This window comes from Apium graveolens, chromosome 3, assembly GCF_009905375.1.
Source record: "Apium graveolens cultivar Ventura chromosome 3, ASM990537v1, whole genome shotgun sequence".
NCBI lineage: Eukaryota > Viridiplantae > Streptophyta > Magnoliopsida > Apiales > Apiaceae > Apium > Apium graveolens.
In genome coordinates, this window is record NC_133649.1 from 42,848,922 (window position 1) to 42,921,010 (window position 72,089).

Genomic DNA, 72,089 nt, shown 5'->3' on the forward strand with positions numbered 1-72,089 from the left:
GGCCCAGAGCTAGTTCAGCAAACGAAGGAAAAGGTTGAAACGATTCAAAAGAGATTAATTGCAGCTTAAGATCGACAGGCAAAGTACGCAAATCAAGAACGGAAAGATGTGCAGTTCGAAACTGGAGACAAAGTCTTATTAAAGATATCTCCTTGGAAAGGTTTAACTCGCTTCGGAAAGAAAGGAAAGCTGAGTCCAAGGTACATTGGACCATTTGAAGTATTGCGACAAGTTGGGAAAGTGGCATATGAATTGGCGCTACCGCCGCAAATGCAACATCTGCACAATGTGTTTCATGTATCTCTTCTAAAGAAGTATAATGCTGATGCGAGCCATGTGATCGAGTTGGAACCAGTGGAAATCCAACCAGATTTGTCCTATGTGGAACAACTAGTGCGAATTTTGGATCGAAAAGAAAGGACGCTTAGAAATAAAGTTGTACCTCTAGTTAGAGTGTTGTGGAGAAATCCATTAGTCGAAGAATCGACTTGGGAATTAGAAAGCGAAATGAAAGAAAAGTATCCCCATCTATTTTCTTAGATTAGATTCTGGGGACAGAATCCTTTTAAGGAGGGTAGATTGTGACGACTGAGAATTTTGCGACGTAATTAAGTCAATAAAGTATGTGATTATAATTATGTGATTAAGTGCTGATTAATTGTCTTTTATGTACACTAGAGTTTAGGAGCGTGGATATAAACGTTCCAATTTAAAGAGTCAGCTTAGAAGTATAGCTGTGGTGTCAGGCCGTCAGGTAGAACGGAACCCATCCTAGTAAGGAATTAAAGAATATAAAATGTGAATTATGTGTGATTGAATGAAATGAATGAGTAATAAAGTATTTTGTCCTAAGTGACGTGTTGATTAATAATGAGAATAAGAAGCATAATCGAAACGCTGAGCGTCGGGCCGTTAGGCTGAACGTGACCCGGTACGCGTAAAAGAAGATAAGGATTAAAGAGGGATAAATTCTATGATCAGAATTGAGTTGTTATGTGATTATATATGTGAGAATGTTGTCTGTGTGCATGGTTATGTGATCTGTGACAATTTTGTGAATTTTAAAGGAATTACGTGATTTAAATAAAGGTTTAATTAACCTTCGCGCATTTTCATAAAATCATTCGAGTAAGATAAAAACATGAGATTTGTTCTGTGATCTTCGTAGTGGTCCTAGAGACTTTTTAAAAATGATAAGTGAATTTGATTGTTGATCTTTGCATTTTTAAATTGATTTTATGTGGAAAATGATATTATTAAGGCATGATTGCGAAATTCATATAAAATCAACCGTTCGCTCAAAATCTTATTATGAGTAATGGTTAAAAAGCTAATTTCGAGGCCTACGTATTAAAAATATCATTTTAAATAATTCTCGACTTCCCAAGAGAGATATATTTTATATTTAATCCTTGTTTTATTTTAGTAAAAATATGGGACAAGTAAGAGTGAAAAAGGAATTAGAAGATTACCAAATTGCCCTTATTTTTGAGTGATATATAAACTCACTCCCTTTCTTTTTTTTTCTTCTTCTTGCTCCGTGCTTTCACTTTCTCTCTTCTCTCTTTTCTCCCCTTCTCACTCGAACACTCTCTCTCTCTCGGCTTTCTTCAATCTCTCTCGGTATACCTCTCTTTTCTTTGATCAAACTCACCAATCATCCCTAAATCTTCTTGATAAACACTTATGTTTAGGTAGAAGTGTGTGCATGTGTGTATACCCACTTGCATGTGGATGTGTGTGTGATGTGTGTGCTTGGTGTGTGTGTTCACCCGAGAACCACTTGGTTCTTGTTATTGTTGTTGATGACATCTTGTTTAAGCTTGATTCTTTGTAAACAAATGATAGAGAAGATGTGCATGTTAGTTAATTGATGGAAATCGGGGGTTTCGTGGTTGGACACCCTTGAATGAGGGCACCACCGAGATGCCACCGCCACCGGTGATGAACTCCGGTGAACCGGTGGTGAGCTATGATGTTAAAAACTGAGCTCTACTATACCAAACACTTATTTCGATTATTGCATGTGTCATTCTTGAAAAACCCAAATGGTTTTGATCTCTGAAGATATTGATTTGAGTTAACTTGTTTAAAGTGATTATGGATTGTTATTAGATTAAAAAAGGAATGAAATTATTGTTGCATGCTAAGTTTAGGTTCGGATTTTGTGCTAATAAGAAGAGGAATTTGATTTTGTGAGTTAATCTTGGTAAACACTAAGTTTATATGGCCTAAAAGTGATTGCATGTTAGTTTTAAAAAAGATCAAGATATGCATGTCATTGATTTGTCCTTGAGTTGTAAATTTGAGTTTTTACTGAATGGAAATTGAGTTAAAAAGGGATTAATTTGATGAATAAGTGGATGCATGTTGTGATTTAGGTGAAATTCGAATTCTTGGATTGTGTTAAGAAATTTAGTTGGTGTTAGTTTAAAAGTTGGATTATGCTACGAATAAGGATGCATGGTGTAATTTTGAGAAATTTGATTGTATATATATGATTAAGGTTCGAATTTTTATGATTAAAAGAAAGGAGAATGATTCTTTAATGGTTTTTGAATGAGCTATGTGCTTATGTGAACTAAAGTAAGTATTTGGTTGATTTTGTGTGTTAAGGTCGAATAGACCATAGGGATTAAAAGTCAAAAACTTGGTTTTGATGATCAAAAAGATGATTGAAGGTGTATAAGTGAATATCTATGAATTTGTTTGCTTGATTGTAGTATGTGGTTCGAATTAAGGAACAAAAGAAAAAGGGAACTAAGTTGATTGATTTTAAAAGATATAAGTGATAGTTATGTACGTAAATGTTTGGTTGTGAATAAATCCTGTACTCGTAAGGGTTATAATAGTGTGATTTGAGAAATAGCTAAGAATAAGCAAGTGTGCTTCGATTGTTAAGTATATAAGGATATAAAAGTTATGAAAAAGAGATATGCTATGTGCTATGTGCTTATATGTATAAGCAATATTCGTATGCTCGAGTCAAGGATATAATCGAGTTATCGTATAGAGTGATCGTTCCGGGAACAAGAGTTGAGAATCTAATTAAGGTTTTGGTTTTATTGTAGATTCAGAGCGTGAGGTCAAATAACTCTGATTACTTGTGTAAATGGTTATAAAGAGAATGTTGTTCATACCATGTAGAGTATTGAACTGTTTAAGTATGAAACCCTTATTTTATGAAACCATGATATTGATTTAAAGTACCCTTATTCTTGATGACCTGTTATTGAAAAGCTTATTGATTTCACCCTTTGATATTCTGTTCTTTCTGCTCAAGTTATCTCTTAAGCCATGAATCATATTGAACCTTTTGATTATCCTTGTTAACCTTGTTTAATGATACCCTGTTTCTCTTGATCAACCTATTGATCCCTAAACCAATGTTGATCCTTCTAATTTAGTGCTTGTTATCCCTGATACAGAATTTTTATGAATTGTTCCTTGCGTATCTTTGAATCACTCCCTGAACTTTGTTTCCTTAAAATCTGAATTAAGAATGAGTTTCGACTTGAAAAAGTCCGAATGATTTCAAATGCTTGGTAATGATAAAATGGATTTTTGAAAACCTACTTGTTTTTCCAACTCAAGGTTTTCTAAATGAATTCCTGATGGATTGGATTGGGACGTAAGAGGCTAGTGGGACTAGTCCAGTCATGGTAAGAGGCTAGCGGGGCTAGTCTAACTTAAGGCTGAAATTATGCTGATTGGTACCTTAACGACCGGATGGAGGTCGGTACGGGCTGATCACCCGTACATAATGAAATGGAAAGAAAAGTAATCCAATCAAGGGTTCTAATTGATTATTTAAAAAGGGAACTGAAACTTTTGTTCAGTAAATTGATTTTTGAAAATGAAAATGGTTTATATTGCTTTGGAAAGAGTTGATTATGTATTGTGGAGCTTAAAGCTCGAGAACCCTGATTCTTGAAATTGTTGATCATATGATTGATTCTATATCTTGAAATACTATTGCTTTCCTCTATTGAAAGATCTATTCTGATCCTTTAATGATTTGTGATGAATGTCGGATTTCGTCCTGCTTTGAGCCTTGTTCCTTGAAAGCCCCACACTTTTCTTCAGAAACCTTTCCTTAACCCAAAAGATGGAAATCTGCCACCTAGATCAAATAAAGTAGAATGCCCTGAGTTTGGTAAAGCATATTGTGATTTAATATTGTAGAACTGCTATATAGTTACTTGCTGAGTTTTATACTCATTTATTTTGTTTTAATCTAACCATGGCAGTTAAGAAAGAAGATGGTCAGGCTTAGGCGCACTGCTCGTAAGAGCGTACCTGGTGGTCCCTACCGTGTTGAGGGCTTCCCGTTGCCAGAGCAGGTAGTGGTAATTATGAGTGAGCTCGCGCCTAGAAAGAAGTGTATAAAGATACAATGGGTTATCTGTCGGTTCCCAGCCAGAATCGATATTGGTTATTTAAAAATATTTTGGGTTTGTAAGTTATATTTTATGATTGGTAGTTATAATCTTGTCTCATACTTTATCCTGTTGATCCTGTTAGTAGTTAATCGGGGTTTATGCATATTTAATTATTAGCATAGAGGTGTGTGAGTCCTCATTTCCTAACCCCGAGATTGAGGGCGTCACAAGTTGGTATCAGAGCTACAGGATCTAGTCCCTGAGACAAGTTAGGATTAAAAAAGGGTATTTTGGGAATATATCTATATCGCGAGAGAGTTCGACTCGTATAGAGTTGAGTTAGACTATAAGGTATAGTCTAAGGAAGGTGTTTATTAGTAAAGCGGAAACTAGAGTTAGGGTGTGAGTTAGCTGGAAGCTTTATTTAACCCTAAAAATTGTTTATTGGTTGTTGTTTTATGTTTTCTCTCAGGATCCTAGTAGTGGTAGTGACTCAGACTCAGAGATTAGTTTGACTGGTACCCCTGTGGACCCCATTCCACCCTCTCCAGAGGAGCCTGTGTATGTTAGTTCAGACCTAGAGGAGGACCCTTCTGAGAGTAGTGAGATCCCCATGCAGATTTCACCCTTGAGGCCAGATTCAGAGACCCGTGCCCCTGAACCAGAGTCCGAGATGCCTAAGACTGTTCCTGTCAGTGTTGGTGGCAAGTTAGCCCAGGATCGAGACTTTGTGTACTCCCGCATTCCTGAGTTGGGAGCTTTGGTGGATAGACTAGCCAGAGAGTCTAGGCAGAGTGCTTCTGTTATGGATGATGAGTGGCGAGTTCGGGTGAAAATGGTGGAGCAGGTTGCCAGGAGGAGATTGGATGAGGGACCATCAACTAGTGATGCTGATTGCTGAGGCCCGGAGGCTGCATAAGATCATTCGCTGGATGTTGGTCATGTTGAGAGAGATTCTAGATGATTAGACGGGACTGTTGGTTGAGCCCGTAGATTGTTATTTTCAGCGCCGGTAGGCCTTGGGATACTTGGTCAGATGCCGGGATCCCTTTTTCATTGTTGTATTTAGATCAGTGTTGTAGTAGTAGTTGGAAGTTAGGGGTAGATAGGGGGATGTTTTCCAGTTTTTCCTCTGTTTAACCCTGCTATTTATTGTACCTTATCTCAGAACTTATGATAACCAGAATTATCTCTATGTACCCTTTGCCTAAATAAATTCACTGTCTTGCTTTCCATTGTGCACCTTGATTATCTTATAAATTGTTCTCAATACCATGTTTTTGTATAACCATGTTTAAAGATCATAAAACCCTGTTTTGTGCCATGATTAAACAACACTGATATGAGAATTATGTAGTAATAAGGATTGCATGTGCAAAATTGGGTAAAAACTTAAAACCCACAAAAGAGATTTCATAGAAACTGTTGTTATATATATGCCATGCCATCGTATTGCTAAATAATTGCTCAATCAGGTTTGTAAGAAATGGCCAACTCACCAGATCACCAAGAAGAAGAAATCCCCACCCAAGACCCAGAAATAAACCCAGAAACCACTATGATGAGCAGACTTGCTCAGCTTTTGCAACAACCTGTGTCCCCTAAAGTTGGAAACTTTAAGCACTTTCAATCTGTTCATCCCCCAGAGTTCTTAGGTTTGCCAGACCCAATTAAAGCGTAGTCGTGGTTGAGAGAAATGAAAAAAGCCTTTGAGTTAGCAAAAGTTAAGGATGACAAGAAAGCTCAGTACGCAAGTTATTATCTGAAAGATGAAGCAAGTTTCTGGTGGGAGTCTTCTAAGGCGTTGTTGGAAGGCAAAGACTTATCTTGGGAGAAGTTCACCGAGATGTTTCTGGAAAAGTATTTGCCAAGCTATATGCAAGATCAGTTGGAGATGAAATTTCTTGATCTTAGACAGGAGGAAATGTCAGTAGCGGAATATGAGGTGAAGTTTTCGGAATTGTCAAGGTTCGTACCTGAGTACGTGAATACGGAAGCGAAGAAGGCTAAGAGGTTCCAACAGGGACTTAAGCCGTGGATTAGGAGTCAAATATTTTATGATTGGTAGTTATAATCTTGTCTCATACTTTATCCTGTTGATCCAATTAGTAATTAATCGGGGTTTATGCATATTTAATTATTAGATTAGAGGTGTGTGAGTCCTCATTTCCTAACCCCGAGATTGAGGGCGTCACATGTAGACCTGTTAAAATCAATTCGGATTTTGCTTGCGATTGCTGCTCACTACGACTATGAGATCTGGCAAATGGACATGAAAACGGCATTCCTTAATGGGGAACTTGAGGATGAAGTGTATATGACACAGCCAGAGGGTTTTCTTTCCAAGGGAAATGAACACCTAGTGTGTAAGCTGCTGCGAACCATATATAGTTTAAGGCAAGCTTCTCGTAGATGGAACATCCGTATTGATGAGTCAATCAAAAAGTTTGGTTTTATCAAAAACATAGATGAACCATGTATCTACAAGAAGGTTAGTGGGAGTGCGGTAATATTTCTTGTATTGTATGTAGATGACATACTTCTTATAGGAAATGATATACCGATGTTGCAATCAGTCAAAGTATGGCTATCAAAGAACTTCACCATAAAGGACTTGGGAGAAGCATCCTACATTCTCGGTATGAAGATCTATAGAGATAGATCTAGAAGAATGATAGGTCTTACCTAGGGTACATACATCCAGAAAGTGCTTAAAAGGTTTAGCATGGAAAACTCCAAAAGAGGTCTCATACCGATTAGCCATGGAGTGTCCCTTTCCGAGAAAATGTCTCCTAAGACACCTGAGGAAAGAGAGCGTATGAGTATGATTCCTTATGCTTCAGCAATAGGATCTATCATGTACGCGATGTTGTGTACTAGGCCTGATGTTGCTTATTCAATTAGTGTGACGAGCAGATATCAGTCCAATCCAGGTAAAGACCACTGGAAAGCAGTGAAACACATCCTTAAGTACTTACGAAGGACTCAGGACATTTTTCTTGTTTTTGGTGGTGAATATGAGTTGAAAATAGAGGGTTATACTATCTCTAGTTTTCAATTAGAAAGTGATAGCAAATCCATGTCAGGGTACGTGTTAACTCTGAATGGTGGTGCGATTAGTTGGAAGAGTTCCAAACAGTCGACAACGGCTGACTCCACAGCGAAAGCAGAATATATAGCTGCAAGTGAGGCTGCAAAATAAGCCGTTTGGATGAGGAAATTTGTTTCTGAGTTGGGAGTTGTTCCTAGCGTTGACTAGCCTATTGTGTTGTATTGTGATAACAATTCAGCAATAGCACAAGCCAAGGAACCTAGGTCTCATAAAAATTCCAAACATGTCATGCGGCGCTTTCATCTGATTAGGGAGATTATTGAAAGAAGAGATGTCAACGTCGAGAGAGTTGACACACATAACAACATAGCAGACCCTTTAACAAAGCCACTTTCTCAAAGTCACTTTGATCGTCATAAAGACAAGATGGGTATTAGATACCAGAGTGATTGACTTTAGTACAAGTGGGAGATTGAAAGAGATATGTCCTAAGTCCAATCATGTATGAGGATTTAGGAATAACTTTTATATAATCTGTTTTGATTTCATTGATATTAATAAAAGACTTGTTTTGTTTTTATTGCGGGCTCTATCTATTTTAAGTGTTTAAATAAGATATACCACAGTTTAGAGTAAAGCTTTTTATGGATTGTGATGAGATCAGAGACCTAAAAGATGATAACTGTAAACTTAAATAGTTCCTGGTCGTAGGATTACTAACTAGTAATTAATAATCCGCAAAGATCGGTACATACTATGCTTGCTTCATTATGAAGGATGTCTGTTCTCATAGAAAATTGTGTGGTGACACTATAGCTAGTATGTAGGTGCTTATTATAGAATAAACATGACTCACACAGCTGAACAACTGATGGAGTTCACTCACGTGTCAGCAGTTATTCATATAGTGATAGTATACAAGTATCCTTAGACTTGAGCTCATCATAGTCATCTTGTGTACACTGAACTATGCTTTGGTTTAGTTCTTAGTCTCCAGGGACAATTATAAGGGCTCTACTGGGTATAGGAATTTATACACGAAGATAGTGTATGATCAATAAAGGATCTACCCCTTCCAGTGAAGGAATAAAATGTTCAATGCTGATCCACTTATGCTAGTTCAGGAATCTCTGGTCAGAGTGAATGAAATTAGAAAGGAGTTTCTAATTTACATTAAATAGAACTAAACATAGTGAATGGGAAAGCAAGTGATTAAATAAGATAGGCTTGACACAAGTTCCATGCCTTATATTTAATCGTGACATTGCAGGGTAGAAGTAATTGATTGTAAGGTAACTATTCACTAAATAGGTTCTTGGTATTCTAAGCAGTGAATTCATATTATCCGAATAGTCGCGATATTCTGAGAAGTATCCCTCACGATGTAGAATAAATATGATTAATTAATTAATCATATTTAATGAATTAGAGAATTTATATAAATAATGATAAAATAGTTTTACTATTATTTATTTCTACTACCGGCTTAATATTGAACCTACAGGGTCACACCATAAAAGAGAATGATTTAATGATGGAGGAATTAATTAATAATGGTTGATAATTATTTATTTATGAAATAAATAATTAATTGGCAAATTTAATAATTGATTAAATGAGATTTAATTGATTATAAATTAAATTAAGAAAAAGTTCTTAATATTATTAATTAAGAATTTAATTTTTGGAAATTAAATCAAGTGAGGGAATTATTTCTAAAATGTTTAGAAAAAAAAGGATTAATAATTAAAAGGTGTTTTAATTATTAGTGAGAATAATAAAGGGTTAATAATAATAATATTTTATGGGAAAATTTTCAGCTGAAAATTTTGCCTATAAATGTACTATTATAAACCCTATTTTTGCCTCAGACCTAAAAATTTATAAAAAACCCTAATTCTCTCCACCTCCTCCTCCTTCATTACATCGATTTCTTGGTGGATACCGGTGGAGTGCTTCACACTTGAGGAGCAGCTGCTAAGGATCTCCGCTCCTGGTTCTTGGATCGCTTTTAAAGGTTAGAAACGATCCCTCGTTTTAATTCATGATCTGTATGCGTATTATATGGATTTTATATCGTAAAAATTGTTTTACCATGCTTCCGTGATAGATAAAATCCTGCAGGCTGCACCCTTCTTGGGGAGATCTCCTCTTCATATGAACAATTACTATACTCGACATGGGGATCATAGAAATAGTAAACTATTCCTTGAATAAGGTTTAGCCCTTACAAATATTGAGGTTCGTACTTCTCATTCACTCGGCGTTGCGATCCTTCTTAAAATTTTGCATCCCATAAGGTGGGTGATCATTCACCCTTGATGGAAGCACAATTATTAACATCTGAAATTCAGGTGTTCATTAGTGAGAGCACCATCAATACTTTGGGACTCCTTAATTAATCATGCATCCCTTGAGGTTTGAGATCGTTCTTTGATTCAACAGTTGGGTAATGGGGATCTTTATCCCTGAGAGATTAGTCCCTCGGATATTGAGGTTTGACTGTGGTGGAATCTCAATATTGGATGTGATATTGCGCATCTCAGCAGGTTGTTTATCGGTACTTCTTCGTGCTTTCATGGTTGTCGTCTTGTTCCCATAGACGTCGCCAAATGTTATGGATAAAAAATATGTATTTATTTATTGTGTGTATTTAATGTTAGGGTTTGATAAGCTTCGAGCTTTAATGGCTGCGCTTGTGTTACGTGGCTTGAATCTACCCTCACAAGATGCCTACGTATCTTGGCGTAAGCCAAGGATCAAGCCAAAACGTAGTTCTTGGTGATGCTTGCCCTCGGGGCTATGGCAGCGAGCTCACCAAGGACGTAGTGACTTTCATGTCCTTTGAGGACTGAGTCTAAATCGTCATTCTAGGTAATGGCCTCGTGGCTTGTAGGACGCCTTCGCGGTTTTATGATGCTTAAAGTTGTCTTCTAAAACGTGGTTTCATGGTGGTGACGTCTGGAGCTCTTGTCCCCAAAACGTTCTGCTGAAATTGAAGGGGGTAAGACCCTTTATATAGACGTTGAGTGTCTAGAAATTAGGGTAGAATTGGGTGACTTGGTGGGCAAGTCTCCTTCTTTGATTGGACTTTGGATTCCTAGAAAGTAGGATTTAATTTCCTTCTGAATTTTGGTTGCTTGGAGGCTACTTCTTGTAGAATTAGTTACTTATTTGAACACATTTATTGGGATGTTTAATTAACCCCCTTATTAATTACGAAATTAATAAATAATTAGGGTTTTGGGCCTCATTAATTGGGCTTTTTCCTTTGACCAAATCATGTCTAATTAATGCGACATTAATTCTGTAATTAGGGTTAATTTCATACCCTATCAATGACATAAGCATCCATTTGCTCATGTTGTTTCTGAAGCTCAGAACTCATAGTCTCTAGCATCAAACAGGTGACATCCGTGTCATCATTTATATGCTTCTGATAAGCAGCCTGTTGAACACGTGTTGCACCTTCAGGAAGAGGTTCAGAGCGAGGAACATCAATGACATGGAGCTTTCACTTCTGCCTGAGGACTATCCTCAAGTTCCTTTGCAAATCAAGGAAGTTTGTACCTGTCAATATGTCCTTCTCAAGGACTGATCTCACATAGAAGTTGCTTGAGTTGTTTTCCATTTGATATCTACAATATTAAAATGTATAAAATGAATTAATCTACAGATGATCATTAAATTATGTTCAAGTGATTATTCATATATATATATATATTCATAATATATATCTCCCACTATTTTTATCAAATCAATAACCCTAACTATTAATTGGAAAAGAATATTATCTATATCCTTTCTCGTGAGCCAATATTTAAATTTCACTATATTTTAGTTCAGTTTTGGCTTTACTCCTAAAACATGATTTAATAAGGTAGACAACATTTATCAAGTATATCAACTACACAACTCTTGGATAGTTCGGTTGAACAACATTTATTCATATTTATCTAATAAATATCGCCAAACTCCATGCCTCTAAGTTCACAATCTATTGTGATAACTTAGTTAAGTCAAACCCAATAGTCAGAAAATATCAATATACTTCAACGCATCTCCCACGATAGATGGGAGTACTTCGCTCTGGCGAACCCAGTCCTTATCGATATAGGGGTTAACGCGTTGGACATATTGAAAGATATCTAAACAACTTAATAGAAAATTTAGGGTTTTGTTGATATTAAAACGATCATGATCCCATCATAAAGAGATTCCAATTTTTTTCTTGAATGAAATACTTCAAATCAATATTCGTCAATGGTTTGATTTTTAGATAGCGAGGAAGTCACAACAGCCTCGCTTAAAACCCACAACCTTACAAGTTCAATGACCCGCATTTGACAAAATTGCTCCATATCAGAAATAAAGAAAATTCATAATTTATTTCGTGTTTCTGAAACACGAGAATCTCATGATCGTTTGTTAAAAAAATTTAAATCTTGAATCGTTACAAATTTTATCTTGTTTAGCAGGCATGACATGAGTGATGTATCTAATACATACAATACATACATACATATATTTCTAATCCCATTAAGCATGCATCATTCTAACTACTCTACACATTCATTCATCACATGATATATGTAAAGTGCAATAAAATAAACGTGGTAGGTTATGACCCCCATCTTATGTGATCTTCATCAAGTCCATGATAAAGATCATGGTCAATCTAAGGTTGTTAAGTATATAAATACAACTATCTATTACATCATATGTCTTCTTGTTAGGTCACACATACTGTAGAAGGGCGGTTGAATACAGTGTATATCACAATCAAATCGAATTCAAAGAACACAAGTAACAGAAAATAAACTTTATTAAACTCTGTTACAATGTGAAACTGTCCTCTCTCAGTGATGAACAATTATCACGAGAGCTGCTAGGGTTACAATGAATATTATTCTCGATAATGATAACACTTATAGTGTAAACCCTTTGTCTGTGTTTATATACTACACAGTTACAAGATAATCACTAATTGATATGGAATATAATTCTGCTTCCTAAAATATATCAATCAGTTATCTTTTCTTTCAAGTATTCCATTCTTCATATAATTCCTTCTTCATGCATATCTCTTCTTGCGTTCGTCTTGATCTTCTTTCCTTTCAATCAGCCGCCTTCCTTATCTGAAAGTTTCCTTAAGTCCTGATATTATCTCCTGATAAATATCTCCTGAACCTTAAGTTCTGATAACTTAAGTTCTGACTTCAGTATAAGTACTGATATCCAGTTAAGTACTGATTTGTCCTGTTTAAGTAAGATCTGAAAACTAAACACAAATCATATTAGACATGACATTATCAAATATATCTAACAATCTCCCCCAACTTGTAAATTAGCATAATATACAAGTTTAACAGATATTTGATGATGTCAAAAACATTAAGTACAAATGCATAGGAATTTGACTAGATCACTACAACTTACAGTCCTTAAAGCTTTACCAACTTTAACTTCTGATAACAACTTCAGTCTGTATACATATCAGAATTTGAGCAGTTGTAGATCTTGACTTGACTTCACTTTCTGATCTCTTTAATATCAGGAGTTGTTTTGAGATAGTTCTTTAACAAACATCTCTCAGCATATCTGAGTTCATCAATCATCCTCCTTTTAGCATCTTTAAGCTCTGCAGTATCTTCACCAGTTTGGAAGATAGCATATCTGAGATCATTAATTTTTGCTTTTCTCAACTCCTGATCTAGTCTTATGACATAGGCTTTGTCAGACTCTAGATTGAATTCAAGTCCCTTAATACCAAGATATGTTCTGATCTTTGCAGTATTAGGCTTCATATCAATAATATCACCCTTGTGATCTCTGTACTTGGGACAGTATATGCTATCAGACTTTACAGAATAAAGCTTCTTCTGTCTCTGAATTTGAGTCTTCAAATAATTTGCAGCACTATCTGTTAATCTGTCATTCACTTGAAGTAAGAATAAAACATGTTCCAGTTCCCCAAAATACTTCAGTGGTATAGCATTTTCCCTTATATGGTAAACCCTTCCATCTGTCATGAAATATAACAAGATGTGTTCTTTCAAGAAGGTATGGTAAACCATCTGTACAGATTCAAGCTGATTCAATCTTTCAGGAGTTGCTCCAACACCTGGTTCACTTAAGGAAGTTGGATCATTGGTTGTGTTTTGCACTCTTCTTTCATCAGCACTACCCAATCCAGATTTATCTCTTGCTTCCTTTCCAGTAACCACTCTTGCTTCAAAACCACTTGTTGCAGTCTTTAAAGGTTGAGTCTGTTTGGCTTTAGTGAATCCTGGTAAGAGTAACTTTGAGGATTAAACATGAGCAATGTCAGAGGTTTCCTTTGACTTATCTTCTGATATCAAGCCAACTTGAGCTATGTCAGAGGTTGCTTGCTTCATAGTTATATCAGAACTAACTATATCTTGACTCTGAACAACTTGAGCCATGTCAGAGGTTGTCTTAGAAATCTTCCTTGAAGTCAGAGTAAGATTAGCATCTTCATCAGACATTTCTTTATCCATAGGAGGCACATAAACCTTAAAAGGTTCACCAACTTTTTCTTTGCCCTTGGACCTTGGATTTATCGACAATTGTGATTTGGCCTTGGTTGCCACATGATTTGTCCTTTCTTTTATCACAATGCCTTTAGCCGTAGGAAGTTTCTTTTTAACAACAGAAGCTTCAAATTTGGAGTTGAGTTTTTCTAACTTAAGTCTAGCTTCTTCTTCCATTAGACTCTCAAAGTCCATTCCTGGATTTTCTTTCAGAAATAACTGTCTTGAAATTTCTTCATCAAGTTCCAAAAGTTCATCAAAACTTATCCTTTTACCAGTATCAGAAGTTATTCTTCTCCCAGTATCAGAATTCTTTGACTTGTAGTTCCAGTTCTACTTGATGAGAGACCTCCACCTTGACCATGACCTCCACCCATTCCAGAGTTTCCCGGGTCATTACCATCCTTTCCCTACAGTGTCTTAACAAGTTTGCATTTGGACTTAATTACCTTCTCCCCCTTTTTGGCATCAGTAGGTAAAAGAAGAGAGACAACCAATTCCACTAAGGATTGGATCTCATTGAGTTGATCTTGCTGAGAAGCTTGATTTTTCAAAATTTCATCAATCTGAGATTGTTGCTTCTCTTGGGTTTTCTCAATGTTGGTAATTTTGTCAAAGGAAGGTTGGAAAAACCTTTTCTTGTCCAACTTGACAACTGTATCTTGCTGATTTAAAGTTTCTTGAATCTTGTCCACCTTGGCCTGAGTTACAGATTGTTAACCTTGAAGGTGCCTTGTACTAAGTGCAGTAACTCTTAGCTGTGTTTTGAAATCATCATTAACTAGCATCTCATCAGCTGTTGCCAAGTGATCAACAAGAATCTTTTCAGAAGGAACAAAGGTAACGGTGTTCCACTTCTTAGTCCACTCCTTTCCTCTAGGAGTTTCACTCCAAGGTACTGGTGCTTCCCCTGTAACAAACTTTTTGACTATCTCAGCTTTTGAAGGAGCTTGTAGAGGTGCATGTCCAGAAGGACCAGCTGCATCAACATCAATATTTGTAGCAGCATTACCAGTATCATCAACATTTGCAGCATCAGAACTTACAGAGTCAACATCTTCAGCATCCTCTGATAAAAGAACAGTATGAGAGGCTATAGAGGCTTCAACATCATCCTCTAAGTGCTGATCGCCAACTATGTTCTGATCAACAGCCATATTCTGATGCTCGCCTAAAATCTGATCTTCAGTATCGAGATGCAGAGAAAGTGTTGTAGGCATTTCTAGATTATAATCAACATCAGGAATTGGTGTTGTTGGTGGAGTGACTTGAGTTGGCGGAGCTTCTAAGTACAAAACCCGAGGCACTTCCAAGTTATGGATGTCAATTTCATCACTTGGCCCCTGGTTATCAGCATGTACTGGAGATACTGGAGGTGTAGGAATGTGAGTAATTTCTGGCTCATGTAGTGGAGAGTGATGAGTTGCATGAAGGTCTGGATCAACAAGTAGATGAAAGAGAATAAAAGTAAAAGAGAGAGATAAAATATGAAAGTAAATAAAAGATTTTACAATCTTTTCTCTCTTTTACTTATACACGGTAGAAAAAGTAACCGTTGAGACACCTGTCAGACATGCCGCAGTAAAAGATAATTAATGGGCACGGGTATTCAGTAATCATTACTCATCACATGCATTTTTCAAGGAGAAAAACCGTTGCACTTACCAAGTAATCCCATTAAACAAGGACGTTCAGTTTTATTTTAAATTTGAAAACTGTTCCCACTTAATAAATTATTATTACTGCTTTACCAATATTCTGTAAAAATATGACCAATGAGAGAATGACCATAAATAAACCAAGTAAATAAATACTGCCACGTCAGAATCAGAACTTGATTTGTATCAGAGCTAAAAAGGTCATCAGAATATGGTTAGTATCAGGATTTAAAATGTTATCAGAATATCAAACGACTCAGAGACAAAATCTTGCAAAAATATAAAATTTCATTAATATATTGAGCAAATACATTTCATGAAATTTAAATTACATGTTTAAATTACAAGATTGTCCTAAGCTACAAATCCTAACATCAACAGCTTTAGTCCTAGTCTAAGACGACGGACAAAGCTGACGGTGAAGAGAAACGGATAGCTGCAATTATTTCTTCTTCCTACTCTCAACAAAAAGAACAGCAAGATGAATGATTCGCTCCTGCTGTCGGAGAGCTTCTCTCCTTTCCTCTTCCAGACGCTCAAGATGGCGATGATAATCCATATAGAAGAATAAGAGGTCTGTGAGAACCTCTTGGGGAACTGAGTCCCAGATTTCATCAGGAATGGCAGTAACATGCCACTCCTGCTGCCATTCAGTACATCTCAACTCGATAGTGAAAGTGTCATAGTTCAGAATTAAGTTGAAACGAACCATGTTTTTGATGAGAAAAAAATGAGTTTGAGAGAAAATGAGAGATGTGTTGGCTGGAATGAGGTGTTGGTTTATATAACCAATAGAATATCAAGAGACGCAAGGAAAATTGAATGGTTATAGGTAGAAATAATTCTACCTCGTCTCCCTAGACTGATGAGTAATTATGACAACCATTGGAATTTTAAACAGGAGTTAATGAGCACACTGAACCAGTAAATAAATTACCATCCATTTACGAGTACCACTAACCCAAATTATGTGGACTGTTAATATCTCACCCAAACATATTCTGATTTAAAATAAGACTGTTTCAGATTTTAACCACAAATAAGTCAAGTAAAGAATCAGAATTTAATATCAGAACTTAGACTTATATCAGAACTTAACAGTCATCAGAACATGATTCCTTAACTCGAAAAGTGAATGCCTATTTCTGTAATTCTTCACACAAATTCTGATTTCGTTTCTTCAGAACTTAATCATCAGAACTTCCATCATTACTTGTCCTCAGAATTTATACCAGTGACACTTAACCTGTTCATCTAAAATCACATTTATCACCACAGTAATTTTCATCATTCATATGAAGTGTATGTGTGTGTAGTAAGCTAAATATCAGATAAAGATTAAAGTCTGATTCACTTCAGTACATCTTAGAAATAAGGCATAACTAAGAACTTTGCTCAAAATTTGTCATGATTCTGAAGTCTACTTTAGAATGAGTTCATGCATGAGTCCACCTCAACTGTTTTGTGCTCATTTTATGCATCTTTTGAAATTCCAATTTACAGTGGCTTCTCAGTGTAAATGAGTCACGACTGCTTATCAGAATTTATGTTATTATCAGAGTATTTCTCCAGTAACCATAGAGTGTGAAAAGTCACCAAGAAAATATTTATTTGCTTTTCTGATGCATATAACTTAATACCAGCAATGCACTTGGGTCTTCCCTTCCACATTTTTACTCTAGATCTCAAAGGAGTACCTGATTTTTAATTTCTTTTTCTTTTTCTTTTGATAAGTGAGGCTTATCAGCACTTAGTACATTCACTAGATTTACTGACATCAGAACTTAACAGATAAGAAGCATTATTCCAGTTTTTGACTTGGTAATACGATACACAAAGTAAACTTCAACTAAACTTAATATCAGAATTTTCTTGTGTTAAAAGATTTCCACATAAACAATTACTTCAAATATGGGATCTTTAGTATATTAAAGACTACTAGGTCAGCATCTAGATTAGTTATCCTCATTGGATTGAATAATCACAAAAACATTCATATCACTATTAGAGTTTAGAAATTCATATCAGACAACAATCAGTACTTAAACAATTTTCAATTAAGCACATAATACACAAAGATAGTAATATCTGTAAATACTGATCATAAAGTCTGATGAAACAGAATCATAAACTAAGAAGACTTAGAGAAAGAACCTGAAACCATTCCAAGTTCATTTACTAATCTTGTAAAAGTAGCTTCACACAGTGGTTTAGTAAAGATATCTGTCAGTTGTTGATCTGTTGGAACAAAATACAATTCCACTGTACCTTCATCCACATGTTCCCTTATGAAGTGGTACCTAATGCTGATGTGCTTTATTATTGAGTGTTGAACTAGATTACCTATCATAGAAATAGCACTTTGATTATCACAGTAAATAGGGATTTTAAAATATGTTAACCCATAATCCAGTAACTGATTCTTCATCCAAAGAATCTGTGCACAACAACTTCCTGCAGCAATGTACTCTACTTCTGCAGTTGATGTGGAAATTGACTTTTGTTTCTTGCTAAACCAAGAAACCAATCTGCCTCCAAGAAATTGGCAGCTTCCACTTGTGTTGAACCTTAAGTTCTGATAACTTAAGTTCTGACTTCAGTATAAGTACTGATATCCAGTTAAGTACTGATTTGTCCTGTTTAAGTAAGATCTGAAAACTAAACACAAATCATATTAGACATGACATTATCAAATATATCTAACACTTCTTACTTTATTTGCTTCCTTGTATAGCTTCCTTGGGCAACATAATAAACATACTAAATATTTAATCAATTACAAATCTTAATAAGTAATTTGTACATTAGTTACAGATTTGAAAGGGAGGATTTGGTGGGAATAAAAATATTTTAGATTTAATTTAGGGATTATGAGTTGATGTTCAGATTATAAATAAGGAAGTCAACTGTATGTTGGAGGTATCAAGGAATAAGGTTGAAGGGTATTAATGTGGAGAGTGGGTGATCTCTCGAATATCACCTAGCTGTGTGTGTCTTTATCAATAAAATAATCCGCTTATCTATACTATATTATAATAACCGGAATGAGATATAATTTGGTTCAACGGTTATTCCCTAATTTTGGTTATTTAAGAAAATAAATAAATAGTGTTATATATCCGCTAAACTACTAAATTGTTAAACTACTAGATATATAGTCTACTTATCCTACTAAACTACGAACACAACGTATTCTATTATTAAAAAATAAATAAATAGTGTTATACATTCGGTAAACTACTAAATTGTTAAATCACTAGACAGAGTCTTCTTATTCTACTAAAGTTATCATATTATTTTTATTATAAATTTATAATTATTATATATTTATATAAATATTTTCAAAATTAGAATACGACGGGATAAATAAAATTTTTAAATATTAACAGAAACCCGTGCGATTTAAGCTAGTATTTATAATCTCCTTAGAGCCTATCTATACTCTTTATTAATAAGCGAAACCATGTATAATTTGGTGCTAAAAGTACCAAAATACCGAAGTACCAAAATTTCGGTACTTACGTGACATAAGTTAACTTCTATTCTCTATAAACTTTGTTACCTGATAATTCTATTCTCTATAAACTTTGTTTTTAACACAAATTGACTTCTATTCTTTGTAAATTTTATTTTCTTTTTAGTAAGTGTTAATAGACAATTAAGTAATATTAAATAAATTATATTGAAAAGGCTAATTATAAGATAATTATCAAATTATATTAATTAATATTAAATTATCTAAAGAACAGATATTTGGTTCAAAAGATAGAGATACAATTCGTTTCACAAAAATAAAACTTATATGTTAGATTTCTATATCAAGTAAAATAATGCAAAACTAAAATTATAATGGAAAATTTCATAAATGATTCGATTATTTTAACCACATAACTATTATTTGCAAGTAACAATTTAATATTTGATATTAATATATTAATTTTAATTCGTGTTTCGCACGGATTATGAATAATTCTCTACAATTATTAATTGTATATTTTTAGTCTCGGCCCCGTGTTTCGCACGGGTTATCAACTATTTATATTAATTAGCGAAACTATGTTTAGGTCCCAAATCTTGATACTCCCTAGAAAATTATACAACTATTTTTAACTACATATTTTAATAGCATTTTATATATTATATTTAGATCTGTATTTTGCACGAATTATGAGTTTTAGTTTTATGCAAATAATAATATGATACTATTATTTTTAATTTTGGACCCGTACTTCACACGGGTACAGACTGGTATATATAATAAGTAAATAAAGAGCAGGTTAGGTTGGATGGAAAGGTATTAACAAAAATAAAATTGAAAATGAGGGAATCTACTTTGCTGAAAGCGTGTCGATTAATAAAATTAAGAGTTATTTGTAAAATGCATCCCCGTGGTTTGACCAAAATGTATTTTTTTATCTATATTTTAGATAACTGCACTTTGGATCCCCTTACTATTTCGGCGCGACAAATTGCACCCTTTTCGTTAATTTTGTTAAAATTTTCAGGGGTATTTTAGGAAATGTAAATATTAAATTATTTTCAGATCTTTATTTAAGGTTTATAACCCTCTAAACGATACATTCTGAAAAAATTTAAAGAATGGAAGTTGTAGAGAATAAAAAGATCTTCTCGAAATAAAAAGGTTCAAAATTGAAATATTTTTTTTATAATTGTTTTTAATAAATTCAATAAGTATATATTTTATTTAATTTTGGCTTCGTAATTTTTTTGATAATTTTGAATGTTATTATTTTGAAAAGATTTTTTCGTTCTCTATAATTTTCGTTCTTTAATTTTTTTCGAAAAGTATCATTTAGAGGGTTAAAAAAACTTAAATAATGATCTAATTATAATTAAATATTTTAATTTCCTAAAATGCCCCTGAGAATTTTAACAAATTTAACGAAAAGGGTGCAATTTGTCGCGCCGAAATAGTAAGGGGATGCAAAGTGCAGTTATCTAAAGTATAGGTAAAAAAATGTATTTTGGCCAAAACAACGGGGATATATTTTGCAAATAAGTCTAAAATGCTAACTTCATGGAATTGCGAGTAAGAAACAGGACTAGAACTTTTAGAACAACTCTGGTATCAAACTGAACCCTTTCTTGTAGACTTTAAAGAAAGGAAGCACCGCATCAAAGTACGAGTGTTTTTACTGAGTGTTGTTTCAAAGATCTAATCATTCATTTTCCCACCATTACATTTCCTCCAACAGGTTTTCTAAAGCTAAAGCATTATGTTATGGGTTTCAAGTTATGTAACAGTTGTACTCAAATTGATTCTACTACAATTATCCGCCTTAGATTCGCCAACCCTCTTTTCTTCTGCATTTTACGACAACGGTCTCTCTCAACCTATGCTGCAATTCCCCTGCAACTTCATTCTGTACTTAAGATGGAGAAACCACTCTATTGCTTTACCAACTTCCCTCATGAATAATTCACGACATATTGAACAATGCGCTAATTTTTCATGTCCGTCAATTGATATCCTTGGTTAAATTTAGCTCCACTGATCATGAGAATACCACTGAAGACTAGGATCTTGATCCTCTGAAAAGAAGTTGCAAGACTCATCTCCACCAAAAAAGTTGTGCTCTTCAATCTTCACAACCTGAGGTTGGTAACAAGCTTTGGTCGCATCCCCAACACTTTTAGTATCTGATAATGATACTGAGCCAAAGGGGAAGCAATTTATTGCCGATGGCATGAACCAGTGGCTCTGGATAAAAACCTCATCACAAGCATGATACGAAGAAATGGCTGCTGCTTTAGGGCTGTTTTTATCTTCGTTTAGGACTGCACTTGAGGCGCTATCATCAGATGACCCGTCCTTGAAGTTCGTGAAGAATGTAGTCATATTAGCCGCTGTTGTTACCCCATTCTTGTTTAGTTGATTAAAGCTTTCAAAATTAACCTCTTCACATTCAACTGATGGTTTTTTCGGTTCTACTTGAGTAGCTTTCTCACTGTTTTCAGTTATCATCACCTCTTCTTTTACTGAATGGTCACAGTGTTCATCGATGTTGTCCTCTTTCAGCTTTGATTTTAGGGAACTTATCTACAATAAAACAATCAACTAATTCATTTCTGCGATCAAATCTTATATACTTATGCTAAGTAGGCTCAACAACCATATGGAGCTTCTTCCTTTTTCTTTTTGTGTGTTGCATGTTACAGGATTCTTATAAGGTCAATTGTCAGTTATCAACCGATTCTCAGATTGAACCTTAATAATACATTCACATATCTATGCACACACAAACTTCTAAAATTGTACATTTTAAACCTTAAACCAAGTAAATAAATTGAGACCCTAATGGCTTCACCTTCTATGAGTACATAGCAATAATTAGGGTTCAAAACTGTCTATTAATAATAAGTTTATGCTTCAATTGTACTTGTTCGCAAGCTTAACCAAGTCTATATTGTTATTAAGATTGCCAAAATTTAAAGACTTCACTCTGGCAAAAAAATAATTGAATACTTGTATACAGAAAGTAAATACCTGTTTGAGGAGAGATTGATTTTCTTGCTGAAGATTATTGTAATTAAGCTCGAGGGAATCATAACTGGCTTTAAGAACACCATAATCTTTTTCCAGTTGTTTTGTTTTCCAGCGGGCTCGCCGGTTTTGGAACCAAACTGCAACTTGTCTAGGCTGCAAACCAAGCTCTTGAGCCAATTTCACTTTTCTCTCTGGTTCAAGTTTGTTTTCAACTTCAAAGTTCTTCTCCAATGCCTTCACTTGATTAGCGCTTAGTCTCCGTTTCTTTCCTGACATCTGTCCCATTTCTTCTAAACAACCTTCTTCATCTAACCCATCCAACATGGACTGAAATTCCTTGCTATAAACCTGGTTGTTTCCTTGGCTCTCTTCTTCTGTAACTGTAACAATTCATCAAAATTTGAACAAGATAATCAAAGAAAGCTTAACCAACTATAAGTAGGAAAAACAATTAAACCGAAACATCAGCACTTAGGAAACACAATCACATGCACTAATATATTAAGAAGTTTTGATCAAAGTTGCAGTTAAATAAAAATGAAAAAATAATTAAGCACCTGCTGTTGGACAGGATATGAAATCACCCAAAGAATCTGTAGTGCTAAGTCTCTTCATGAGTAATCACAAAGAAAGTAGTAGTAGTTATAGAAGAGTAGTACCACTGTAAGTCTGTAAGTCAAAATTTATTATCAAGATCAACAACCACTTTTAATTTTTCTGTTGGTGATGATGTTTGAAAATTTGCTTTCTTGCTATATTTAGATGATGAGCTCAGAATCAGTTGTGTTGTAAATGCAGTTGATGGAAGCAAAATTCTGATAAGGCCAGGTTGTTGCACAGTGTTTGGTACAATTTATGTGACTCTGAAAATCTCTTGGATTTCTCCCACTGAAGTCATCAAACAACAAATCAAGCCAAACAAAACCCCAGAAGAAGAAAAATACTGAAACAGCTATCACCACATCATCATTATTCAATCATCTTCAAGAAGTGTGTGTGTGTGTAATTGTTACACTACTCATCTGCAAAAGTAAGAATGAAATGAGGATATTACTTAAAGTGTTACATTACACTCGACACAATTTAGCTGCCCTTCTCAGTTATCTCTGCACGACTCTTTAAATAAATCAAAGTAGGGTACCCCTGCATCTACAATCACACTTATTTTTTTTTTTAAAATGAACATATAATATAATGTCAAATGCAATTTTATATGAAACCGGCTGGTGCAGTTTTTGTTGTAGAAAAATAGAGGATAATTTGGATTATTCTGAAGTCTTGATAAACAATTTCAGATTGAAATAATTTGGTGTTTATCCAAACTTTTCAACCGGATAAAATCAGAATATAAGAATAGACAATGATGTATTTTGTGTGAATTCAACAACCAACCTTTTGTTTTTTCTTTCTATCTTAATGACCAAATCTGTTGCAAGTATTATATAGGTGTCCAAAAGACATGTCCTAAGACACGTCCATACATGTCCAAAAGACATGTCCTAAGACACATCCATGTCCTAAGACACATCCATGTCCTAAGACACATCCAAAAATGTCCAAAAGACATGTCCTAAGACACGTCCATACATGTCCAAAAGACATGTCCTAAGACACATCCTTTGAGATATGTGGTTATGTCTAAAAGACATGTCTTTTCACATTAACACCAACCCCCGCCAATACCAAAAATCATAATAAAATCAAACAAGCATGCACTCCGCACTCTCCCGACTTGTTTGATGAAATATTACAATTACATTGGTCAACTAGTTAATCCAATTACACTAAAATATCTAACAATCCTCCCCCATTTTAGCGTAATCCATGATTAACTAAACAAAATCACTACAAACAACAAATTTATGCATAAATGAAATATCATGACGATTGAATTTCATATTAGTATATTACACATTCCAGATATTCGAATATCAAGGTATCACACCTGATTGAACCTCTGTTATTCATAATGAATAAACGAAGATAATATACACATAAATTTACATTCTCAAATGTTCTCACTTGACACTATCTTTTACTAGCCTTGTGTCATAATCCTTCATAAGCATAATAAAGTCAAGTCCTAACTTCTTGAAGCGGCTAAACTTCATACTCACATAGGTAGCTCTTTTATTCTTGCACCTACATATGCAATTTTTCAAAAGAACTATTAAGAAGATAAACTTCAACCTCCTCAACTTGCAGGTCTGAACACATACCTTGGGATGATACTATTAATGTGTTCCAATCTCTAGATGTTAAGCTTTCTGCATTGAATTCAACATCTAATGTCATATTAGATGGGAATTGGGTATCTCAACATGAGAAATTTTAGATGGACTTTAATCCCACCCCTACAGCCGATTTGTACACAAGATCTTTTCTCAACCCTTTGGTCAAATGATCGGCTAAATTATGTTGAGTTCTTATAAACTCCACTGATATAACACCATGCATGATAAGCTCTCGAATCATGTTGTGTCTAACACCTAAGTGTCTAGACTTGCCTTTGTACACTTCTCTATAAGCATTAGCCAAGGCAGACTCACTATCACATCTGATAGATATGGGAGATATCGGTTTAGGCCACAATGGAATTTCATAAATCAGATTTCTTAGCCATTCAGCTTCTTTACCAGCAGCTGATAATGCTACAAACTCAGATTCCATTGTTGAGTTAGTAATGCAACTCTGTTTTTTTTGATACCCAAGAAATATCACCTCCCCCAAGAAGGAATACCCAACCACTCGTGGAAGAATGATCTTCTTTATCACAAATCCAACTTGCATCTGAATGACCTTCAAGAACTGAAGGAAATCTGGTATAAATCAAACCATAATCCATGGTTCCTTTTAAGTACTTGAACACTCTGTTTAAAGCTTGCCAATGATGTGAACTTGGTTTGCTAGTAAGCCTACTAAGCTTACCAACAACATAGGCTATATCTGGCCTAGTGCTTATCATGGCATACATGAGGCTACCAATCGCTCTTGAGAATTCAAGTTGAGATACTACAATTCCTTTACTAGATACTAGCTTAAGACTAGGATCAATAGGAGTGCTAACTGGAGAACAATTATTAAAGTTAAATCTTTTCAGAATCTTCTCAATATAATGAGATTGAGAAATTGAAATACTATTTTTCGTACGCTTGATCTTTATACCAAGAATCACCTCAGCCTCTCCCAAGTCTTTCATGTCAAAATTAGATGACAAAAATTTCTTGGTTTTATCCACTTGATTTGGTCAGTACCAAAAATCAACATATCATCTACGTATAAGCAAATTATAACTCCTTTACCAGAAGCATCAAACTTGCTATATACACATTTGTCTGCTTGGTTAAGAAGAAAACCATTAGACAAAACCACACTATCAAATTTTTGATGCCAATCTTTTGGTGCTTGTTTAAGACCATACAAAGATTTCTTCAATTTACACACCTTGTGCTCACTACCACGCATAACAAACCCTTCCGGTTGTTTCATATAAATCTCTTCATCTAATTCACCATTCAAGAATGCAGTTTTTACATCCATCTGATGAATTACAAGGTTGTGTATAGATGCAAGTGCTATCAACAACCTGATAGTAGAAATCCTAGCAACAGGAGCATAAGTATCAACGTAATCAATCCCTTCTTTTTGTCTAAAGCCTTGTATAACCAACCTGGCTTTAAATTTGTCTATGGTACCGTCCACTTTCATTTTTCTTTTGAAGATCCATCTGTTTCCTAATGCTTTACAGCCAGGAGGTAGATCACTCAATTCCCATGTGTTATTATTCATGATAGAATCCATCTCATCCTAAATAGCTTCTTTCCAGAATGCAACATCCCTTGATGTCATTGCTTCATTAAATATTTTTGGATCCTCCTCAATAATAAAAAAATATTGGTACTGACTCAATCTCAACCTCATCTCTTGAACCTTCAACCAAATAAAGTTGAAAATCAGGTCCAAATGATTTGTTTTTTCTAGCTCTAAAGCTTCTCCTTGGTTCAGAAGGTCCATGAACATCTTCAATTTGAACCGAGTTCGTACTGAAAGAATTCTGAATCATGTCTCTTGGTCTAGGTATAGATGTAAATCTATTTTCATCAAAGTTAGCATCTCTTGACTCGATAATCGTATTCACAGATACATAATTATTAGATTCTAATACATAGAACCTATATGCAATGGAATGCTCAGCATACCCTATAAAAATACAATATAAGCCTCTTTCACCCAAATTTCTCCTTTTAGGTTCAGTGAGCTTTACAACTGCTCTACATCCCCAAACTCTCAGAAAACTCAATTTTGGTGGCTCTTTATACCAAAGTTCATAAGGGGTAAATTTATTCCTCTTAGTAGGAATCCTATTTAACAAATAACAGGTTGTTAACATAGCCTCACCCCAAAAACCTTCATTCAAACCCGAATAGGATAACATGGAATTAACCATCTCTTTCAAAGTCCTATTCTTCCTTTCTGCCACACCATTTTGTTGAGGTGTATAAGGAGCAGTGGTTTGATGTATTATACCAATAGATTGAAAGTATACTGGATCATAATACTCACCTCCTCTATCAGAACGCAGATATTTAATCATAGTACTTTTATGTAGCTCTACTTCTTCTTTATAGATTTTAAATTTATCAAGAGCTTCATCCTTAGTATTCAACAAATAAACATAGCAATATCTAGATGCATCGTCAATAAATGTAATGACATATTTTTTATTTCCCAACGAAGGTGTAGCATGAAAATCACATAAATCGCTATGTAACAGTTCCAACACTTCAGATATTCTGTCTACGTCCTTGAAAGGCTTTCTGGTTATCTTAGTTAACATACATGTTTTACATTTCTCATTGTTTATATCAATAGCCGGTATGAGACTCATTTTAGACATATCATTTCTTCTTTTATAATGTACATGTCCCAGTCTAGCATGCCACAATTTAGATTTATTCGAATTATTGGTAGCACTATTAGAAGCCATACAAGCAGATTCATCATCAAATGAGACATTAACATTCAACATAAACATGCCATTACATAAATAACCAAAGCCAACAAAAGTACCATGCTTTGACAAGATATACTTGTCACTTTCATACACTTGTTTGTAACCACAATTATTCAATACAACACCAGACAAGAGATTCTTTTGAATTCCAGGAACATACAACACATTATTTAATAATACATATTTTCCAGAAGTAAAAACAAGCTTTACATTTCCTAGTCCTCTTATTGGTTCAGTTGCAATATTTCCCATCTTTAATATAGATCCATCTTCAATTGGTTGAAAATCTTCAAACCAATGAAGATCTTTACACACATGACTTGTTGCTCCAGAATCAATCCACCATGCAACATTATCATCCTGCACATAAAATACCTCAGAGATTAGTGATACATAATTCTGCCCAGAATTATAATTTTGTACTAAAATCTGACCTTGTTGCTTTTCTGGATCCTTAGATCCACTTGGACCAGCGTTATGCTTGCCTTTACCAACCTGACAATCCTTCTTGAAATGACCAGGTTTGCCACACTTCCAACATGCCAATTTTGGTTTCTTGTTGGAACAGGTATTGTTATTTCCTTTAAACTTCCTCTTCTTATATCTTAAAAGATCCACCATCTTCAACCATATTTATAAAAGAGTTACCGACTTGATTCTTTCCCTTAGGATTATTCTCAATTTCTTGAGCCCTTAAAGCCTCTTCAATTCTGAAGTGACTTCCAAGTTCAACCAAAGTCATCTCTTCCTTATTATGTTTCAGGGTGTGTTTGAAATCTTTTCACGAGGGTGGCAGTTTGTCTATAACACTAGAAACCGAAATGGATTCATCCATTTTCATGTCGTGTTGAACAAACTGTCCCAAAATTCTTAACAGTTCATTATACTGTTCCATGACCTGTCTAGTATCAACCATTTTATAGTTAATAAAATTACTAACCAGAAACTTTTTGCTAGAAGCATCTTCAGCCATGTACTTGGATTCAAGGGAATCCCACAATTCTTTTGTAGACTCAACATTTTGGTATATATCAAAAAGAGAATCAGACATACCGTTCAAGATGTGACCCCGACAGATGTTGTCATCATTCTCCCATTTGCAGCGTCTTCTAGTCTGTTCTACAGTTTCCTCCTCAATCATTTCTGGCATTGGAGTACTCAAAACGTACACAACTTTTAATGTGGTTAACAAGAAATGCATCTTCTTTTGCCATCTTTTAAAGTCATGTCCCTCAAACTTGTCTAGTTTTGCAAACTTGTCAGTCATGTCTTTTACAGATTCGTTGTTCGCCATCTTCAGAAAATAAATTTGTTTCAATCTTTGTTGTAGAAAAATAGAGGATAACTTGGATTATTCTGAAGTCTTGACAAACAATTTCAGATTGAAACAATTTGGTGGTTATCCAAACTTTTCAACCGGATAAAATCAGAATATAAGAACAGAGAATGATGTATTTTGAGTGAATTTAACAACCAACCTTTTGTTTTTTCTTTCTATCTTAATGACCAAATCTGTTGCAAGTATTACATATGTGTCCAAAAGACATGTCCTAAGACACGTCCATACATATCCAAAAAACATGTCCTAAGACACATCCAAACATGTCCAAAAGACATGTCCTAAGACACATCCATGTCCAAAAGACATGTTCTAAGACACATCCATACATGTCCAAAAGACATGTCCTAAGACACATCATTTGAGATATGCGGTTGTGTCTAAAAGATATGTCAAAATCATAATAAATTCAAACAAGCATGCACTCCGCACTCTCCCGACTTGTTTGATGAAATATTACGATCACATTGGCCAACTAGTTAATCCAATTACATTAAAATATCTAATAGTTTTTACTTTTTAGTAAAAATGTACAACTTAATTGTTTATTAGGCTAAAAAAATAGTTTTAGTACGAGAATACCTCGGAACGAGTTTTCTGCACTTCAAAAATGGGTGCTATTAGTGTATATACAATAAGTGCTAAATGGGCAGACCAATATTTGCCGCGCTAAAATCATTTGTCGCGCTAAATGGGTAGAACCATATGTGAAAGGCTGGATGCAGTTCGGCTTGGCCAAGTGCAGGTCGAAGATTTGGTTGGTATCAGCATATCGGACTAGTCCTTGGGGCACGGTTGGTGAGTATTAAGAGAAATTTTTTAATTATAATATTTTTGTTCTTTCATGTCATTTTCTTTCACACACACTCTTGACTCTTCCCCATTTCACATAGTGTATGTGAATCTCCCCCAAAGTCTTGCACCTTTGAAATTATCAACCAACCAATCTTGTCTGATATGCAACTGAGCAATATACAACAATCAACTTAACCCCCATTGCCAGGGAGTGAAAATGTAAATACAGGACCAGCAATTCGATGTCCACACATGTACTCAAAAAACTCCTTTTCTTTTGTTTTTTACAATTAGACAGGGGTCCATGCATGCTACAAATTTTCTTATAGATTCTTTAATAATTCAAACTAGCATCAATATGTTAGTAACTTATAATTGATTTCTCTTTCAATGAAAGCTACCTTATGATGATCAACTTGCATTGCAACACTATTCCTAGCAATTTATGGATAATTACAAGTGACAGGAACTATTCAAGCTAGTGAGCTGTCTGAAGCAAGCACAGCTTGGTTTCTTCTTCTCTGGCTGTAACAAGAGTCTAGCTCTACCACATGGATGATAACTGCTTGCAGTTATACATAAATATAACAATATAATATTGGGGGGTCTTCGGTACCCGGCGTAGGATAGTTGTAGGCTTGGTAGGATATTTTATCGCATTTATTAACATTGGGCCGTTATCCTTACACTTGGGTTATGATTTTAATGTTTTTTCTTCACTACATTTAGTGTGATACGTATTTTGCAACAGTTACGGGGAGGATTCCTTTAATATGTATCTCTTTGCTAATATAAATGAATAAAAGGTAGGGCCTTTAGAACTTTTATAGTGTGGACAACAATAAGATATGTGAGTTGGGGAGCAAAGTTTTCAACAAAACCCCAGAGAAAAAGAGAGGAACTGTACAAGTGTGAGGATGTGGTAGTACTTTACACTCAATCACAATAAGTTACAAAAACTGTGTCCCCTTTCTTGTTTATGCATCCACCAGGACCAGGTGACCATACCAAACTGTTGCATGGATGCATTGTTTTACCTAAATCAACCTCATAAGTTCACATAACAAAATCATTACTGAATCAGAATTTGAGGCTATATTATGAATCTTTAACTATAAAATGTTTTCCCTACTTGCTTGTTTTTTCACACAATTTTCAGAGAAATAATGTTGCAAGACAAGTTGATTAACAAGAAATTTTGTAGATTTAGTTTCAAGAGAACTTGATTGCTGAGCTGTGGAAAGTTGTGAAGTCAATAGTGAGATGGGGTATGAAGAAGAGATCTTCTGGCTGCATGGTGGGTTTGAGTTGGGACATACTAATTGGTGCTCCTGACTTTCATAAAGTTTCTTCATTTTCATTTGGATATCATCTAGTTTTCTATAATTATACTCCATGATGATGATGATTCACAAACCATTAAAAGCATTTTCTTTAGCCTATTCACTTTAGCGGTGATTCTCTACTTAATAATCCACAAAACTGAATCCAGAAAACAGTCATTAGATATATAGATTTTCCCTCACCTCAAGAAGGAACATGCCACCAACACACACACAGTCACTGATATATTTCTGTTGTAAAATTGCTTCTACAACTTGAAGAACGGTAAAAACGATTGCTTATACAACTAGAAGAACAGTCAAAACCAAGGAACACATTAGACGTATGTTGCAACATTATATCCTATATATTATATCCTATATATAATTGGAATAAAGGAGATAAAATGGTATGGTTGGGTCGTCAGGGCTAATATTGTAATTAGAGATTGGTAATTATTTTGAAAAAATACAAAGCTGAAAAACAGGGGTGGTGTGCGTAGGATACATGTGTTGATAAACCTAACCCTAATATGAAAATAAATAATTGGAGAGTAAAGGAGATAAAATGGTATGGTTGGGTCGTCAGGGTTAGAGATTGGTAATTATTTTGAAAAAATACAAAGCTGAAAACAGGGGTGGTGTGCGTAGAATACATGTGTTGATAAACCTAATCCTAATATGAAAATAATAATAATAATAATTTTAAGTCTTTTTAAATATATGATTAGTTATTATTCTTTTTATTTGTATCAGATATAGTTCAAAAATATTCTTAATTTGAGAATAACTTTGCAAAATCATTAATCTATATATAGTTTGTCTTTGAAAACATTTAGAGCACATGAATATTATAAAACTTAAAAACAAGGAAAAAATATAATAATAAAAAATATTTTAATTCAAAATTTAAATATAAATCTAATAAAATACATTATAGATAATATTTAATTTATTTATTTTATTATTGTATTACATAATAAATAATTAATTAAAAAATTGAATTATAATTATATATACTTAAATGCTATAACTAATATAAAAAGTGTTATATATATAATACAAGTAACAATTATCTAATAAAATAAATATATGTAACAATCAACAAATCATTTGTTAATCGGGTTAATGTAGTATCATTTTCTTAAAAAAATTAAAATAGGTAAGTTTGATTAAAAATATTTCTGAATAGATAATTTTACACATTTATATTGTATTTAAGGATAAATATTATATGTATTTTGCTTAATTTGATAAAATGGAAAGTTCCGGACTTTTAAAAAATTTAGCCTCATGAATCCTATAAAACATCAAAACTTGGAATAAATATAATAATAATAATGATAATAATAATAATAATAATAAACTATTAAAATTCAAAATTGAAATACAAATCTTATAAAATATATTTAAAATACTATGAAAAGTAGGCGTAAACTATTTTTTTCAAAATTATTACTAGAAACGAAAAATTATAAAATATTATTATCACAAAGCGTTAAAATACAAATCCCAAACAACTTTCTAATTAATGATTAAACTTCATAAGATTAAGAAAAAATATATATAAATAAAAGAAAAATGATTATATAAACATATTATGTGATATGATTAAAATATTCTCTTTACAAATTTATAATATAAAAAAAATCAAACAATGAAAGAAATAAAGTAAACTATAATAAATATGTTATATTTTACGTTATTAATGTCAAATATAAAAATATAATAATATGATCATCATGTAAATAAAGTTATTTGAATAATAAAAATAATAGTAATTTTGATAAAAGATATTGATATTAAAAAGTAAATAAACCAACTCATTTTGTCAAAAAAAATCTTATATATATTATTGTAATTAGGATTTAGTGATCAGGACTAATATAATAATTAGTAATTAATCATTAAAATATAATATCATTATCGAAGGGTCACACATCACCCCTGTGTAATCATCATGTAAATAAAGTTATTAGAATAAAATAATAATAATAATTTAATAAAAGATATTAATATCAAAAAGTACATAAGCCAACTCATTTTCAAAAAACAACTCTCATGTAAAAAATTATTTATAAATTTTCATGTGCATGGTACAGTTGTAAAATTAATTTTTTATATTATTAAATAATAAAAAAATTACTATATGTTTGGTTATAAATGTTACAAATTCTATAAATAATAAATTTTGAAAAGAAATATAATAATTATAAAAAATAAATATAACTTAAAATAAAATACAATTTCAATAAAATGAAAAAAATACCTTGACAATAGATTGCAAAGTATATTTTTTAAATATTATTATTACGAAAACTGAAAATTTATAAAATATTATTAAAAACACATATGAATAAAGTAGTAAGGTACAAATTACAACCAACATTCAATTAGTGATCAAACTCCTTTAATTATATGTGGCAATCAAATATAAAAATGTAATAACAATTAAATGAATGAGTTTGAAAAATATTTTTTTTTGAAAAATAAATCATTAAAACATAAATATGTACAAATATATTACATGTTATTGGAATGCTAAAATATTTAAGAATGAAATAAAAGAATAATTATGCATAATAGTGAAATAAGGTTATACATTTTAGTAACACTTTAAAAACGGTAATATTTTTTAAAATTATTAATATATTATACAAAGGTTGTTTTGATGAAATATAAAAATATAATAATAACTAAATATATAAATACAAAATACTTAAAAAATATAAAAAATTGAGGAATAAAATTTTTATATTAAAATTTAATAAAATAAAGAATAATTATTAATTTCAAAATTTTTATAAAAAATTGTTAGAATCATCCGGCACGGTATAAAGCTAATATTAATATAATAAGTGGACCCCCTTTATTCGTTCATTGATGTAGCAAAACAATTGTTATACTTTTTCCACGGACCGAGAAATCATCAGCTAAGCAGAGTTATACAGCAGATTACAGGAACCAAAATTAAGACACCAAATGAAACTTTGATGCAGTGTCAGGCAGTGATTATAATACCAAAAAAAAAATGCATAACACCTAAATGGGGAACATGTGACCTAATTAACACGATCCATTAATTTCAAGATTAGTTTAACATGACTTTCAAAAAAAAGATTAGTTTAACATATCTGATCATATCAGTTGGTATATATCATCTGCTGTCCCTATTCTTGTATCTCTCAAAAATTAGCATTAGTAATTTTCTAAGATCTATCTGAACTGGCAGGCATCCCTCAAATAGACTCTGAAGATCTATAACCACAGAACAGAAAACTTGTTAGTTATAGCTTAAGACAGCTAGATTAATTAAAATCACAATCTCTAATAGTTGTTATGGCACAATATGTTCTGCAACCATGTGCTTTGTTATTTTCATAATTAAGAGGGTTGCAGTCCCTTATAATGCAGAAGGATCGATTTTAATCCCCAAAGAACCATAATGCATTCACACGATTTTTTACAACATGATAGTAAGACATTAGACAGATTGTTACAGCTTTCAGAATGTACCTGATCTTAGTCCTTAGATATCGTTATAGGGTAGAAATAACTTGTTTGCGGATGTGTGTATCTTCTTATCGTTACTTAAAACATAATTTGTAAGACATTAATGTTACTTAATTTTCTCTTCATTCTGTTAACATCCAACCAGTGTTAGTTTTTGGGGGGAAAATCATGTTAAAGCCAACTCTTTCCATTTGTATAGAAGTAGGAAATCATTGAGGTGTTGATGCTATTGGTATTGGTAGCATATACCATTCTTAAGACTTCCCATGTATATGTGTATGATTTAAGTGTGCATGGGTACCCAACAATGGTGCAAAGCAAAGAAAGTATTAGTATACCAAATCAAAAAGCAACAAATGGGAGGAACATTTGGTTATGTGAGTGACTGAGTGAGCTTTTGGTAGGAGCTTAGAGTCCCTAATGGTAGGAAGCTTTACCCTTTAAGTTACTTTGTTCTATGTTGTGAGTGCTGTCCAAAGGCAAATTTTAAAAAAAGTATTAAAATAGAATCTTGCCACTTCTCATATTTCACTCACATCTCATTATTATGACAAGAAAGATGTCTTTTATATTCTTTTTATAAAAAATAAAATAGTATGATTAGAATATAGAGAAGAAACCTTAGGCTGTGAAGTTTGAAATAATTGGTTTATAGACTGCTCTTGATTTTCTATTTCAGATTATACCAAGACAGTAAGATCCCATAGATAGATATTCTATATATATAGACTTCCCTAGATCTAAATTGTCTAAAGATGAAACCAACTTAAAGAATTATGCTATTACAAGTGCAGCTGTTACATTTCACAGCTGGAACTTTTAAATTAAAGGTTCAATGCACTATTTATGATTGTCTATGATTCACTACTAGAGAGTCTGAGGGCATAATGGCAAACTGCAAATGAACTGAAAAAAATTACACAGAACATATAATGAATTCAACTTTTTTATATGTGATATCATTATATATGTGATATAATGATATCACATATAGTCACAAAATGCAAACTTTTTTTTAATATCAACTGAAGAATCTGCTATATTCTAATACTCTTGTAGCATTACTGCATTCTGATACTTTTAAAGAAGAACAAGGCACCCAAGTAACCCAGTATAGCCAAAATTTTCTACATTTCTTTCTATATTTTCGTGTAAAATTGACAGTTACAACATCCCTGGTGACAAATGGATGATCATACATCTGTAAAGGATAACATAAACTTACATATGTAACCTCAGTAAAAGCCCAAAATCTTCCACCAGAGAGAACCAACTAATCCCCATATTGTAATGTTGATAATAGCCATCAAAATGCCTAATTTCAGTATATCTAGAAGTTTTACATAGCCCGCTGCCAAAAAAAAAGAGAAGGAAAACAATTGTAGTATTAACTCAAGTGCACAAGATTGTGACTAAATAAATGATACCCCTGAGAACGTGATAAAAGTTAACATAGATATAGAAGTAAAATCAAATATTTTTTAAAAATTATATAGAAAATTAAGATGATACTAATCATTAAATTTATGATTTCTGACAGTTGCGATTGTATGGAAGGGAAAGAACAGTGTGGTGGCAGTTTGCATTTTAATAGTCTTCTCGGAAACTCCAGACCTCCTTTTTCTTTTAAAATTTCATGATTTTTTAGACATCTACATTTAAATTAATTGAAAATTAAATTTTCATAGATAAATGAATGCCAAAAGAAAGAAGGAGGCTTACTTGATAATTAGTCCTGATTTGTCTATTACCCTTGACGAACTCTAAGATCAGATGATTGTGTTTCTAATTCAAAAAATCTGAGCCTTCTCTAGATACAAGCCAATGATCAAAACAATTCATGGATACTAGAACTCCTATTACTTCTGCACAATGTTTGTGGTACTTCTAGTTTTAAAAGACTGACTATTACGCCAAGCTTGCCAATTAAATTCTAAAAAGCATACATTCTTGGTTCTAACTGACTGGATGGGATCATTTGACTTCAGACATATTATGACATATAGAGAGAGTTCTATCGTGAATGTCTAAATTATTCCATATACGGTGTTTTGCTGATATAGAGCTTCGAATGTGTACCCATTTTTTAAAATTAAAAGGTAATTGATATGAGTGTTTGTGTTCGGTGACCATGCACAAATACTAAAACTTAAATGAGAAAAGAATAGAGCAACAACGGCCTCCATCTTTCAAGTCTCACTTAATACCTTTTGTTAATCATGTTCCCTCGACTCTTCCTCTTACAGTAAATTATGACTTCCTTTTGCAGGCACAACTTATTTTTCTTAAAAAATTGGACAGTGTAGAGTATGATAATCAAAGAAGCAGTTTTGATCATGATCAATATTATCCAGCTATAAAAAAGGTGTAAAAACAACTTAATTACATTTGCATCTTTAGTTTGTCTTTCTCCATGATTATTCTTATAAATCTTAATGTATTCTAGTTTTGTTCTCTATTTCTAGTTATGCTAATATTTCAATCACCCCAAACTTTTATTCAAATACCTAAAGTAAACAATTCTACGAGGCGCGGTACTCAGACATGAGTGACTGAGACATGAATATACATACTATTCTAAAGGCAGATAAAACATATAGAATATTTTTTCAGAATACTGTCTAGAAGTTAAAAATATTGATCTTAAACCCTAAAAAATCTTTCATTTGTAATAAAAATAAATTTCAGTCCTATCTAACGGGAATTATCAAAAGAAATTAGGGCATTACAAACTTAGAAACTATAAAGTAATAGTTCTGGGAAGATTGGATCCGAAAAGATCAGACGAAGTTTTTAAAAGAGGAGAAAGAGATAGATAATTTAAAACATGGCTTAAACAAAAACAAATCTGATTCCATTTATATGAATAGTGGATAGGAACATTAGAGTACCTCCATAGTATACAGCAGCCTGACCACTGCTATAATGTGTTAGCGCACCAAAAAGATTTGTATTGAATGCCAAAGCAAGGGCTGCCAGCAGACCAGGAACTTTAGATGCCAAGTGCATCGCAAGAAAAGCAGAGTAAAGTGCTCCTACGTGTGCAGTCTGACTGGCAAACAGATAGTGGATAAAAAAATATGTTGGCTGAAGGATGAAAAATGCAGCAGGCCAACTCAATGACATAGATCGAAGAGAGCTGCCAACAGAATCAGCAATCCACGGTATAATACCATGCTTGGTCAGTTGGTTTGCCATACCCACTAAAACTCCGAACCAGATCAAGGTATCCCATGCCGACTTTTCACTCAAACAATCATCCCAGTCAAGTACTCGCAATAGCAGAAGAATTGACAGCCCCAACATCGCAGAAACAACATTCGCCACACCCAGTGCATCTCTGCATAACACAAGGAGCAAGAAATATTATGTCAAAGATCTACAAATTAAAAATGGAGAAAGAGTTTCTGCAAGTCAACTTTTCCCTATTGTTTATGCATTTTGTTATACTCTTGTCAGAAGATAAGATTTGTTATGGAAAAATGATGGTAACTTATAGTGTCTAATTTTGTAATGTGCATCTAAAATTTTACAAAAACAAATTATTCACGTCCACTTCTGTGTGATGTAATATGCAGATAATGTTGAGTAGGATGAGACAAACAGAGAATCGAGTCACTTTCTACAAGGCATCTTCTTATATCCTGGAAGCAAAATTAAATATTTCCATTGCAATTTATTTTAGGACCATAGGCAGATTAGCCAAAGTCACCCAGGTCGTGATCCAGAATTGTAAGCACAAGTTATTAACCAAAAGCTTATGAAATGATATTTACTGATCAATAAACTATTTGGAAGCATTTTGTGAAGAGGAGTCTTAATTAGAGTTTTGTTCACCGACCTCCCAAAAGCAACAAACAATTCTTGGTAATTCACAGAAACAAAAAGAACTAACCGCACTCCTACTATAAAGCTCAAACAGAGAAAGTAGAGAACCATGAACTATGTTAGTGCTGTGATGAACTACAACTAGCTTCACGAAAGACATGTGAATAAGTAAGAGATCGACTTTGAGCTTACCCGGCTATCCACAACGCTACCAAGAGAAGCATGGTTCCGAGCATTATCCACTCTTTTTTAGTGACAGGACCCATCTGTTCCAGCTTATTAGTGGCCATGACAGGAGCATCTGGTGTGTGCTTGGTTTCTGGAGGAAAAATCTTATAAACCATAAATGGAGCAACTAGCAGGGATGCTATTGCAGGTAAACTGGCAGCTTTGAACCAAGTAATCCATTTAACCGGAACATTAACTCCAAGACTCTCAGCAAATTTAATACACAACAAATTTTGGGCTGCAGCAGTCAGGAAAAGAGCACTTGAGCTACTTGATGACTGTCACACATTGACAAGGAAAACATACAATATGGTGAATATATAGTCACCTCAATATCTATGTAATGATTTGTAACATTTTTATCCTCCTTTTAAAAAAAACTCTTAACAAATTTTAGCATGTTCGTTGACCTTTTGAAAACCTCTGCCGGAGTTACATAAAGAATCACTCTCCTCCTAAAATTGACCCCTGGAAGAATGGTCTGCTTAAAATTTACCTAACTCCATATTCTTGTCATTCTTGACTGTAATCTATAGAGTTTTCTGCTTAACAACTGCAAATGTAAAATTTGCATTTGTGCTAGACAGAGAACTTTAAAACTATAATGTACGTCAATCAAGTATCAACCTTAAAACACACCATACCTCCTCCATCCCCATTCTATGTGTGTCAACATATATAATATTATTATTAGATATTTCCGCTATTATAATAATTTCCGGTCAGAATAATTTTCTTTGTTATTGGATTCTAATATATGTCGGCTATATGAGTATCCCTAAATCAAGAACAAGTTTATTATATTAAATCCTTCTTTTATCTCTTGCCCCTCCAGTTTATCAATGTGAACTGCTAATTTGACTTTAAGGCTGTGCACAAGAGATACTTATGCATATTATATTCATTCAATTTTATTTTTATACAAAAACACCAGAAAGTAGAAGCTTTTATCCATTTTTGCCTCTTACCCTACCTCAGATCAGAAATTAATTGAAGGTTGTACCCCAAAATATTAGTGGACAAGAAAAGGCCAAGTTTGTCAAGAATCAACACTAACAAAAAAAAAACAAAGAATAACTGCTAAATCTAACTATGTAATCACATGATAATCCTGCTGTATCAATTCTAAAAAGTAATTAATCTTTCTATTGATACTCTTTTTGGTATTGTTAGAATAAAGATTGTACCTGAAACTGTGAGTGGATAAGAAAGGCCCCAAGCTTCTTAGACGAATGATCTTTAGGCAAACTATCAGCAGACCTGGAAAGCGAGTTAATAATCGGCACAAATATCCCACCAGCTCTCGCTGTCGTACTCGGCATCGCAGGAGCAATAATCGCTTCACTCAACGCCAATCCATACGCTAAACCCAACGTACTCTTCCCTAACCACTTTACAAAATACATTGCAATCCTGTCTCCAAGCCCTGTTTTCACAAACCCTCTCGAGAAAAAAAAGGATGCCACTATTAACCATATCACCTCGTTCGTGAAGGCGATAAACGCCTCCGCGAACGAGAGTGTATCAGTTATTATGACAAGTGTCAAGCATGCGAACGCCCATGCACCAACGGGCAACGGACTAAAAATGAGGCCCGAGATTGTTGTTAAAAAAATTGCTAGTAGTTGCCATGCTTGTGTTGTGACACGCGAAGGCTTAGGGATTGCGAAACGGACTAGGAGGCCTATGGATACCGAAACTATTAGCGGCAGCAGTTTTTTTAATAATTTATGGCGATGAAGTAAGCGTGTTGTTGGGGTGAGGAAGGTGTTGTGGCGGCGCGTGGGAGAGTGTGGAGGTGAGGGGGAGATTGTGATGATGGAGGTGTCGGCGGCGACGGTGAGTGGAGAGGTGGAGACGGTGGTGGGGGAGGAAGTATGCATTAGTTAATTTAATTTGTAACTGTATTAGTGAAACAGTTGGCGTTCGCATGTAGCATAAGATAGGCCTGAGATGATGTGTAATAATATTCCTTTGTCGATCCTTTGTCAGCCTCTTTTTGTTTTTTCTCAGTTCACAGGATGTCCGGCTGATTTATATTGTGCAATATTCTTAAAAATTTTGATTTATTTTTTACAAGAAATCTGATGAATTTAGCACCTGTTTGGTTTTTTTAAAAATATATAATTTATGATTTAAAATTGAAAAATATTATGAAATCATAAAATATAAGTTATTTAACTGTTTGGATAATTTAATTTCTAATTTGTGAATTATTATTTATAAATGATTTAAATGTTTAGATAATTTTACTTATAAATTGGTGATCTTTAGATAAATGATAATTTTAAGATATTTTTTTTAAAAAAATTCAAAATTCTAATATCATAATTTAGTATATAAATATAAAATTCAAAAACAAAATTTTTAACAGGATTAAGGAACATATACACAGTGCCATTTTACAAATAGTTAATAGTGGTTGAACCTGCAAATTATAATTTTTGATTTTGGAATTGGGAAGCAAAAATATAACGTGAATGTATGGCTGGACCAACATTCCCATTTTCAACATATACGGCAAAAAATAGCCATCTGCTGAAACTTTGCCAAATAATTTGTACAAATTAAATATGGGCTTTAGGTGATGTAGGACCCACGGAACCCTTGTCAAACAAGTACTTAATTTTTAAAATTCTGTTAATTATTATTGGTTTTTTTCCTAGGATATATAGTAACTTATTAAGATTAAGATATCACATTCATTTAAATATGAATAATTAAAAAAATTATGACAGAAGAGATCTATAATTGTTAATAAATAAGTATAATCATATTTAAATATATCTGATTTCATTGCAGTTGTTTTCTAATTCTAACTGATAATATCCCATTTATGATTTTTATAATAACAACAATATGTAGTGTAAATTGAGTTGGCAAAGAATGATGCAATGATATGATTGAACCCCGGAGTAAAGTTCTTATAACTCGGTGATAAATCAGAAACAAATACAAAATCCTAATTTAAAAGAGATGTGAAACGAGCGTTATACCGATACGTGGAGTGTGTGGGGGTTGAGAAAGGGAAGAGTGCATAGAGTCAGTCAGAGACCACTTAATTGATAGTATTGGATATGGGGGAATCTCAACCAAACTAGGTGCGCCTCTCTATAGGCTACTCCTACTGTCCCCGGATTAGTAGCTCTGTAAGTTTGACTTTAGTTGTCGAGGTCATGAATGGATTCAGAAATTTTAATTTTACGGAATATCAGATTATTTTAAGAATATTTTTTTTCTGAAATTTAAAAATAAAATTTTATAAAAAATACGTATTCCCGAGTGTCATCTTACTACATCCTTCAGGGCTGAAGTGTCTTTTTCTCGGACAAATAAATCAAACAGGATTTTTATGGTTTGATTGTGTACATAGATGGAGCTTAATCTCCGTTTTGGGTAGTGCACCCCATAATAATGGAGCTGATAAAGGGCTCCAATGCAGGCTCCGTCCCATAAATGGGCACGTTTAAGCATATAATGTATTTTTATGATATTGTTATTTATTTTTGGACAAAAATGATAAAGAATTGGTATTCTGGGGGCTTTTTTACTCTTTTTTTTTGTTTTGTTTTTTCTTCTCTTCCCCCAGGCTGTGAACCGATTTTGTGAGGCTAACAATTAATGTGAAGGGTATATTATTGAACTCTCATATTAAATTAAAAAAATTATTTTCATAATTTTTTTAATTGGATAGTGATATAAATCTATTTTTAGTATGTATTTTTTTAATAAAAAAGTTATATATATATATGACTTTCAATAATTCAAAAAGAGTGTCATGCGGGTCGAGTGTGCACTTTTTTGATGAAAACACATTTTCAGGATTTTTAAATGTAGTTTAAAAAAAAATTGTAATTTTTTTCATGTAGTAGTTCTTTTGTAGTACTTTTGCAGTACTTTGCTTACTATTTATTTTAAAAAATAAATAAAATAAAGATTTATGAGTTTTAACTACCCCAAAGTGATAGTACCCCAAAGTGATAGTAGAATGGGGGTTTTTGATTGTGGGGTTATGGATTGAATTTGATGCTTGGGTTAGCTTTATAAGCTTGTTTACAGTTGATTTGTGTTGTTCAATTTATCAAATGATTGTTGCAATTAGTTGTTTTTGTTGTAGGGTTTATACTATTTTTATTTTAGTTCGTTTTTGATTTTATACGAATATGAGGTTGTTTTGGTTATAGGGATTAGATTATAGAAGTTGTGAGCTTTATTTTGATATATTATTTGCAATTTTTCATGTACGAAATTGTTAGTTTGATTTTTGGCCTGAAATTATTATGTTTTGGTCGGAGAAATCGTTGTACAGATTGTTAGGTTATGATGTTGTTGGGAATATGTTGTGAACTTGATGATTACATTAACAAAACACCTTAGTAGATTCAACTTAGTGAAAAATGTAGCACTCGACAGATAATCAGATATAGTCCCGACAGATAACTCAATATAGTCCCGACGGATGATGATTTGACATCCATCGAGTGAGTAACTTATGTAACCATAAGTCATGTAGCACCTTTTTGTAAACACTTTTGTATAGATTCTGTAGTAGCATATAAGTCATGTTGACTTTAATTAGATATGCAGAATAGGTTGATTAATTATAAATATAAGATGTCTTGTAATTCTGCATAAGTGAAATGAAGTCAAGTGTCAAATAACTACCCGACGGATGATCAACAAAGCTCCCGAAGGATGATCAACAAGGCAACCCGACGGATGATAATTATGTACCCAACGGATGATCAATTCAAACATCTGTTAACAGTGACAACACAGTCACATGCGTCTAGTGTTTGCAAAAGGAATGTGGCAGCCTATTCAGCTGGATTTTTGAGAACAAAGAAGCATTACCATTTCCATGCTATTATGAAGATATTCAAAGATGCTGGAATAGAGTAGTGAAGCAGCATGGTATTAGACTTGATAGGTTTTGTTTTATTATCTTGTCTTATTACTATGTAATCTTGGTAATATATAAACCAAGAGTAGCAAATAGAACAACAACAAGACAAGGCAAATACATTCTCGGAGAAACAATTGTAAGCTGTATCATGTAGCATTTCTCTGTAAGTTTAGTTGTTCGTATTTGTAAGCAGCTGTGAGCTATTCAAGCTTCACAGAGTTCTCTTGATATATATATATATATATATATATATATATATATATATATATATATATATATATATATATATATCTGGTGGATACATTCAAATCCACCAGAAAGTTTTTAAAGACTTGTTTTTAATTACTTGTGTTTTTAGTTACTTGTGTTTTGATTCATCTAACTCTTCATTCCGCATTTTGCAAATCAAACACTTATATATTATTAAGTTAGAACCATTTTTCTTTAATCTGAAAAAGTAGCCAGAATTACATTCAACCCCCCCCCCTTCTGTAATTCTTGTTATATTGTTAGGGACTAACAATTGGTATCAGAGCAAGCTCTTGAAGCACAAAGAGTTTAAAGATCACAACAAACAGCAAGATGAACAAGAAGGATGTTGGAGTCAAGATTCCTTTTCTGGACAAAGATAATTACCATCACTGGAAGGTAAAGATGCATCTTCATTTACTTTCTCAAAATGAGGTATATGTGGATTTCATAGAGAGAGGTCCTCATGTACCAATGAGAGCTGCAACTGGAAATGAGCCATCTGTTCCCAAGCCAAGGCATGAATGGTCAGATCCTGATATTGAACAAGTCAGGAAAGACAAGAAGATCATGAATATTTTATTCAATGGAGTTGATGGTGACATGTTTGACAACATCATCAATTGCAAGACAGCCAAGGAGGTTTGGGACACCATTCAAATAATTTGTGATGGCATTGAACAAGTTAGAGAAAACAAGATGCAGTTACTAATTCAGCAATATGAGCATTTCCACTGTGAAGAAGGTGAAACTCTCACTGATATTTTTAGTAGATTTCAAAAGCTACTAAATATTCTGAAGCTGCATGGAAGAGTCTATCAAACCAAAAACTCTAACCTCAAATTCCTGAGATCCCTTCCAAAAGAATGGAAACCAATGACAGTCACCTTGAGAAATTCATAAGAATACAAGAAATTTACACTAGAGAGACTGTATGGCATTCTAAAGACTTATGAGCTTGAAATAGAGCAAGATGAAAGAATGGATAAAGGGAGAAAGAAAGGAGGGTCCATTGCACTGGTTGCTGAGTTAGAGAAAGAAAAGGAGATGAAGATAGAAGCAGTTGAGTCTACTTCAAAGGTCTGTGAAAACAAGGGCAAGGGGCTGGTAGCAGAAAATGAAGATTCTTTGAGCCAAGATGATATGGATGATATTGATGAACATCTTGCATTTCTTTCCAGAAGATTTGTCAAGCTCAAGTTTAAGAAGAACTTTGGAGCAGCTAAGCCAAATAGAAACATGGTGGATAAATCAAAATTCAAATGTTTCAAATGTAGCTTGGCAGGGCACTTTGCCAGTGAGTGTAGAAAGTCAAATTCCAGCAAGAAAAATTTTGAGCCTGTGAATTATAAACAAAAGTATTTTGAGTTGCTCAAACAAAAGGAAAGGGCTTTTATTACACAATTATATCAATCTAGCCCTAATGGGGTAGCAGATGGTCTGGATGAGGATGAAGATGTCAGCTATGTCAATCTAGCCCTAATGGCCAAGTCTGATGAAACAGAGACAAGTTCTTCAAGTAATCAGGTAATCACCACTAACCTTACACATTTATCTAAAGCTGAGTGTAATGATGCTATAAATGATATGTCTACATAATTATATCACTTGTGTGTTACACTTAAGTCCCTCACTAAGGAAAATGCTAAAATCAAAGAAAATAATTTGTTTTAAGTGAGAGGAATAATGTGCTAGAGTCTCAGTTTATTGAATTTAAAAAATTGAGAATAGAATGTAAGATTGTTAAGGATGAATTAACTGAGTCCTTGAAGAAAGAAGAAATTTTGAAGAAGCAGCTTGATCGTGAACAAGAGGTGATTAAGGCATGGAAATCATCTAGAGATGTCCATGCTCAAATCACCAAAGTTCAAGGTATTGAGTCCTTCTGTGATGCAGCCTAGAAAAAGAGTAAAGAGAAGCTAGAATCCAATTTGGTTGAAAGATTGCTAACAGATGTAGACTCGACGGATGATGAGGGTCATCCGTCGGATAATCAAAAAAGTTATTCGTCGAGTGACATAAATCCTCATCCGTCGGCTGTGAGCAAACCTGTGAGTAAAGCCAAACTTGCCAAGTTAAATGAAAAATATGGATCAGTTTTTAAAAACTTTATTTCAGGAGAATCTAGTCAAGTGAAGAAGGAGAAGAAAGTGAATGTTGGTCATCTGTCTATCAAGCAATTGAATGACAGACTAGAAAAGATTGAGGTTAAAACAAAGGCTAAAAAGAAAAACAATAAAAATGGGAAAGTAGAGATTAACAAACATAACAACTACACACCTGATAAGTATGCTCCTAGAAAATTCTGTGTTAAGTGTGGTAGTGTTAATTATCTATCTGTTAATTGCAAACTTGCCATGCCTACTTGTGACGCCCTCAATCTCGGGGTTAGGAAATGAGGACTCACACACCTCTAATCTAATAACTAAATATGCATAAACCCCGATTAACTACTAACATGATCAACAGGATAAAGTATGAGACAAGATCACAACTACCAATCATAAAATATAACTTACAAACCCAAAATATCATTAAATAAACAATATCGATTCCGGCTGGGAACCGACAGATAACCCATTGTATCTTTAAACATTTCCATCTAGGCGCGAGCTCACTCTTATTTACCACTACCTGCTCTGGCAACCGGAAGCCCTCAACACGGTAGGGACCACCAGGTACGCTCTTACGAGCAGTGCGCCTAAGCCTGACCATCTTCTTGCTTAACTGTCACGGTTAGATTAAAATAAAACAAATGAGTATAAAACTCAGCAAGTAACTATATAGCAATTCTACAATATCAATTCACAATATGCTTTACCAAACTCAGGGCATTCTACTTTATTTGATCTAGGTGGCAGATTTCCATCTTTTGGGTTAAGGAAAGGTTTTGAAGGATAATGTGGGGCTTTCAAGGAACAAGGCTCAAAGCAGGACGAAAGCCGACATTCATCACAAATCATTAAAGGATCAGAATAGATCTTTCAAAAGAGGAAAGCAACAATATTTCAATATTTGGAATCAATCATATGATTAACAAATTCAAGTATCAGGGTTCTCGAGCTTTAAGCTTCACATTAACATAATCAACTCTTTTTCAAAGCAATATAAACCATTTCCATTTTCAAGAATCAATTTACTGAACAGAAAGTTTCAGTTCCCTTTGAAAGGCATATGTCATAGCCTATTTGTTTATTCGAGGATTTAACTCAACTCAAATAAGGATGTAACAAGTAAATAGTGGTTCTATCGTCAGAGAGATCTCTCATAGTAACATATGTCAAAGGATTAAGTAACATTGTTCGTCTACAGACTTGATGACTTAATTCACTGGAAGAAGCTCAAGAAATTGATCAAGCCTCAGTGATATAAATCAAGATTGTGGATTTAATCAAGTGACAGAGATCTCGTCAGGGTATCAATTAATTACAAGGATTTAGTCTGAAGAAAATCAAGAGTATCAAGGTCAAGGCATGAAGAAACGTCACGGAAGTTAGTCACTCATGAACCAGACAGTACATCGAGTGTCAACATTGAAGTGGTGGAATTGATTCATAATTGACAGTGATTTTCAGAAGAATGGTTGCTGCTCAAGAGTAGTATTAATTCTCTATTAATTAATTAAGTCGTATAATTTAATTAAGAAAATAAATTATATCTGCAAAGATTAATTTATTGATTAATTGAATTAATTGATTAATTAATTCTGAATTAATATTATGTATTTTCAGAATTGATTTTGAATTAATATTCTATATTAATTCAGCAAGACTTTCTTTTGTATTAGCAAGACAATCGGTATGACAATCAATAGTTATACCGAAAGTCATGTCAGTTCATTTGATTGTCTTGCCGAAAGTCTTTCTAGTTCAAATGAATTGTCTTGCCGAAAGTCTTTCTGGATCAAGTGGATGGTTTGTTTACAAAACCAACAGAAGCAGATAATCTAAAAAAGAAGAGCATTGAATATATCATTCAGCAGAACACAGAACAAAAGAAACCCGCAGAGAAATTATTGCAAATTCACAGATCATTTATTTCTAGTATTTATTGTTAAATCCAATCCACTAGAAATACTTTTCTTGTTCTTGTGTAATTATCTAGCGGATCGAAATTCCTAGAACTTAATCTCAAATCGCTTTTAGCAGTTGATCTTTTTATTGCAAAAATAGAAAAAGTTCATGTCGAATTTATTCTAGATTTGTGATAATTGATTTGAGATTAATCCCTTGTAAACGATACCGTTGTTGTAACACCTTTCAAGTTTAATAATAATTTTATTTAACTTGAATTTTGTTTCACTTTTTTATTCCGTATTTTATTCGATTAAACAGTATTGTTTGTATTCAACCCCCCTTCTACAAACATATTGAGACCTAACAATTGGTATCAGAGCCTTCTGATTAACGAACAAATCAAGATCCTAGACTTTTGTGTTTCTTTCACTCCTTAAAGAAAATTCATAATGACTACACAAAAAGTTGGAACCGTTAAAATTCCACTATTCGATAAAGAAAATTATGTTATGTGGAAGAAGAAGATGCTATTGTTTTTACAAGTTGCAAATTCCAAATATCTGGAAGTGTTAAAGAAGGGTCCTAAAATTCCGATGGTTATTGAACCAGAGGTAATAGAAAATGATGTGGTGATTACCAAAGCAAGAACTTATGTGAAAGATCCTGAGGATTTTTCTCCTGCTGAAAAAGAAGAAGCCTCCCTGGATGCTAGCCTTCAATTAATTTTAGTAGATTCCCTTGATCCCTTGATGAATAGACATGTGATGAACTGTAAAGATTCCAAACATATCTGGGAAACTATTGAGGTTATTAATGAAGGCACAGAGGAAGTTAGGGAGAACAAGTTAGAAATCCTAACCTTTGAGTATGAATACTTTAAATCCAATCCAGGAGAAGGAATCACTGAAGTGTTTGAGAGGTACAATGCATTGATCAACAACCTGAACATTAATGGTAAATACTATTCCATCAGGGAGGTCAACAAAAAGTTCCTTTTAACACTGCCAACTCATCTCGAACATAGAATCACTGCCATAAGAGAAGCAAGAGATCTGAGTGAGATTTCTTTGGAAAGGCTCTATGGTATGTTAAAGAATTATGAGTTGGAGCAGATTCAGCAGAAGGAAGTTTACGGGAAAGGAAGAGTGGTCAACACGTCTACTGCTCTAGTAGCTGATGAACAACAACAACAACAACCACAATATCAACAACAATCTCAACAGTCAGAAAGAATGGTACAGTCTTCCAAGGTTGAAGAAAATGTGATAGTAGCAGAATTTGATCCTCCTACTACAAATCAATCAGGAGATGATTTTTATTCCTTGGAAGAACTGTAGCAATTGGAGGATGAGTCAATGGCCCTGATTGTCAAGAGATTCTCAAATGTCAGATTCAAAAGGAATCCCAAGTTCAAGTACAAGTCCAACTACAACAGATTCCAGAAAGGTGGATCTTCATCCTCTAACACCAGCAGTGGTGGGTACAAAACAGGGATGGTTGATCGAAGCACCATTCGATGCTTCAACTGCAATGAGTTGGGACACTTTGCCACAGAATGCAGGAAGCCAAAACAAGTTAGGAAGAACTCTTACGATTCTAATCAGAAGAGTAAATCTGAAAGGGCTTACCTGGCAAAGGGAAGAAGCTGGGATGATACTGACAGTGAAGATGAAGAAGTTGGGAATCTTGCTCTCATGGCTAGTGATGCAAACACCTCATCGTCAAGAAAAGAGGTAAAATTTACTGATGCTGAATTAGTTTATCATCTAGGAGGTTCCTTAGATTGTGCTCGTCGTGATAATGAATTGTTAAATCAACAAATCAAAGACCTTGAGAAAGAGGTCAATGAATTAAGACTTGTGCACATTAATCAAGATAAATTAAAAGAACAAGTATCTTTTCTAGAGAATAGAGTTGACTGTTATAGACAACTCGAAACTATTCTCAAAGACAAGATCACCGGTCTTGAGGCTAAGGTTAAAGCTTACTTTAATTCTTGTTCGAAGTCCAAAGAGTTTTACAATAAGCAAGCTGTTAATCAAACATCTGGAATAGGTTATGATTACAATGTTGCTATTGGAAAATTAGGCATAAACTCCCCTCCTCATGTCTGTGCTAAAGGCAGGGACGTACCACATGTGCTTAAGGGTGTTGATGAACCCCTCTATAAAGAATCAATTGCTGAACCATTTGATGAGACCTCATTTATTATTCAAGAAGAAATCCGTGCTGAAGATCATGCTAATGAGAAAGCTGTCTCCAAGTCAAGTGTGTCAAAGGTTCCAGTCAAAGTTGTGAAAGCAACTAAGACTAACTCAGACACACATGAGTTGGATAACACAAATGCCATGTCTATCATGCATAAGTTGACTATTGTTAATCCCTCTCATAAAGCATGTGGTGTTCCTGATTGTATGTCTTGTGCTTTTAATTTGATGTATGCTTATTTTAATGGTAAGCATGTTTCTAATGATAAGACTACTCCTCGTCAGCATGTGAATAATAGGAAGCATGATAGGTCTAAGACTGCTAGTCCTCCTAAAGCTAGAAAGGAGACATTTGTGCCTAAGCCTAAACAGAAATTTGTCAAGGTTGTTCACAAGGTCAAATGTCCAGTCATTGAGAAAGTTGAGAACATTAAAATTAAGAATGTTGTTTTGCCTGATAAAGGCCAATTTTACAAGTATGCCGGACCCAGCCAAGCTTGGGTTCCGAAGAAGGTCTAATCCATTTGTATTGCAGGGCATTAAACAAGTACAACCGGTAGTGTGGATTCTTGACAGTGGATCGTCAAGACATATGACCGGAGATAGAGCCCTGCTATCAAATGTGGTTGAGAAAGCTGGCCCAGTGGTTACTTTTGGAGATAACAGCAAAGGTTTAACAGAGGGATATGGCTGTTTGCTAGCTGGAAATGTTATCATTGAAAATGTGTATGTTGTGCAAGGACTTGAACACAATCTGCTTAGCATTAGTCAGTTCTGTGACAACGGCTACAATGTTTTATTCGACAAGCTGAAGTGTCAGATTCTGCACAAGAAAAATGAAAAACCCTCCTTGATGGGAATTCGGAAAGGAAATCTGTTCGTAGCTGACATGAACTCTGGAAGTAATCCTGAAGTCAATTGTTTCTATGCAAAGGCATCGTTAGATGAGAGTTGGCTATGGCACAAAAGACTTTCTCATCTCAATTTCAAAACAATGAATTCTCTTGTCAAAAGAGAATTGGTCAGAGGTCTACCTCAGCTGGAATTCTCCCCAGAAGGACTATGTGAGGCTTGCCAGAAAGGAAAGTCAAAGAAAGCAAGTCACATAGGCACTGACACATCCTCCATAACTGGTGTTCTGCAATTATTGCACATGGATTTATTTGGACCAGTTAATGTCCTTTCGATGTCAAAGAAGTGTTACTATCTTGTGATAGTTGATGACTATTCCAAGTATACGTGGGTTTTATTCCTTCACTCTAAGGATGAAACACCACAAGTTGTGATTGATCATATCAAGTTGATCGAGTTAGATTCTAATGTCCCTGTTAGAGCAATAAGGTCAGATAATGGAATAGAATTCAAGAATTCACTTCTCAATGGATTCTGTACAGACAAAGGGATTACCAGACAATTTTCAGCTCCTAGAACCCCTCAGCAAAATGGAGTGGTGGAAAGGAAGAATCGTACATTGATTAAAGCTGCAAGAACGATGTTAAGTAAATCAGGTCTTCCAATGTACTTTTGGGCTGAAGCTGTCAATACTGCATGTTATACTCAGAATCGAACTCTAATTAACAAAGACTTCATGAAAACTCCTTATGAGATTTTGAATGAACAGAAACCTTCTATCAAATACTTTCATGTATTTGGTTCCAGATGCTTCGTGCTCAAGGATGGAGATGATCGTCGTGGTAAATTCGAGGCAAAGGCATATGAGGGTATTTTTGTTGGATATGGAAGAAGATCATACAGAGTGTATATCATTGATCAACACAAAGTAACTGAAAGTGTCAATATTACATTTGATGACACTAAACTCCCTAGTATCCAAACTGAAGATCCTTCTGAGAAACTGAAGTTTGATGATATGTCAGATTCAGAATCAGAACATGGTCAAGAACCTGAGATTGTTGCTGGTGAAGAACATGTTAATCATGATGATACTCAAGGTAATGGTGATGGAAACTTTGGCAACAATGGAGATACCACTGCTACTGACGGAGAATCTTCAAGTCAACACGACAACAACTCAGGGGGAGATGCTGAAGGATCAACTAGTAGGACACAACATCCCAATGAATTTCAAGGCGAATCATCAAGATCAAATCTTCCAAGACAGACTGTCTGGAATAAAGTTCATCCTTTTGAGTTGATTATTGGTGATCTAGATGTTGGAGTCAGAACTAGACGTGCTACTCAAAATGAGTGTCTTTTCTCAGGATTTCTTTCTGAGATGGAACCTAAGAAGATTGAGGAAGCACTGATTAATCCAGATTGGGTGATTGCTATACAAGATGAACTCAATCAGTTTGAACATCAACAAGTCTGGAAACTGGTACCTAGACCTACACACAAGAAAGCTGTTGGTACTCGGTGGGTATTCAGGAATAAACTAGATGAAGATGGTGTGGTTACAAGAAACAAAGCAAGACTGGTAGCTAAAGGGTATTCTCAAGCTGAAGGCATTGATTATGATGAAACCTATGCTCCAGTGGCTAGACTAGAGGCCATCAGGATATTTCTGGCATTTGCAGCATTCTCTAACTTTAAAGTTTATCAAATGGATGTCAAGAGTGCCTTTCTGAATGGAAAGCTGGATGAAGAGGTATATGTAGAGCAACCTCCTGGTTTTGAAGATCCAGATCATTTGGATTTTGTCTACTTTCTTTTCAAGGCTATCTATGGACTCAAACAGTCTCCGAGAAAATGGTATGACACTCTCTCTGAATTTCTTATTGAAAATAGCTTTATTAGAGGTGTCATAGACAAAACTCTCTTTTCAAAAAAGCATAAGAATGATACAATATTAATCCAAGTCTATGTGGATGATATAATATTTGGATCTACTAATGATAATCTCTGTAAGAGATTTGCTAAGTTAATGCACAGCAAATTTGAAATGAGCATGATGGGAGAGCTGAAGTTCTTTTTTGGATTACAAGTAAATCAAAGGTTAGATGGAACTTTTATTTGTCAATCCAAGTATCTCAAGGAACTCCTCAAAAAGTACAATCTAGAGGATTCTGCATCAGCAAGGACTCCATCAACTACAGCTGTCAAGCTTGGACCACGTGAAAACTCCATTAAGGTAGATGTCACAAGCTACAGAGGTATGATTTGTAACACCCCCAAATCCGGGGTCGGGGATCCGGGTTGTCACGAGTTCCATTTCCCTTAAAACATCCAATCTTAATAAATAATCAACTACTCTGTACTGTGACCCCACAATAAACACACACACCGCAAGTTATAGTCTCAGAGATGAATACCCAAAAATAATCACAAGTCATTTTATTCCAAAATCATCTGCCAATACACCTTAAAAGGTTTTCTGAATAAATTTACATTTTCTTTGCCATTATTACAATTCATAATATACATAATCTAGTACATCAAAAGTTGAAAGCCTAGCCTATTGGTAGTTCCTACCTCAGCTACAGCGACATCAACGCCTATAGGAAACTGCGGAACGTTTCCTAATCGCTTGCGAATCGGGAGCTTGGTCCTGTTCATCTTTTCTATCTGTTGTTGTGTGATGAAAGAAGAAAGCAAGGGTGAGCAGCAAGCCCACCAAAATAATATGTATAATGATTAACAATATATGAGCCTTCTCATAGTACTCATGAAAGTCTTGGTCAAAAGAAATGAACCAAGTTTGATATCTTAATGCGATGAAGTCGCAAAATATTCAGTATATGTACATATATACTTTTCACAATCTTTGAAATCCTCTGACATCTATAATATAAACAGAGTTCCAGTTTATAACTGTATAAAAATATCGTTGCAAGGTGATCTCATATATCTAACCTTGTCTCAACGTTTTTCTGAAAATCTTTGTTATGCATAAGTATGAACAGAATTACAATATCCCATAAATTTGGAAAGGAAAGAATTTTGGCATAAACCTGATATCTTGCTGATCAGGCAAAGATACCAATAAGTAACCTTTTCTACTAGTAGATGGACGAATTCCCTACTGGTCTTCATCCTGGTCGCAATAGGATCTTATGCTGGACTGCCACTCAGCCACTTACGCATTTGATGGACTCCCACTGAGCCACTTACACTATCATGGACGCCCACTGAGCCCATGTTGCTTATGCCGACTCAAATAGATGGACTTACTTCCCGAACGTTGGGTAAGTAATCAATTCATTTATCAAAACAGCAACCTCATTGCGAATATGAAATACACCACAGAGCCGGATCCTTTAGATTTTGAGCGAGTATTTAAATCCCCTTTAAAAGGAAGATCTTAAATATAAAAAAAATGAGTTTTGGGATCCGCTCTAACTTTTAAAAATCATTTTGAAGACTCGAAAACACTTTAAAGAGTGTTTGGAGTAATGCTGATTTAATAAAATAAATCAGTCCCACTATATTTAGAAAATATCTGAATATTATTATTTAAATAATATTCCCATAAAGAAAAATTTTTATACGAATAATTGAAGTAGAAGTTGTAAAACTTATACTTGAAATGAGTATTAAATAAGCAAAGATATACTTATACGAAAGTACTATCTTTATTTGAATAATCAAAGATAAGTTTGATTATCGACACCTTATTCTTTAATAAAATGAAGAATATATCTCAGCAAATAATCGGAGTCATAGATCCTCAAATGAATATTCAAATAATATTCATTAAATAATATAAACGGAGTCATAAGCCCTCGAATGAATATTCAAATAATATTCAATAAATAATATAAAAGAGTCATAAGCCCTCGAATGAATATTCAAATAATATTCAATAAATAATATAAAGAAGTCATAAGCCCTCGAATGAATATTCAAAATAATATTCATTTAATAAAATAAAGAAGTCATAAGCCCTCGAATGAATATTCGTAATAATATTCATTAAATAAAATAAAGGAGTCATAAGCCCTCGAATGAATATTCGTAATAATATTCATTAAATAAAATAAAGTTATCGAATAAACCTTATTCGATTAATAGTTTTAAAAACTATATCAATATATATATATATATATATAAATATATATTATACTCGGGAGCCTCGCCTCCCGGTTTTAGAAAAAGTTCACCTTTTGATCCCCTATACTAAGGGTATACGCAAATACCGCTTATCTCTAGCATAGGTATTATGCAACGAATAAGCATTTGAACCAACAGATATATAAATCAAGAATATGAAACAGGCATGCATATATACCATATCACATGCTACAATATATCGCAAGAATTTGCTAATAACAAATATGCATTTATCGCAAGATCATGCATATACACATATACATCACAACAACAGTTATACGGGTAGAAAACTTGCCTGAGCGACTGAGGGTTATTAATGGCTTGGGACGAGTCTGGTAACCTATAAATAACATGTGAGTTGGAATTAAACCAAAGTCACTTGTAAATCTATACTTTAACCAAATTAGACTCTAACGCTCGCTTTGCGCTTACTGATTCTCTTAAGTCACTCGAGTACCCTCGGCTCCACCATTTTTAATAATTTAACCATTACGAGTTTTAAGGCGATTCCTTCGCGAGTGTCTTACCAAATGCCTAACACACTTAACATAATTGTTTCATACACTAATTAACCCGTTTTAGGTCTTTAACCTATGTTTCAAAGTAAGGCGAGGGGTAATGTTTCGTTCGCGAAACGTCGTTACTTAAAACGGCCGTTTCTCCTAAACCGTACATCGGAATCAAACGAACCACATATCAAAACGAAGCTCGTAATATGAACTATCTAAACATGGCAATGGTCAAAACCTAGCAGGGAGTTCTCGGGTCCTAATGTTATGAACAAAAGCAGTCTAAAGTAAATCGGACATTACGACGGCTATGTTTACACGATTTCCCAATTTTATACCATTCCAATTCAATCATCAAACAACCCCAATCCATTCATACAATCAAAGTCCATCCATATCACATTACAACAGCCCCAATCAACTCATAATTAACAATTATACTTGTTCCTAAAACTTGAATTTAAACTATACTAAATCCTTTAACCAAACCATAAGATTTCAACACTCCATTCACCACCATTCCAACCCAACTCTAAACCAACCATCAATAAGCTACTTTATTACCATAACAACCAAAATCATCCTAATATACCAAGTAAAGCTAGGGTTTTGAGATGATATACCTTCCTTGAAGTGGTGTGAGTAGCTAGGAAACCTTAAGAAGCCTTGAGGAGTCTTAGGGATGCTTGGATCTTAAAGGAAAAACAAGAAAAATCAAGTTAAAAACCTTGAAATCACTATTCATTGTCTTCTTCATTGATTTCTTGGAGAAGATTGAGAATGAATTAGAGGCTTAAACTCATAGGATAGCCATATCTATGCATAAGGAATACTAGAGAATTATCTTACCAATTTAGGAAGCTTGGATCTTGGATTTTGAAAATCTTCTCTTTGAAAAATAGGAAAAGCCGAGAGCAAATGTTCTTGGTGAAGAGAATACAATTTTTTTGTTTTGATGAAATGATTTGTTTGGCTTGGTGGATGTAGTTTTGTTTTTGTTTTAGTTAATTACCTTATTAACCTTGTCTTTGTGTGGTTATAAACCAACCACATCTCCTTCTCATTATGTCATACTTATGATGTCATCTTCCCTTACTTGCCCCCTTCTGATTGGTTGGATGACTTCATCATCACTAACCTCCTTGATTAACTCCTAATTGTTTGCCTAATGACCGCTGATCTGTTATACAGTTCGCTTAACTTTCGTTTTCGTTTATCGTTTGAGGGATCATACCCGGGATCTTATTACTTAGGTTCCCTTAACCTTTCTCAATACATTATATTCCTTTTTATGATCCTCTCTTATAATCCTTTAATTTAAATCCTTCTTATCATGTTACCTTATACTCAATTCTTTCCGTATCTAGTGGATTTCCGGGAAAAATCAAAGTGTTCGGAATTGGATTCTGACGATCTTTACATACACTTATATACCATATAGAGTACTAATAAAATCTCAGAATATCCATAACAGAACCCCTACATAGTGTGGCATGAAAAGTTTTCTCATTCAGCAAAAACATTATTCATAAGGGTTTCAAAAATTTCCAAAAATTGGGGTTATTACAGTCTCCCCTCCTTAAAAGGATTCCGTCCCGGAATCAGATAGAAAATGAATAGGGATACTTTCTTAGCATTGCACTTTCTAACTCTCAAGTAAATTTTCCCACATTGTGGTTCTTCCATCAAACTCTGAATAGTTTGATAACCCTTCTCCTAAGCACTTGTTCCTTTTTTTTTAATCTATTACCCTTCCTGGTTGCTCCATATAGGTTACATCTAGTTGCATGTCTATGCGCTCATATGCCCCTATTTATCTGGCATCCGAATTACATTTCCTTAACATTGATACGTGAAACACGTTATGACTTGCTACATGTTCGGGGGTAGGGCTAGCTCATATGCTAATTTCCCAATACGTCTTAATATATCCAAGGGTCCAACAATTCGTGGGCTTAGCGTTCCTTTCTTTCCGAACCTCATCCATCCTTTCCAAGGGAATACCTATAACAGCACTAGGTCCCCTACTTCCTATTCCTTGTCCTTTCATAACAAATCAACATACTTCGTGTGCCCATCTTGGGCTACTACCAGCCGTCCTCTAATTAAATCTATTATATCCTTGGTCCTTTGGACCACTGCTGGTCTAAGCATCTTGCGCTCTGCAACATCATCATATCATAAGGGAGATCGACATTGTCTTCCCTCAAGGATCTTATAAGGCGACATCTCGATAATGACATATGATCTATTTTCGTAAGAAAACTCAATCCGTGTTAAGTGATCATTCCAATTTCTTTCAAGTCTATTGCACAGACTCTCATTATAGCTTTTAGCATTAGAGCTTTTGCTTCTCAATACCCATTCTTTTCCAGTTCGTAATCGCTACTACCTTCCGTTCCTAATATTATACTGGTTATACTTTTGCTCGTTAGCGTTCTATAACCTTTTAATAACCACGTCAACCTTAGTATCACGAATGTGTTTCCATTCCGAATACTACCACAACTTTACTACTCCTTTTTCAGCTGTTTCTATTTTTGAAAGCTTGATCCATCATATAGAAGTAAAAGAATTCATTGAGAGATCACTATGATCATGAACACTTGTTACATTGCATAGTTAGTACAGAAGGTGGCCAGCCTTTTGTACTTGGCAAGCAATTAAACAATAGCTGGTATCCTACTCGGCTTCTATCACACAGATAGATAGTCATTCGGCAATACCTCCCCTTCTGGAAGGGTTGTTCTTCTCAGTTTATATGAAATGAAAAGAAGAGAAAAGAACGAATTGAAGAGAATTGTAAATATAACAAAAAAATTTACTGCCATAAAATATCTGGCTTGGAACCTACCTCTGAACTATAGAGGTTTGTCATAGGAGAACAAAACATATATGTATTTATATCAACATCAAGTATTATAGCATCGTATTTCACATGCCTAAATATTTTTGCTATTCCGTCCATCATTCTATGGACCCATGCTCTTCCTCGAGCTTATACACAATCACCTTTGAAACTCCCTCGATATCGAAAATCGAATCTGGGATCTCATTCTAGACATCATCGTTACTAGAATTCTATGCTTGCACCACAACCTTCCTCATATAGTAATACGACTCTCTTTTCATAAGAAGGAATAAATATTCAATAGGTAGATACTCTACTTAATTAGTTTATCAATGCTAACTTATACATTACCACGACCCGATTAGTGGTACTCAATCTCAACATCCATTCCAATACAACTCTCACGGTTGTAATCAGCTCATTACTCGCAGAATTATTGCTGCATTACTATGGTCCACCACTGACCTACTGTCGTCATTCACTTTCCATGAAATCTTAATATCTAACCATACGGAGTCCATACATGTCGTATCAAATCCTTCTAAGGAGGTAACATAATCACCATTCATGATTCATGAAGAACACTCCTGATCCTGCCATACATACCTGACATGAAGCAGATAAAATTACAGAAGAGTTTCAATCAAAACAACGATAGCAGGTTAATACCATTCTTAATCATATGCCTTCGATAGAAGACTTAACTCAAAGGTTCGTTTAGTCCTTTTAAAACATGGTCCACGCTCATTCTCAAGATAGTACCTTCTAAGATAGATAGCCCACTCATGGCGATTACACGAATTAAACCTTTACCAACTACTATTACGGTTGGGTATTGCACAGTCATCAGAAGGAATGTCAATCTTCCAAACCATAATGCAACCTTCAGCTTTAACCATCATCACTGTATTCCTTTGGCACAAGTGCCTATAATTATCCTCTTACCTTTAAAGTGTCAGCCACCTCTTTGGCCCTTCCTGATAGTAAAATTTCCTTACAGTCAATGTCATTTTAACCACCTCCAAATAAATTTTCTACCTCATTTCAATCACAGCTTATGTGAAGATGTTTTCCTTAAAATCTGATGAGTAAAGAAAAAAAATCACCATTTTTCCATAAGTTATTGCCTCAGTCTTTAGAGGTTAACCACTGTCACGACTGACTCTCAATCATATTTAGAACATCTTTAATCTTAGGTCCTACTTGCCTGGAACAAATTCGACCTTTACTGGTTCGATCCATACTTTCTCGTGGTTTAACACGTGCCCCACTTGGCATCATTATAATTACGTCATATTTCCTTTATCAACATTTTTATTCTTGAGAATTTTGAATATTACCTTTCTCCTTGTAAAACCTCTAAGGTTATCCTTGAATCGTTCCTCCCGTATTCCCTAGATACAGGGCATATCAAGATACCATTTATTAATACCAGAATCATTGTCTATATACTTCTGAAAAAAATTTCTCCACTGATTCTTAAAGGTTGTTATTACCTTAATCCTTTCCAATTCATACTGTCAAAACTCATACTATCCCTATTAAGGGTGAAATGCCAACCTTTATGCATTCCCCTATGATTTATTTTAAGTTACCGATATTCTATCCTTAATTCCACCTTTAAAAGGTACATGCATCCTTCCATGGATAAATCAAGTCATATATCCCTGATAAGGGTGTCTTATTCAATCATTCCCACCTCGATAGTATATGCCTAATTTCACAATAACATTTGTATTCAAAATGAGGTCAATCAATATGGCCTCCAAAAGATAACAACGGTTATCCGCTTTTCTTGCCTAATTTGGTAACGATAACAAGGATGTTCTGGAAGATATTGGTCATGTTCAATGTGAACTTCTTCTTAATAATTCCTTATTTACTTTTGTTGTTTATCTCAACAGTCATCTCAATGTTGGGATATCTTTCATACCTGGCGTCTCCCTTTCTGGGTATCAAGCCACCGGTCTTACACTTCACATTCTTGAAGGTCACTTCCTTCATCCAATTTTCCTAATTTCTTACTTCCTTGTCTCCTCAGTCTATCCGCGTCTCATTATTTATCCTTCGAACTATCTCAAGGTTTCCTCGAATCCTCCCAACTTACAGGGGATCAAATATATGTATCTCTTATTCCTTCAATCATCAACTTTAACTCATGGTGAATCACCCTCATCCTGATGATTACATATTTTTCTATTTCTATTGCTACGAGTCTTTAGGGTTTCCTCATACCCAACTCCCTTATCATTCCTCAAACTCTATTGCCTTTAAATTCCTTTCCACTTCAGTTTCTTTTTATTTTCCTTTCTCTTATCATTATTTCATGAACCAACACAACATAAGCATTGATTTCAAACATCCCGTCATTCTGGATTCATGTCCTTAGAACGAATCTTGACAACTTTTACAACTTAGATTCATAATTCATCATACTCTTCTGCCTTTGTTCAGGCTCTAAAGCTGTTACACTATCTCCATAACCTTGGGAAGTACTTTCCTGAAAACAATTGACTGAACTTAAATCAGTTTATTATAATCTCTTGCTCCGTGCCTTCCTTGGCCTTTCACCGGCGGGTGGCCTCTCTCTTAGGAGGGTAAGTGACAAAAATAGTCTTTTGTGATTCGTCAATCATTTAGAATCTCAAATGATTCCTATATTTCCTTTAGCCAGGCTCTTGCCTCGACTGGGTCAGCTTGTTCCTTGGAACTCTGAGAGCTTAGCGACTTAAAGGTCCTGAAAGAATTTCTCGCCGCATTGTTTCCTCAGGGTGGCGGTTGGGGATAATAGTCTAAGTTCTGTTTAGGCAGGTCCATGAATTGCCCAATAGGAGTACCATCCTGATTCTCCCTATCTTGTTCAACTTCTGTTTTCTCAGTATGAAATGTTCCAACCTTCTCCCATAATCGGGGTTATCTTATACGTTAAAAATCCTTGTTTTCCACTTCATTATGTTATGGGTTCCTTCTATCTTGATGTCGACCTCCCTGACTATCACGTTCAGGGTTTGCTCTAAATCTTATTCCTCAAACTAGCTTTCATCTAAGATCTCATCTTTAAGCTCTTGAACATTTGGAACCCAAATTCTGTAGGAATACCTCATTATTCCCTTATCATCTTTCTCGGTATTAATCTTTTATCTAATTGTTGGCTCTCTGCCTTCATTCATCACTTTTTCTGGCACAATATATTCTTTTCTGATAATTCGGACTGTATTGCAATCTCAAACAGCTTTTTGATACCTGCTCCGGTTACCTTCACTTCTATTTCCATTTTCTCAAAATCTCTTATAAACTCTCCCAAAGACATTATCATCTTGAGTCTCTCCTTTTTACTAAGGGCATCAGCCACCACATTGGCTTTCCCCGAATGATAAAGAATCTCCCACTCATAATTCTTGATTAGCTCTATCCGCCTCCTCTGGCTTATGTTGAGCTCTTTCTACGGGAAAATGTACTAGAGTACTTATGGCTTACGTAAATCTCGCACTTCTCTCCATACACGTAGTGCCTCCAATCTTTAGGGCAAAACTATTGCCACGAGCCCAAGCTCATGGGTGGGGATATCGAATTTTATATTCCCTTAATTTTCTTGACGCGTACGCGAGTACCTTGTTGTGCTATATAAGAGCACCCTAATTCCTTATGCGAAGCGTCACTACAACCTTTGCTTCAGTTCTTGAAAGCTGTTCTCGCATTTCTCTGTCCATTCGAACTTCTCAGTCTTACGAGTAAGCCGCGTTAAAGGGGCTACTATCTTTACAAACTTGAACGAACCTCCGGTAGTGACCGACCAATCCTACCTCTGGTAGTTTCCCTAACTAATTCTTCAATGGTCCTTTATTCATTCTTGTTAGGATCCTTCACGAGATCCTCCTTAGCAACAATCCCTTTTAGGACAACATCCTCAACCACTACATCATCAATATGAACATCATCCGGTCCTGCGTTAGGATGCTCTATCGGAGTCCCGCTACCATATATGATAACGAACTACGCTTCTATCACGATATTTATAAGGGTTCCCATAAGGGTTTTAACTGTCAGTACTACGTTAGGTAGCCCGACTATGAACTTGGCAAGAGTTCTTATTATCTTTGTGAACTTATTATCTTAACGTCACATCATCTCTGAGGTTTATAACGCTTAGCTCTGATACCACTTCTGTAACACCCCCAAATCCGGGGTCGGGGATCCGGGTTGTCACGAGTTCCATTTCCCTTAAAACATCCAATCTTAATAAATAATCAACTACTCTGTACTGTGACCCCATAATAAACACACACACCGCAAGTTATAGTCTCAGAGATGAATACCCAAAAATCACAAGTCATTTTATTCCACAATTATCTGCCAATACACCTTAAAAGGTTTTCTGAATAAATTTACATTTTCTTTGCCATTATTACAATTCATAATATACATAATCTGGTACATCAAAAGTTGAAAGCCTAGCCTATTGGTAGTTCCTACCTCAGCTACAGCGACATCAACGCCTATAGGAAACTGCAGAACGTTTCCTAATCGCTTGCGAATCGGGAGCTTGGTCCTGTTCATCTTTTCTATCTGTTGTTGTGTGATGAAAGAAGAAAGCAAGGGTGAGCAACAAGCCCACCAAAATAATATGTATAATAATTAATAATATATGAGCCTTCTCATAGTACTCATGAAAGTCTTGGTCAAAAGAAATGAACCAAGTTTGATATCTTAATGCGATGAAGTCGCAAAATATTCAGTATATGTACATATATACTTTTCACAATCTTTGAAATCCTCTGACATCTATAATATACACAGAGTTCCAGTTTATAACTGTATAAAAATATCGTTGCAAGGTGATCTCATATATCTTACCTTGTCTCAACGTTTTTCTGAAAATCTTTGTTATGCATAAGTATGAACAGAATTACAATATCCCATAAATTTGGAAAGGAAAGAATTTTGGCATAAACCTGATATCTTGCTGATCAGGCAAAGATACCAATAAGTAACCTTTTCTACTAGTAGATGGACGAATTCCCCACTGGTCATCACCCTGGTCGTAATAGGACCTTATGCTGGACTGCCACTCAGCCACTTACGCATTTGATGGACTCCCACTGAGCCACTTACACTATCATGGACGCCCACTGAGCCCAGTTGCTTATGCCGACTCAAATAGATGGACTTACTTCCCGAACGTTGGGTAAGTAATCAATTCATTTATCAAAATAGCAACCTCGTTGCGAATATGAAATACACCACAGAGCCGGATCCTTTAGATTTTGAGCGAGTATTTAAATTCCCTTTAAAAGGAAGATCTTAAATATAAAAAAATGAGTTTTGGGATCCGCTCTAACTTTTAAAAATCATTTTGAAGACTCGAAAACACTTTAAAGAGTGTTTGGAGTAATGCTGATTTAATAAAATAAATCAGTCCCACTATATTTAGAAAATATCTGAATATTATTATTTAAATAATATTCCCATAAAGAATAATTTTTATACGAATAATTGAAGTAGAAATTATAAAACTTATACTTGAAATGAGTATTAAATAACCAAAGATATACTTATACGAAAGTACTATCTTTATTTGAATAATCAAAGATAAGTTTGATTATCGACACCTTATTCTTTAATAAAATAAAGAATATATCTCAGCAAATAATCGGAGTCATAGATCCTCAAATGAATATTCAAATAATATTCATTAAATAATATAAACTGAGTCATAAGCCCTCGAATGAATATTCAAATAATATTCAATAAATAATATAAAAGAGTCATAAGCCCTCGAATGAATATTCAAATAATATTTAATAAATAATATAAAGAAGTCATAAGCCCTCGAATGAATATTCAAAATAATATTCATTTTATAAAATAAAGAAGTCATAAGCCCTCGAATGAATATTCGTAATAATATTCATTAAATTAAATAAAGGAGTCATAAGCCCTCGAATGAATATTCGTAATAATATTCATTAAATAAAATAAAGTTATCGAATAAACCTTATTCGATTAATAGTTTTAAAAACTATATCAATATATATATATATGTTAGATATATTTGATAATGTCATGGCTAATATGTTTTATGTTTAGCTTTCAGATCTTACGTGAACAGGATAAATCAGTACTTAACTGTTGATCAGTACTTATACTGGAAGTCAGGACTTAAGGATATCAGTACTTATATTATCAGGAGATAATCATCAGAAGATAGATATCAGAACTTAAGTGCTGAAGGACAATCAGATAAGGACAGTAGCTGATTAAAGGAAAGAAGATCGAGATAAACATAAGAATAGATATGCATGAAGAAGGAATTTCGTGAAGAATGGAATACTTGGAAGAAAAGATATCTGATTGATATATTTTAGGAAGCAGAATTATATTCCATATCAATTAGTGATTATCTTGTAACTGTGTAGTATATAAACACAGACATAGGGTTTACACTATAAGTGTTATCATTATTAGAAAAGATTATTCATTGTAACCCTAGCAGCTCTCATGATATTTGTTCATCACTGAGAGGTAACAGTTTCATACTGTAACAGAGTTTATTGTTTCAATAAAGTTTGTTTTCTGTTACTTAAGTTCTTAAAGTTCGATTTGAGTGTACTATACACTGTATTCACCCCCTCTACAGTGTGTGTGTGACCTAACAATTGGTATCAGAGCCTATCTGTTAACAAACATACAGTTAAAGATCCAAACACAATCATGTCGGACACAGAAACTCCAACTAAGCCTACCACAACTGAGGAACCACCGAAGACACAAATTCAGAGTCGGTATGAGACCATCAGAGTCCCCATACTGAGACCATCTGAATATCCCATATGGAAGGTAAGGATGACCATGTTCCTGGAAGCAACAGATCCAGAATACCTTGATAGAATCAAGGAAGGTCCTCACAAACCAACCAAACTCGCTGTTGCAGTTGCAGGTGAAGCAGCAAAGATCGTACCAAAGGAGAAGAGTGATTATACTGCTGAGGACATAGCATCAATTGCTAAGGATGCTAAGGTACGACACTTACTGCATAGTGCCATTGATAATGTAATGTCAAACAGGGTAATCAACTGCAAGACTGCTAAGGAGATATGGGATGCTCTGGAAACAAGGTGTCAGGGAACTGACACAATTAAGAAGAACAGGAAGACAATACTCACTCAAGAGTATGAACACTTTGACTCAAAGACTAATGAGTCATTGAATGATTTATATGATAGATTTGTCAAACTTTTGAATGATTTGTCATTGGTTGATAAAGAGTATGATCTTGAAGATTCAAACCTTAAGTTCCTGTTAGCTCTTCCTGAATGCTGGGATTTGAAGGCAACGACAATAAGAGACAACTACAATCTTGATGAAACAACTCTTGACGAAATCTATGGAATGCTCAAGACTCATGAGCTGGAGATGGAACAAAGAAGCAAGAGGAAAGGAGGAAAGTCAAGGACAGTTGCTCTTAAGGCTGAAGAAGAATTCCCCAAAGCAGCTTCCTCAAAGAAAGACAAGGGTAAAGCTCTTTTCATAAAGTCTGATACTGAGTCATCAAGTTCTGAGAGTGATGATGACTCAGATTCTGAAAGCTTGCCTGAGACTGATGCTGATGAGGAGATGATGAAGCTGTGTGCTCTTATGGTGAAAGGAATCACAAAGATTGCATACAGGAAGTTCAGGAAGGGAAAGAAGTTTTCCAGGATAAGCATAAGTTCTGATAAGAAGAATTTCAGAAGATCTGAAGGCAGAGGAGGAAAGTCTGACAGAGGAGATTACACCAATGTTAAATGCTATAACTGTGGTGAGAAAGGCCACATATCTCCTGACTGCAAGAAGGTAAAGGGTGACAAAGGCAAGGCTCTTGTCACAAAGCAGAAAAGCTGGACAGACACCTCAGACTCTGAAAGTGAGGAGAACTATGCATTGATGGCAAATGCTAATAAAGAAAGTGCTGAGAGCAGTTCTGAAGCTGCTGAAACAAAGGTACCTCAGACTACTTATGCTTTTCATACTGATGATATTAATGAGTTGAGAAGATATTTTAAAACCATGTTTGTTAGCTATAGAGATCAAACTTTAACATGTGAAAGATTAACTTCTGAAAATCTTGCATTTAAGAAAAGGAATGATTTCTTAGAAAAAGAGTTAGTCATGTTCCATCAAACTCAGAAGGATAGAGATGATGCTTTTTATGTTAGGAATGAAGTGCTAAAATTAAATGAATCTCTAAAAACTGAGTTAGAAAAGGAAAGAGAGATTATCAGGACTTGGACTAACTCTGGCAAAACAACTCAAAATTTGCTAAGTAGTGGAAACTGGAAAGAGGGCTTAGGTTATGGAGAAGATAAGAATGATAAAGGAACTGAAGAAATTAAGCCTGTTGTTAAGCAAAAGCCAAAGTTTAAACCTGTTAAGTTTGTAACTGTAAAGTCTGAAAATGAGAAATCAGAAGTTAAAGAGGAATTAACCTCTGACAAACTAAAACAGGAAAAGACAGCTGAAGTGAACATAGGCTTAATGACAAAGAAGCAGCTTAAGCATAAGCTGAAAGATGTCAAGAATGCAAACAAGGTAAAATCACCTAGGAAAAATAGGAATGGAAAGGAAGGTGTGAATAAAAGCAATGATTATAAACCTGTTCCTAATGCTCCTAGGAAAACATGTCATAACTGTGGAAGTTCTAACCATCTGGCTTCTTTTTGCAGGAAGAATAAGAATATTAACTCCTTACCTTCAAAATCAGGAGTTAAGAGTCAGTCTGTTAGATACAAACCACAAAATCCTTGTTTTCATTGTGGTAGTTTATGGCATTCCATTTATACTTGTAAGGAATATCATAGTTTGTACTATGATTATTATCAAATAAAACCTTCTTTGAAGAAAGTTTCCATTGTTCCTTCTAGTGTAAATTCTGATTCAAAGTCTGATAGTGTAAGTTCTGATACGAAAAATGTTAACATAAACTCTGATGCTAAATCCGCTGCAAATGTTAACAAACTTAATAAGGCCAAAGGATCCAAGCAAGTCTGGGTCCTTAAAACTAATAATTAGTGGTCTTTGTGATTGCAGGGCAACAGGAAAAATATTCTAGTTCTGGACAGTGGATGTTCAGGACATATGACTGGAAATAAGTCCCTGCTATCAGACTTTGTGGAGAAAGCTGGCCCAAGTGTTTCTTATGGAGATGGCAACATTGGAAAAACATTGGGATATGGCAATATCAATCTTGGAAATGTCATAATTAAACAAGTAGCTCTGGTCTCAGGACTTAAACACAACCTACTGAGTATAAGTCAAATATGTGACAGAGGTTATCATGTTGATTTCTTTGAAGAACACTGTGAAATTGTGAGTAAATCTAAAGGCAAAGTTGTTCTGAAAGGATACAGACGTGGTAACATTTATGAAGCTAAGCTTTCAACAAGTACTGATGGTTCTGCAATCTGTCTGTTAAGTAGAGCATCAATTGAAGAAAGCTGGAATTGGCATAAGAAACTCTCTCATTTAAATTTCAACAATATAAATGAACTGGTCAAGAAAGATCTTGTGAGAGGATTGCCAAACACAGTATTTGCTCCTGATGGTCTTTGTGATTCATGTCAGAAAGCCAAACAAAGAAAATCTTCATTCAAGAGCAAGACTGATTCATCAATTCTTGAGCCTTATCATCTTATACATGTTGATCTATTTGGTCCAGTAAATGTCATGTCTATTGCAAAGAAGAAGTATGCGTTGGTCATAGTGGATGAGTTCACCAGATACACATGGGTGTATTTCTTGCACACAAAAAATGAAACTGCATCTATCTTGATTGATCATGTCAAACAGCTGGATAAAATGGTCAAAGATTCTGTAAAAATTTTAAGGAGTGATAATGGCACTGAGTTCAAGAATTTGATAATGGAAGAGTTCTGCAAAAGCCATGGAATAAAGCAGGAATTTTCTGCTCCTGGAACTCCACAGCAAAATGGAGTTGTTGAAAGGAAGAATATAACTCTCATTGAAGCTGCACGTACAATGCTTGAAGAAGCAAAGCTTCCAACCTATTTCTGGGCTGAAGTTGTGCAGACTGCTTGTTTTACTCAAAATGCAACACTCATTAACAAGCATGGAAAAACACTATATGAGATGGTGAAGAAAAAGAAGCCAAATCTGAAATATTTTCATGTATTTGGATGCAAGTGTTTTGTTCTCAAGACTCATCCTGAACAGCTATCAAAGTTTGATCTAAAAGCTGATGAAGGAATCTTTGTTGGATATCCACTTTCCACAAAAGCCTTCAGAGTCTATAATTTGAGAACAAAAGTGGTCATGGAATCTATCAATGTCTCTTTTGATGACAAGAAGATCACCGGTCTTAAAGATTTCATTGACCATGATCAGCTGAGTTTTGAAAATGAAGACTCATATTCTGATACTGAAAATCCTAACAGTCTAAGTCCTAATACTGCAAACTCTGATGGATTAAACTCTGATGTTATTGAAACTGTGGTGACTACGTTAAAGAAAGATGCACCTATGCAGGGGGAGCATACTCAAGATCCTACCACATCTTAAGAAACATCAGAACATGCATCTGGCTCTTCAAGTTCTGATTCGTCAAGTTCTGATAAGTCAAGTTCTGATAGTGCTGAAAATCTAAATACTGAAGAATCCAACTCAGAGAGCATAGTTTCAGGGGGAGCATCAGAAAATGAAAATGAAGATAACATGGATCATGGGGGAGCATCCAGTTCTAGAGAAAACCTTCCATCTGCAAGAAAGTGGACAAAATCACATACACCTGATTTGATAATTGGAAATCCTGATGCAGGTGTCAGAACTAGAATAGGTACTTCAAATGAGTGTCTTTACAATTCTTTTCTCTCTCAAACTGAGCCAAAGAAAGTGGAAGAAGCTCTTCAAGATGCTGATTGGGTGCAAGCAATGCAGGAAGAGTTGAATGAATTTGAAAGAAACAAAGTCTGGACCCTAGTGCCAAGACCAAAGAATAGATCTGTTGTTGGTACAAAGTGGGTATTCAGAAACAAAACTGACAGTGATGGCATAATTACAAGGAATAAGGCAAGGCTGGTTGCAAAAGGATATTCTCAACAGGAGGGAATTGATTATGATGAAACATTTGCACCAGTTGCTAGGTTAGAAGCCATAAGGATATTTTTGGCTTATGCTGCTCACAAAAAGTTTACTGTCTTTCAAATGGATGTGAAAAGTGCTTTTCTCAATGGAGAATTGGAGGAAGAGGTATATGTTGAACAACCTCCAGGTTTTGTAGATACCAAACATCCAGATTATGTCTACAGGCTTGATAAAGTACTTTATGGACTTAAGCAAGCTCCTAGAGCATGGTATGAGACTTTAGCTCAGTTTCTTCTGGAAAGTGGATTCAACAGAGGGACAATAGACAAAACACTGTTCTACCTCAACCATGGAAAGGACTTACTTCTGGTCCAGATTTATGTTGATGATATCATTTTTGGATGTACAAATGACAAACTTTGCAAGAAGTTTGCCAAACTAATGCAGTCAAGATATCAGATGAGTATGGTGGGGGAACTTAGCTATTTTCTGGGCCTTCAAGTCAAGCAGAATGAGGAAGGCACTTTTATTTGTCAAACCAAGTACACCAGAAACTTGCTAAAGAAATTTGGAATACAAGATTGTTCAAGTGCATCCACTCCAATGGCCACTGCGACAAAACTGGATAAGGATATCGGTAAATCAGTAAATATTACTGACTACAGAGGTATGATTGGCTCTCTACTCTATCTAACTGCTAGTAGATCTGATATCATGTATGCTACCTGTCTTTGTGCAAGATTTCAAGCAGATCCAAGAGAACTTCACTTAACAGCTGTAAAAAGAATCTTTAAGTATCTTAAAGGAACAACTGCTCTGGGATTATGGTATCCTAGAGAATCAGATTTTAAACTAATAGGTTACTCAAATGCAGATTTTGTAGGTTGCAAAATTGACAGGAAAAGCACAAGTGGAAGCTGCCAATTTCTTGGAGGCAGATTGGTTTCTTGGTACAGCAAGAAACAAAAGTCAATTTCCACATCAACTGCAGAAGCAGAGTATATTGCTGCAGGAAGCTGTTGTGCACAGATTCTTTGGATGAAGAATCAGTTACTGGATTATGGGTTAACATATTTCAAAATCCCTATTTACTGTGATAATTAAAGTGCTATTGCTATGACAGGTAATCCAGTTCAACACTCAATGACAAAGCACATCAGCATCAGGTACCACTTCATCAGGGAACATGTGGATGAAGGTACAGTGGAATTGCATTTTGTTCCCACAGATCAACAATTGGCAGATATCTTCACAAAACCATTATGTGAAGCTACTTTTACAAGATTGGTAAATGAACTTGGAATGGTTTCAGGTTCTTTCTCTAAATCTTCTTAGATTTGTTCTGTGTTATCAGACTTTATGCTCAGTATTTACAGAATTAATCTCATTATATATTATGTGCTTAATTGATAAATGTCTTTAAGTACTGACTGTTGTCTGATATATGTTTCTAAACTCTGATAAGTGATATGTTTGTTCTAGTACCTATTCAATCCTATGAGGATAATTGTGCTAGATACTGACCTAGTAGTCTTCAATAAACAAATGATTCCATGGAAGAAGTAATTATTTCAGTAGAAATCTTATGACACTAGCAAATTCTGATAATTGAGCTTAGTTAAGTTTACTTTGTATATCTTATTACTAAGTCACAAATTAGAATAATGCTACTCATCTGTTAAGTTCTGATACTAGTAAAACTGCTGAATGTACTAAGTGCAGATAAACCTCTCTTATCAAAAGAAAAAGCAAAAAGATCAAAGAATAAAATCAGGTACTCCTTTGAGATCTAGAGTAAAAATGTGGAAGGGACGACCCAAGTGCATTGCTGGTATTAAGTAAATATGCATTAGAAAAGCAAAATATTTTCTTGGTGACTTTTTACACTCTATGATTACTGGAGAAATACTCTGATAATAGCATAAATTCTGATAAACAGTCGTGACTCACTTACACTGATAAGCCACTGTAAAATAGAATTTCAAAAGATCCATAAAATTAGCACAAAACAGTTGAGGTGGACTCAAGCATAAACTCATTCATCAGCAGGTTTCAGGACAATGACAGATCTTTAGCAAAATTTTAGTTATGCCTTATTTCTAAGATGTACTGAAGTGAATCAGACTTTACTCTTTGTCTGTTTTTAGCTTATTGCACACACTAATCACTCCATCTGAATGATGAAAATTTCTGTGGTGGTCTATGTTATTTTAGATAAACAGTCATTGTGTCATTATTGCACAAATTCCGAGGACAAGTTCTAAGTTACACGTTCTGATGATTAAGTTCTGACGTCCATAACTCAGAACTTGTATGAGTAGTTACTAAGATGGGCATTCCTTTTTCGAGTTAAGAAATTATGTTCTGATGACTGTTAAGTTCTGATATAGGTCTAAGTTCTGATTTCTCAGTCTAATCCTTTACTTGGCTTATCTGTGAATAAAATTTGATAACAGTCTCAGTTCGAACTAGAATATGTTGAAGTGGAAGATTAATAGTCACTATGATTAGGATTAATGGTATTTGTCCTTGAACAGTCCACTGTTTCTTGTGTCTTGTGCGGTCTAGACCATAATTCCTCTTTCCAATGACTATTATTCTTTTTCAAAGTCTAGGGAGACGAGGTAGAATTAATTCTACCTGTCAGCATTAATTATCTTTGCGTCTCTTGGCATTCTCTTGCCTATATAAGCAACCACTTCACATCAGTCTCTCCATCACATTCTTCTCACACACTTATCCTCCTTCTTCTGTCAAAAACACAATGGTTCGATACAACATGTTTTTGAACAACCAAACCTTCACTATGGAGCTAAGTTGTGCCGAGTGGCAGCAGGAGTGGCATGTAACAGCCATTCCTGAGGAGATCTGGGATTCTGTCCCACAGGAGGTGCTGACTCACCTTCTATTCTTCTATATGGATTACCATCGCCATCTGGAGCGATTGGAGGAGGAAAGGCGGGAAGCTATCCGTCAGCAAGAGCGAATCATACGACTCGCCATCTTGTTCGTCGAAGATAGGAAGAGGAAGATGACTTAATCTTGTCTTCTTCCTGTTCTTCTTCATCCTCG

At 34.5% G+C, this 72,089-nt stretch overlaps 2 protein-coding genes across 2 annotated transcripts; both read right to left on the reverse strand.

Annotated features, from left to right (window-relative positions):
• Nucleotides 1–20,735: 20,735 nt before the first annotated feature.
• On the reverse strand, nt 20,736–23,262 carry LOC141712202 (homeobox-leucine zipper protein ATHB-16-like). The gene is made up of 3 exons (XM_074515044.1): nt 22,712–23,262; nt 22,155–22,534; nt 20,736–21,707 (listed from the first exon to the last, which is right to left on the reverse strand). The coding sequence occupies exons 1-3, from the start codon at nt 22,767–22,769 to the stop codon at nt 21,150–21,152; spliced, it is 996 nt and encodes a 331-aa protein (XP_074371145.1). The 5' UTR covers nt 22,770–23,262; the 3' UTR covers nt 20,736–21,149.
• Nucleotides 23,263–35,177: 11,915 nt separating this feature from the next.
• On the reverse strand, nt 35,178–40,198 carry LOC141712203 (dicarboxylate transporter 2.1, chloroplastic-like). The gene is made up of 4 exons (XM_074515045.1): nt 39,381–40,198; nt 38,158–38,471; nt 37,029–37,477; nt 35,178–35,488 (listed from the first exon to the last, which is right to left on the reverse strand). Exons 1-4 carry the CDS (start codon nt 40,074–40,076, stop codon nt 35,373–35,375), a joined length of 1,575 nt encoding a protein of 524 aa, XP_074371146.1. The 5' UTR covers nt 40,077–40,198; the 3' UTR covers nt 35,178–35,372.
• Between the last annotated feature and the right edge of the window lie 31,891 nt (nt 40,199–72,089).

Excerpts from the sequence above, each read along its gene's own strand:
- LOC141712203 (XM_074515045.1), bottom strand. The coding sequence starts at position 40,076 with ATGCATACTTCCTCCCCCACCACCGTCTCCACCTCTCCACTCACCGTC. Across the intron at positions 38,472-39,380 it reads TTATCCACTCACAGTTTCAG|TCATCAAGTAGCTCAAGTGC; the intron begins GTACAATCTTTA and ends AATGTGTGACAG. Across the intron at positions 37,478-38,157 it reads GTAGCGTTGTGGATAGCCGG|AGATGCACTGGGTGTGGCGA; the intron begins GTAAGCTCAAAG and ends TGTGTTATGCAG.
- LOC141712202 (XM_074515044.1), bottom strand. The coding sequence starts at position 22,769 with ATGAAGAGACTTAGCACTACAGATTCTTTGGGTGATTTCATATCCTGT. Across the intron at positions 22,535-22,711 it reads CATATCCTGTCCAACAGCAG|TTACAGAAGAAGAGAGCCAA; the intron begins GTGCTTAATTAT and ends GAATTGTTACAG. Across the intron at positions 21,708-22,154 it reads ATCAATCTCTCCTCAAACAG|ATAAGTTCCCTAAAATCAAA; the intron begins GTATTTACTTTC and ends GTTTTATTGTAG.